Raw genomic sequence first — 72,089 nt, 5'->3', positions numbered from 1 at the left:
TACTATGTCTACGAACTAGGTTTTTTTATTTATTTTTTTTTTATATAAACAAAGTTTTAGATTCTTTTTAGTACTTTATAATTCACATTATATAATTTGAAATTTTTTTTGTCACGTTTGTTTTGGTGAAGATAAACCAAGTGTTAAGTCCCTTTGTTTAGTTATTTTCATTTCTAAAATAAATATTAATAAGCAAATTTGCATTTGATTTTGATAATTAGTATCTCAAATTTTTTTATTAGCCCCTTTAAAAGCTTAAATAGGTATAATAAATTTTAACATTTTCATTAATGGCCCCTCAAATTTTTTTTTATTGACCTTTAATAATTAATAATTTATGATTTAAATTGAAGTATCAAAAGTGCTTAGTAGTCATTAAAAATATGATTACAAAATTCAATAAATTAATTATTCAAACTTTTATATTTACAAAGTAAAACTTGTTATTTTAAAATTAAATACAAATCAATATAATAATTTTCTATCATATACTTAAATCAAATGGGATTTTTTTTTTCAATTTGCATTTTTACTTTCCCTATCCTTTTGTGGGTACAATAATATAACTTTTTTCTTTGTCTTCCTTCTCATTTAGCTTTTTATTCTTTATGTTATTCAAATTAGAAAAAAAAAATATTTAATTTATATTGTATAAGTAGATAAATCTAATGGTCTTAACTCTCATGATCAACTTAAATGTATATTTGTTTTTGAAAAATATGTCAACTTTCTTATGTTACTAATTTCTATTTTTATGTATAATTATTTCTTTTAATCTTACGCTATAATGTGGATTTATATTTATTTATTAGCTTTTGAATCTATAAATTTTACAGAAAGATTTAGTATAATACTTTGACGTAGATTGGATTTATTTCTTTAAATAATAGAATTTATATTATGAAGCTAATAATCAAAATTATATTCATATAATACTTAAATTTATTAAAGAAGTTCCATTATAATTTTTTTGAATCAGTTAAAAATTTTTATATTTTTATGTTTTGTATTATTTTTATTTACTATATATTTTATGTAATATGTGTGTGTATGGTATTGATATATTATGATCAGACTTCAAATAAAAATTTTCTCATTCCACCCCGCCTAAATCCACTCTGACAACGAATCTCATAGCGTTAAATCTTATTTATTGTCAATATTGTTAGATTTGTTAAGGATAATGGAGAGATTTTCTCCATTATATATAATTACATATGCAAGAGATTTAGTAAGATTCACTGTCAGAATAGGATTTAGGTAAATTTGTTTATTAATATTGTATTTAATGTTGTAATCTATCACAAAATCTAGGGATAAACAGCCAAAAGCACTCTAATCACAGCATAGCAAATGTCTACAATTTCTCTCATCTCTCACAAACTAAGAGGTTAAATGAAACAATATGAACGAAAATAAGAAAATGAGTAATGGCAAGAACATGAACTGAAATAAGAAAATGAATAGAGGTAATTATAATTTCACAGCTTAGTTGTTCTGGAAAGTTGATTGCCATGTCGTCTACATCATTGAGATTTCTTTGAAACCTTGAGCCTCCAACATAAACAGGGAGATCCTAGAAGGCGTGAGTGGGACGCCAAACAGACCCTCTATTGTCCTTTCCATCTGGGTTTTATGATGATGTTTGGCTTTCCTTGCTCTATTTGGCTTGAGGTTCTGTGTTTTTCGGTGTGTGAAGGATCATAGCCAATCCTTGTTTCTCTGGTCTTGCATGTCTAACATCTGGTGTCCTCGAGTTTCGGGGGTCCTTCTATAGCTGTGCTTTCTGGGTGTTGGTTTAAGGAATCATCTGTAAGTGGCTTCCATTTGCGGTGTATGGTTTTGGCTTCCCCGATGGTAGTTTATATCTCCGGCAGCGTGCTCCATCATTTAGCTGGTTCCCTTTTGGGTTGATTTAGGGTCCCATGTTTGGGCTGGTTCGATTTAGATTGATAGTTGGCAGATAGGACCCCTTTTTTTACGTCTTGGTTTGTATTTCTATAAGGTTTGGGCTTTTCTAATCCATATGTTATACTGGGCCTCAGGCCTTTTTTGACCCAATATATAAACTTATCTTAAAAATAAATAAATAAATAAACAACAACCTGATCTCTAAGCACAAAAACACATAGCAGCATGAAACAAAATAATTTAACAATCAAAAGAAATTTACTTAAGTATGAATATATTCCAAAAATTAAAAAAAAAAAAATCCTTATAGTTCACAAAGCCCTAATAGTTCATACATACCCATTACTTTCCACCATGAAAATTAAAATGAAAGTAGCATCAAAATCTATCATATTCGTTGTGTAGCATGAAAGTAGTAGACTGCAACATGCACCATAGTCCATTATTTACAAATTTTGAGCACAGAATTTGTTTACGGGCATAGAAATTAATCCAATAAAGTAGTATAAATCACTCGGTGTGAAATGTGGTTTTTGAGAAAGAAGAGTTGATATAAGAATCTACAAACCCAAGGCTGTCAAAATTCTGTTTAGTGTTAGAATACATTGACATGACCAGGACGAGGAAAATGAAGAAAGAGAAGAAGAAAAAGAAGATAACACAAATTAGGCAAAGATACAAAAGAGAAAACTAAGCCCTATTTCTTGCCAGATCTACCCCAAAGAGACTGCCAAAAGACAGGCCAGTTCTTTTGAGCCTCATTCCAACCCAAGAGTGAGCCTTCCCTCATTGGATCCCAACTGGAAGACACAATACCATAACTCACACCCAACAAGGCAGAACCAAAGAAAAAGAAGGACACTATGAAAGGCACCCATGTGGGTACATCAATTTTCAGACCAACCTTCAAGTAGTAAAAGAATGGAAAGAACAACAACCCAATAAACAAAGGAATTCCCACAGAAAATCCCATCCTGCTAATCATCCTGTTGGTCACTACCTCTGGTATGATGCCTGCATCTGGTTCATTATCGTCATCACCATCATCATCATCATCATCATCATCATCATCATCGTAGACTATCCTTGATTTCTTGGTCTTTTTGGTTTTCTTTGGGGGAGGGCCAAAGCCTTTTGGGCTATTTAAGGTAGCATACAGGGGCCAGGAGCATGAAAAATGATATTGATTTGGGTAGAAAATGCGTTTGGAAATCGGGAATTTGGAGGCTTGTTTGATTGGAGCAAGTGAAGATGTAAATATTAAGGATTGTTCAAAGATCTGCAGAGCAGACACACAATATAACCATGATTAAGCATAAAACTGATTAAGGAATTTCACTATATCAACATAAATTTGGCAATTTTAAAAATTTATCATATTGTACGAGCAGAAAAGAAACTTGTTCTTCTTTAATTATGCCTTTTTTTTTTTGGTAGATTTCTTTAATTATGCTTTTATAGCTAATAGAAAGAACTCAAATTATAATTCATCAATGAAAATTAAATTATAAAGGGAAAACAAAAATGGATATATATATATATATATATCTCACAGAAAGCAAAAGAAATTCTGGGGTTGAAAGGAAATTGCAAGTGAAGTATTGAAATTTTTACCTTGGAAGAAAGTGATAATGTGGAGGATGATGACCTGATCCGTAGTGCTTGTGTTGAAGCCATTAACACATTCTCTGAAGCTCTGTCTCTCTACAGACACACATAAAGGAAGGTCGAAGGAATTTTTTCCGAGGGAATTTTTTGGAGGAAATGATTTTTATGCCCCAATCAATAACTATCATTAGAAGGAGTGAAGTAGGAATTTTGTAATTAACCAATAACTTTTGATTAAGCATATTTTGGCTCTCATCTTGAAACTCCACTCTTCTTTGTTAACCAATAACTTTGGCTATCATCTTTTTCACATTGTTGGCATTTTCATTTACATTAATATCTCTTCTGTGCTTGCTTTTTATTTTTGGTATTTAAATGGATTTAATTAATTTATTAATATATAAGATTATATGGATCACTGAAAACTACCTTAATTTCAGAAAGTAAATCCACCAGGGACCTAACGGTACTAGACTTTCCCGTCCCTCTACCACCTACAATCATGACACCTCCAATCTTGGGATCAATCACATTTAACAGAAGGCACAGTTTCATCTCATCCTGTCCTACTAGTGCAGCAAACGGATACACTCCACTGAGAACTATTCATTATTCATGCTATGCACGATCGCACATTTTCTTCCAAACAAAGTTATCTTCAATTGATGCAATTTATACTTTTACCTTTCAGCAAGTCTTTCTAAGTAATGTATTATTTCATGGCCATAACACAGCTCCCACGCACAAACACACATATATATAACGAGGATAAAATAAAGAAACAGGCTTACCTCCTCAACGAAGCTAACGTCAGCTGCGACATTGTTAACCGCAACATGGAACTGAAACTTCCCATTCTTGCCCTGAATCCCGATTCCTACATAATACTTCTTCCCACAACCCTGCCCTGCAAATTAAGCGAAAAACAGTATCATAACTAACACTCCACTGAGAAACTCCAAAACCCACCTGCTATCTCAATTAACAAAATGGCAGAATGAAAAGAATGCGGAATCTAAGCACATAAAACAGTGAAACAAGAACCGGGTCTCTCTTAAATGCAATCAAATCTCGTAATATAAGCCAAAATTGGATTTTGAAGAGGAAAACTGATGTGGTTTTAGCTTATTTTAGTTGAGAAATGCACCTGTGGTTAGGGAGAGAGAGGCAATGGAAGGCTTGGCTATGGAAGAAGAGAAGGGCCTAGACCCCAAAATTGCTGCGGAAGAAGGTCGCGGTTTCGACGCCATGCCCAACTATTTCGGTCACAGAGAGTATGTTAATTGTCTTCACATATGGTTTCCCTTTTCTATTGGTCTGCTAGGCAGAGGATAAGAGGATAGATTTCGGGAGAAAGTTTGCCCCGAGCTTTTTGTGGATATTCAAATTTCCCCATTTTTTCTAAATTAACCCAATCTTTTGTGTTTAAGTCCAAATTCACCCATATTTCCAAAAAAAAAAAAAAATCTAAATTCACCCAAATTTTAAGGAAAAAAATATAAAATAATAATTTTTTTATTAATAAAATATTACTTTTATATTTTTAAATAATAAAAATCATTTATTATTTTTAATCAAAATTAAAGAAAGTGAACAAAAATCTAATAACCTTAAACTACAAACCCTAATCCAGATTTACAAATCCAAAAATCCTCTCATCCTCCACCCTTTTACTCTTTCCTTCTCCAAGTTTATAATCTCACGTTCTTCCTTTCCCTGATTTAGAAAACCATATTAATTTATGCAATATTATTAGCCATCAAACAACACCCTCTTAGATAGTCCTTCCTTCCCACTCTCCATTCCTCTCGTTCTTTCTTTACACTACATTGTTCCTTTAGCCAACCCATCTGTTGATAACCCTTGCCACCACCTCTAGTGCCTTTGACTACTCCTAGCAAGCGACTACTGCATTGTCCAATGCCTTGTGAACGTGAAAATATATTAGAGAGAGGATGAGGCGCCAAATGTTCTAGGTCTTCAATTATGAGCAATGCTTGGTGGAGATGGGTGATAAGCAGCTATGTTTTTTTTGGTGGTGATTCGAAGGAAAAGAACTGTGGTAATGGTCACTTAGGCCTTTTACCAACATTTTTTTGCCTACTATTGGTAAAGATATTACCACTGCTTGTAGAGGTGTGCAGTTTTCGGTTCAAATAAAAAATTAAATCGAATTGAATTAATTTAATTCAATCGGTTTGATTTTTTTATTTAAATGGTTTGGTTCGATTATATATTTTAAGAATTTTTAGTTTTCAGTTCGATTGGTTATTTTTATCAAAAAAAAAAAAAAAAAAGAACGGACCAAAGTTTAAAACTACATCATTTTGCTATGTCTATATATACCCAACCCCCTGCCCAGTACCCATAAGAGCTCTGCTCTACCCCTCTCTATTTGCCTCACATTGTCATACTCACACATCGATTCTCCAAAGGCACAAAGTACCCAAGCGTGTTCCTTTCTCCTTTTGTTTCTCCATTGAATTGATTCTCACAATCTCACTAACCCATCACTTTCCTTCACTCAAAAACTCTTAATATAATAAAACTTTAAGAGTTCATCCTAAATAGTCTTGCATGTCATACTAAAGTAAAAAGAAATGGGCATGAAGGAAAAGAAAATTGATCAATTTATATCAAGATAAGAACTCACCTCTTGAAGCTAGACTCTCTAACCTCTTAAGATTGAAGGTAAGAAAAACCCTATGATTTGAACTTTAGCTTTTCACCACTTTTCACAACTCTTGAATCACCAACAATTAAAAAAAAGAAATTCTCATGATGAAAAATTGATTCTATAAGCAAAAGAGGAAAGAAAAATAAAAGTTTATGATCAAACTTACCATGACAAATAAAAGTGGCGAGCCCTTGCTTTCCATCCGTCTATCCCAGCCTTTATATCTGTTCAATTTTAAAAGGGACTTTTGACAGATGGAGGTAAAATCTTTGATAGTTGAAAAGTCCTTTTGTTTACATTATTCCTTTAAAACTCAAAACTTGAAGTCTCAACTTCCTAAAACCCTCTCTCTCAAAATACTTACGAAACCCACCATCCTTGAATCCTAATTTCATAAGAATTTCTCATCCATGACAGAAATTCTGGCATGAAAATTGGTGGATGTTACATTAAGCTATTAATCTCTAAAACTCATCCATTTCTTTCAACTCCAACACTTCCTGGACAACTAAAGGTTGGTTGTGAACAATCTTCAGGTAGGGGAGACTACCAATTTGTGGTTACCTTCATCTGTCAATAGGGATAACAAAGAAGTGTTAGGGTTTATTAAAGAAAAGATGTGGTTTAGACTGTAAAGTTGGAAAAGGAAGTTGCTATCTAGGGCTAATAAGGGAGTCATGTTAAAGTCAGTGGTGCAGGCCATTCCAACATATGCCATGGGTGTTTTCCTTCTTCCCCTTGAGTTTTGTGCAAAGCTGGAACGGATGATGATGGTGTGGTTTTGGATCAGATTCATAGGGCGAAATTAGATGAAAAAGATGGGAGTTTATGTGTTATAGTAAGGAGTTTGGTGGTCTTAATTTTCGAAGAGTGCATCAGTTCAATATTGCTATGTTGGGCAAACAAATTTGGTAGTTACTCACCAATCTACTGTGATTAATTGTCCAAATCTATAAGGCGAGATACTATCCTCGTATGCATCTCTTTGAGGCTGCTTTGAGATCCAACCCAAGTTATATATGGAGGAGTATATTTAAGGCTTTACCACTTGTTCAGAATGGTTGTTGTTTGAATGTTGGGCAGGGTGAATCTATTTTAGTCTAAGATGACTCGTGGCTGGTTAACATGGACAATCCTTATGTCACAACCCCAAAACTGAAAGCGTTGGGAAATTTGAAAGTCTTTGACCTTATGACTCATGACAAAAGATCATGGGATTTGGACTTCATTCATTCGTTTTTTAATAAAAGGGATTGTAGCCTGATCCTCCAAATTCTTATATCTAATAGTGTAAGTCTGAATGGTTGGTATTGGAGTGGTGAAAAAAAGGGTATCTATACTGTCAAAAGTGCTTATAAGTTTTTTTTTATTAGTGGCATTGGGCTTGATGGGGATGTCAACCTAAGTTAGTTTTGGAAGAAACTGTGGTTGCTGAAAATCCTTCCTAAAGTGAAAAATTTTATATGGTGATTGTGTCCTCACAAGCGAATTGCTTTGTAGACACCATGTATCTAATGAGAGCCATTGTCCTTTATGCTCTTTTGGTGAGGAATCTCTCGATCACCTCTTTATTTCTTGTGTTGTTGAGCAGTTTTGGCAAGTTTTCCTTCCTGGGGCATCTTAAGTCTTGATTGATGGTGCGACTTCAATCCAACATATGGTATCTTGGTTGCATTATGTCGTTGAACAATTTTCAATAGATAATTTATGTATGATGTGCATGCCCTTGTGGTTCATTTGGTAGCATAGGAACGACACTGTATGGAATGATCGTCAAGTGCTGGTCCAATCAAGTGTTTATGCTCCTTGTATTTCTCTACACATTGGCAAGCAGCTCAGGTTAGAGGTCCAACTAGACTTATTACTACTCCTTCTTCTTGTCAGTCGTCTCAGAAAATGGTCTAGGCCTTTGTCTGGTTACCTGAAGTGCAACTATAATGCTGCAATGCTTCGAAATGAAGATTCTTTTGTTTTGGAGTTGTTTGGATTATTAGAGATGCTTAGGTGGCTGTACTCGGTCCTCTAAAAGCTGGTGTTGCTAAAGCTTTGGCCATTCGGGCTACTATTTCCTAGGTCCAACATGCTTCTTTACATAATGTTGTGTTTGAATCTGACCCCAAGTTTTAGTTAATGCTGTTAATTGTTTGCGGTTGGACTTTAACACTCCAAATTTTTAAATAATTATTTTATATAAAAATTATAATATTTTTAATTTATTAAATATTATGAAAATTAAATTTGAATTTTTAAAATTTTTAAAATCGGGTTTAATTTTCTTAAGATAATAAATTTTATCCATTTTTAAAAATTAATTTAAAGACTACCTGATAAATTTAAAAATATATTTAGACTCCACAAAATTTTTTAAATTTTTCGTAATTATTTTGAAATTTTGGGCCTCGTTTTGTGTCCGAGGGCAGAGTAAAAATTTAATTTCGGGGTATCATAAACCGAATCGACCGAATCGAACTGGATCTGACCAAACTGATCAAATCGAACCGATTTATTTTTTCTTTTTCTTCCTTCCTCCGCGCACGCGGCACCCCCCTTTCCTCTTCATTTTCCTCTCCTCTTTCCTCCTCACAGCCGGCCACCACCTCCCCCTCCTCCCCAACTCGCCGATGCACCACCAGCAACCATCCCCACTGTCGACCGCTGCCCTAGGACGCTAAAAAATCAAGTTGAAGTTTCGACTTCCAAGGCCGATTTTGACCACCAATTGAACTAAGTCCAGTCCCAATCACCTTCTACACTTCAAGAGTTTTCCAACGACACCAAGAACACGAATTTTTATCGAGCAGTTTGTTCGATTTAAGCCTGCAAAGTTTTAGCCCATTTCGAGTTTGGGTTAGATTTTTCCTAAACCAGAAACTCCACGGAGATTCTGAGAGTACCAGCATACTCTACTCAATGAGAGCTTAGCGGTGATATAAATTTCAAAATTTTCTGATACCAAAATTTCGATGGGTGCCACAAACTTCGCAGTATTTTTCTGAGCATTTAATGAGTTTATTTAATTTCATAAAAGCTATATTCTAACTCATAGTGTTGTGAGCTTTGTGTAGGTACCTTCGTTTTGTGAAAATTTCACCGGCGGTAGGATCTATTTTTTCGGGTTGAACAGATAACCTACCAAAGTCGCTTTAGAAACGGGTCAAAATTATAGTCCTTACCACCATTTTCAGAAGCTCCAAACGTGTTTCAAGCGTCAGAATTGACATAGATAAACCCGAACTCTAAATTTTCTTATTTACCTAGTATTGGGTTTAAAATAAAAATTCATAAAATATTCGTGGGTGGTTAGAAAATTATGATTTCTTTTACAATAGTCTTATAGCATTGTTAAGGATTGTGAGGCAAAAATTTTAGAATTTTTAAAGCTTGCTTGAATAACTTTTATAAAATGTCAGTTTTAAACCTTATAATTGAATAGTCAAACTGTGTGAGATTTGTTTGGATTGGAGAAACAAGGAGGGGCCAGGTGACGTTATTGAGTTGACTTGTGACTTTAGAAGTGTAATTTGAGCTACTTTACAAGTTGGGTAGGTCCTACGTACAGAAAAAACTCTGTCAAATTTTCGGCATAAATTAGAGTATTTTTTTATTATTTAAAGTCTTATTTTGAGTTAGTGCTGATAAATTTATAATGTAATTATTTAGGTGATCAGGGTCAGCCATCCTCCTCCACTCAACCACCACAGTGATTCCCGGTGTATTGTGGTAGATATTGATTTTATTTATAATTTTAATATTATTATGCATACAAGGCATACTCATGCATTCACTTATAATTATATGTATATAGCTATTATAGGCACGCTTTGTGTAGCATTATTATTTAATGAAATTGATGTGGGTGTCACCTTAGGGTAATTTGGAGCTCTGTGTAAGTCGACGTGCGTGATATGTGGTACTGGATATGGGTAGGATAGGCAGATCGACTTAAACTAGTCTTACTTGGGGCCCGGTCCTTTCTGTAACAAGTCAAGGTGAGTACATGTTTGCTGGTTTTACAACCCTGCAAGTGCACGGATCACTAACAAGTAATAAAGTGATAAGTAGAGTATCGTTTTCACAAGGATTTTTTATTTAGCAAGTACCAATCTATACAATAATTTTGACTGTCTAGGCTTTTGAATGTTTAGAGAGTAAAGTTGTTAACTTTAAACACTAGAATGGTAAACTTAAAATGAAGTAATATATTTTTGGAACAATTCTGGAGTTAAGATTTCACATTTAAATCTTATTAGGGATGTTATCTCATTTATTTACTGAATTGAGAGTCATTTTCCTTGATAGAAATTAGCCCTAAGTTATCCTAAATTCTCTCTCAAGGCATCTAGGGTGTATTTTAATTAATTCAAACCCTACTTTCTTAGCGATCAAATTAATTAAAATCCTTTAAGACCTTTGACCAATTTTTAGGTTCCACAAAGGTATCAGCCTATGTCTAGGTTAGAATTCCTAGGTTCAAGATCTTGATTTTCTAATGTTAATCTTCACCTTTCAGTCCTTCAATCAACATCTACAATCATGTCTAAGTGGGTACCATCACATAGCATGCATTAGGATCACAAGAAATTAAATCAAGAAATGAATCTCAAATCTAGTAAATAAAACCTAATGTTCATCCATAATAATAATTACAAGCATTACTCTCCTAAATTTAGAATAAGGAAACTACTCACTCATGGTGAGTTCAGCAAAAATCATGATAAAAAGTAAAGACAGTAAAAAGAAAATCATGTAAAGAAATAAAGCAATAGAAATCTATCTAGGGAGATGAAACGAAGGAACCGAAGATAGTTTGCAGCTTTGATCTTGTGGAACTTCAGCTGGAGAACTTCTTTTGGTATTGACGCGGAACCCGACATCCGCAGCCTTCAGTAGCTCTCCCCACGACAATCGTCTTTCCCCCCCCCCCCCCCCCCCCCTTTGACATTTTCTTTTCTATTTATATTGGTTGCTCTAGGGTTAGGTTATTCTGAGTCCAAAGGGCCTTAGGAGTCTCATTTTTATCTTAAAACAGGAGGGAAATTCACGTTATAAAACTGGCTATAGCATAGTATATGCCCCGTGTGTCACTACACGGGTCCCATAAAGTAGGGCCGTGTAACTTGCAGGAGGAGAATCGCGTGGTCTTGTTTTGGCATAGAAAGTTACACAGGTTTGTGCCAACTACACAGGCCGTGTACTATTGTTCCCATAAGTTTCTTCAAGCTTGCGTTCGGTAGAGACTTACACGGGTCCCTGTAGATTACACAGGTCTAATTACACGACTCGTGTACTTGTGTTTCTTATCGATTCTCTTGGCTTTCTTCTAGCAGAGATTTACATGAGTCTGGGGCTTAGTTTACACAACCCGTGTACTTTGTATCAGCAGTAATTCTCCGTCTCTTGACTCCTCTAAGCTTTTCTTGCACTCCTATACTTCTGTAGCTTCACCCAAACACCTGAAATGATACAGAAAACATGGAATTAAGGGCTTTATAATAGAAATTACTAAAACTATTGAAATCAACTATTATGCATGAAAATGCTTGCCTAAATGCTATGAAATAGTATGCAAATGTGCTTAAAAACATCTATATAATTCAAGTGTATCAAATACCCCCAAACTCAAACTTTTGCTTGTCCTCAAGCAAAGCAAAACTCTGTTTTAAAACACATTTCTAGGTATACTTAGGAATACAACCATCAATTTAATAAGCATAGAATTGAACTCCTCCAACCTTCATACCATTTTCCCTCTTTCAAGAAATAAGGGTTCTAATAGCGGCCTGTTTGGAACTTCACCTTGTTTCATGGTGTTTTGACTAATTATTCCTCTATACAAGACCATTAATAAGCCACAAATAACCCATTTTATTGAGATAGAATTAAGAAACACTAACTCCCCCAAATCTGCCTCTTTCGTAAGTAATTGAGATGAAGTATTTCAATTCCAATTCCATAAGCATATCTCAATTTTCTATCTCCACTAATGTAGCATGTGCTTTTTCAAAAGATCAAAAGGTCTTTAAAATGGTTGTAATGGGGCTAGAGGGATAAACTTGGTTGCCAATGAAAAGGTTTTTAGGGAATGCAATTATGAGGATAGCATGTATGGATAAAATCCAAGTATACTGAGTTTTTTCCTACATATTTTGCATGGAGTGGAAAGGCTTTTGGCTTGTTATATTGCCAAGCATGCTTCCATGATACTTATCTTGGGACTTCTTTTCTTTTTCCTTTTTATCCTCTCCCCTAAACTCATTGCTTTTGCTAGGTTGGAAAGGCAAATTTTTCTTTGGTTCCAATTGCACACTCGCATTCTTTCTTGAGTTCCACATCCTCTCTTCATTTTCTTTATGCATTTTGCTTCCTCAAAAGGGTATGGTAGGTATTTAGGTTAGGGGCTAGGTGAATAACATGGGTAAGCAATAAATTTTAAGGGATGAACATAGGCTTCAGGTTGGCTACAAGGGATATATATTTTAATTAGGGGTGGCTAAGGCTTAGTGAAGCTATATCAAAGAATACCTTAATCATTTCTTTATTAAGCATATGCTAGGATTTCGCCTTGATAGGTCCAAGAGATATGTTCTAGAACTAGTGAGGCAATTTTTAAGTTTGCTTGTGTTTCAAAAATTGTTCTCCTAATTTTACAAGTTCAATGTGATAAATTAATAGTTATGAAGAGGTTTAACTAGTCTAGTTCCATAAAAGAAATTAGTTTCTTCACAAACAACATGTTAGAATCCCTTTTTGCCTATCTAGATACGTTCATTCTTCTATCCCGTGGAGTCCAATTATTAGCTTACTAAAAATTGGTTATAGTGCTAAGTTTCACAATTTACAATCCAAAAATTTTCAAAATTTCTCTAAAATTTTGATGCACAAGAATAATGTAGCTGAATTTAAACAATGCAATGATGTGCATGTAATGATATGCAAGTGCAAATGTATCCCCCGCCTCCCCCCAAACTCAGACCAGACATTGTCCTCAATGTCAATATAATGTGCAAAATTAGAGCAAACGTATAAAAATTTTAAGGAAGCATATTATTTATTAAGCATGGAAAATTTTTGAACATAAAGCAAATAAAGAGACCTATGGTTGCAAGTTAGGACTAGGGCATGTAAGATATTACAATAAAGATCCTATCCTATAGTCCTATCTCTAAAAGGCCTCTGATAATGATGATGGTGATGCTGGTAATCCTTGCTCCTCTTCCTCCTCATCCTCTTCATCTAGTTTGTCCATTAGTATGTCCAGCTCGTTGTGTGCTTCTTAGAGGCTGTCCTCGATAGCTCGCATCCTGCCGTATATTGTGGTCTCCATACTTTGCAGGTATGCGAGGACTGGATCTGTCAGTGGTGGTGTGTGTGGGGGCACTTAAATGGGGGATTCTTCGAACATCCGCCCTTGCCCTTCTTCTTGAGGCTGTGAAGTCTCACCAGGTCCCTCTCTTGCCTCGTCTCTCCGAGGGATGGTGTTTCCTTCAGCATCCACCAAGTAACATTTGTTGCCCACGTTCTTACATATCCCCATGGATATGCAGATAGTTTGATCAATTCTCGATGTTCCAGTAACAAAGCGCAGTCTGTGATGTCTTGGAACGAAGCCGAAGTGGAGGGCAATGGTGGTGACAAGGCCACCAAGTACGATGTGCACAGTAGACTGTTGACAGAGCCATCGGAGATGGTTGCACAAGAAAAAGCCAGTACTGCATCGCTGTCCAGTTACCATGCACCATAGGAAAAATAGCTCGCTGGCGTTAACAATGCCAACGTTGTCGCCACGGCCCATGATGGTGTGAGCGGCAAACCGATGCGTATATTGCAGTGTTGGACTAGTGATGCCTATTGATTTGGATTTGCTAGAGTTGTAGGGCTCTGTATTCGGTGCAATGGAATCCCAAAAGTTGATGTTGTTATACAGCATTCGGTTCCTTGGGATCTCTTGGTGGCTGGCACTGTCAAAGCCGAAGATGGCATTGAACTCGTCCATGTTCATTACCTAGTCTACACCAAGTAGGCGAAACTCAATTCTGCCCCTGTCCTCCCTATTGGTAGGCCATAAGTTGGCCTTGAAGCTACCCAAAAATTTCAGCGTTGTGTCTTTGTAGGCCGAAAATTGGAGTTGGGCGAACCTTGTCCACCCAATGCTGCCAAGTAGCCCATTGATTTGCTCTAAAAGCGAAAAATCCATGTATTTGGTGGAGGATATTTTTCGGGCATGAAGTCGGGTGCACATTGCTTTGTGGGTATCATTTCGAAATCCCCAAGGAATAGAGATTTCGGGTTGTGGAGTGGGTTGTGGCTGTGGTTGCGATGGAGGCTGGGGTGGAGAAGGTGAGGATTCTCCTCTTTGCCTTGAAGAAGAGCCGATCCTTCTTACAGATCTCTTCGCAGGAGCCATGGATGAGTTTTTGGGAAGGAGAAGAGTAGGATTTTGGTGAAGGAAGATGAGATTTGAGAGGTTTTTATAGGCTAAAAAGGGAGTAGATGAAGGGTTTTGTATTTATGAAGGGTTTTAATGCTAGGGGTGCATTTAAAAAGCCATTAGGACTCTTCGTTTCCCGCGTTTCGTGTCTTAGGAGTCTTGTCTGCAATGAAATACATGGGTCGTGTATCACTACACGGGTCCCAGCATATAAAGCCATGTAAATTTTTGCCCGAAATTTTCAAAATCTGTTATAGTACACGGTTCGTGTAAATGAGCTCTGGGACTCTTGTAACTTTCTGTCTCTCGGGTTGCTTTACTAGATATGTTACATGGCCCATGTAAAATACAAGGAGCCCCGTGTAACCTTCTGTCTCTTAGTTATTCTGCTAGAGACATTACATGGTCCGTGTAAATTGGGCTATGGACCCGTGTAATTTTCTGTCTCCCAAAGAGTTGAAATTGCATTAAATTTATGGACTTCCAGAAAGTTACACGGGGCATGTAAAACCAGTACACGACCTGTGTAATTTTCTGATTTTTCAAATCTTTGGCAAATGAAAAATTTTATCATCATAATACATGAAATGGATGCAAAGATTAACAATAGAGTTACTTCCCCAGTTTTGTTCAATTTTCCCTTTGTGATTTTGACTTAGTGATTTCCTTCCTCTCTTGATCTCTATTCCCTTTTTCAAAAATCCTACAAAATGAAATACTAATGAGTACGAAACAAAAATTCAATATTAAAGGAAAAAAAGAAAATAAGAAAATTTCAAAAAAATTTTGGGTTGCCTCCCAAAAAGCGCTCGTTTATAGTCTTTAGTTGGACTTTGCTTGTTTATGGTTTGTCAGTAGGAGGATTGAGAGTGCAATTAACTCCCATTTTTATGGGTTCTCCCTGAAAATAAGGCTTCAGCCTCTGCCCATTGACCTTGAATGTGCCTGAGGTTTCGCTCCATACCTCTACTGCTCCATGTGGGAAGACTTGGGTGACCTTGAAAGGTTCAGACCATCTTGATTTCAGCTTCCCTGGAAAGAGTTTCAATTGAGAGTTGAATAAGAGGACAAAATCTCCTTCTTTTATCTCTTTCCTTGCTATGCGCCTGTCATGCCATCTTTTGGTTTTATCCTTAAAGATTTTGGCATTTTCTTATGTATCCTGTTGGATTTCTTCCAATTTATTTAGTTGTAAGACCCTTTTCTCACCAGCAGCTTTGAGGTCAAAATTTAGGATCTGAATTGCCCAATAAGCTTTATGCTCAAGTTTAATAGGGAGATGACATGATTTTCCATAAACCAGACGGAAGGGTGTTGTGCCAATTAGGGTTTTATATGCAGTGCAGTATGCCCAAAGTGCATCATCTAACTTCATGCACCAATCCTTCCTAGATCTGTTTACGGTTTTTTCCAGAATCTGTTTTAGTTTCCTGTTTGAGATTTCTACTTGACCGTTGGTTTGAGGATGGTAAGGTGTGGCCACTTTGTAAGTCGCTCCATACTTTTTCAGTAGTGTTTCGAATTATTGGTTGCAGAAGTGACTTCATCCATCACTAATTATTGTTCGTCGTGTGCCAAATCTTGTGAATATATTTTTCTTAAAGAACCTTGTGATAACTCTAGCATCGTTGGTTGGTGTTGCAATTGCTTCTACCCATTTTGATACATTATCAACTCCAATCAAGATATACTTGTTTCCACAGGAAGAGGGAAATGGGCCCATGAAGTCTATTCCCCATACATCGAACAATTCTATCTCAAGTATACCATGCAGTGGCATTTCATTCCTTCTTGAACTATTACCTGTTCTTTGGCATTGATCACAACCTAGCACAAAAGATCTTATATCCTTAAATAGATGTGGCCAGTAAAACCCTACTTGTAAAATTTTTGTTGCGATTTTTGAGGTGCCGAAATGTCCTCCATATAGTGATGAATGGCAGTGATAAATGACACTTTTCATATCTTCCTATGGTATACATCTTCTTATCAGCCCATCATTACATCTCTTGTATAGTAGAGGTTCTTCCCATAAGTAATATCTCACATCATGTAGGAATTTCTTCATTTGCTGAGAAGTCATGTTTGGAGGCAGTATCCTACATACAAGAAAATTAACAAAATCAGTATACCATGAAGCCTTGGAGAATGCAAGTAATTGTTCATCAGGAAATGAATCATCAATTGACAAATCTTCGAAATCCTCCATGTACTCTAATTTTAGTCTGGAAAGATGGTCAGCTACTACATTTTCGGATCCCTTTTTGTCCTTTATTTCAAGGTTAAATTCTTGTAGGAGTAGGATCCATCGAATCAGCCTTGGTTTTGCTTCCTTCTTGTTCAAAAGGTATCGGATTGTAGCATGATCTGTAAATACAATGACTTTTGACCCAATGAGGTAAGATCTGAACTTGTCCATTACAAATACCACTGCTAGGAATTCCTTTTCTGTGGTGGCATAATTGATTTACGCATCATCTAATGTCTTGCTAGCATAATAAATAGCATGGAACTTTTTATCCTTTCTTTGCCCGAGCACTGCTCCAACTGCAAAGTCCCTCGCGTCGTACATAACCTCGAATGATAGCTCCCAATTCAGTGGCTGCATTATTGGTGCTAATATCAGGGCTTCTTTGATCCTGTTAAAAGAAACAAGGCAATTTTCATCAAAATAAAAGGGAACATCTTGGCTTAACAAGTTAGTAAGTGGCTTAGCTATTTTGGAAAAGTCCTTGATAAATCTTCTGTAGAATCCTGCATGTCCCAAAAAGCTTTGCACTCCCTTGACTGATGTTGGTGGTGGCATGTTTTCAATGATCTCAATTTTTGCCTTATCTACTTCATTCATCTTTCTGATATCAAATATCCTAGAACTATGCCTTCTCTTACCATAAAGTGGCATTTTTCCTAATTTAGGATCAGGTTTGATTCTTCACATCTTTGCAACACCTTAGATAAATTAGCTAAGCAATTATCAAAAGTAGTTCTATAGATAGAAAAATCATCCATAAAACTTCCATGATATCTTCAATATAATCAGAAAAGATAGTCATCATGCATCTTTGAAAGGTAGCAAGGGCATTACAAAGACCAAAAGGCATTCTCTTATATGTAAATGTTCCATAGGAACAAGTGAATGTTGTCTTTTCTTGGTCTTCTGGATGAATAGGAATTTGAAAGAATCCCGAATACCCATCTTGGTAACAGAAATAAGAGTATTTTGCTAATCTTTCTAACATTTGGTCAATGAAGGGGAGAGGGAAATGGTCTTTTCTGGTAGCACTGTTTAATTTTCTGTAATCTATGCACATTTGCCAACCAGTGACTACTCTAGTAGGGATTAGTTCATAGCATTTTGGATAACAATTGTCCCACCTTTCTTAGGAACTACATGTACTGGACTAACCCATTTACTATCAGAGATTGGGTATATAATACCTACATCTAGTAGTTTTAAAATTTCTTTCTTGACTACCTCTTTCATGTTTGGGTTAAGTCTTCTTTGGTGTTCGATTGTGGGTTTACTGTTTTCTTCCATGGGTATCCTATGCATGCAAATCGAAAGATTGATTCCCTTCAAGTCTTCTATCTTATACCCTATGGCTTCACTATTGATCCTAAGTTCTCTTAGCAATTTTTCCTCTTCTAGCTTAGACAGGCTAGCATTGATTCTAATAGGATATTTAGAATTTGAGTCCAGAAATGCATACCTTAGCGAGGACGGGAGAGGTTTAAGCTCTAACTGTTTGGAGTTTTCCTAGAGCTTACCTTCGGCTTGTTCCTCCTTCAAATCCTCCATCTCGGAAGCGTTAGCTAATGGTAGGGGTGGATGAGCTGCTAACTATTGTACATAGGCTGCTATTTCTATATTTTCATCATCCACTGTGTGGCTGTGCACAATACATGTTTCAAGAGGATCTTTAGGATGTGTCTCATGAAATTCCTTTTCAACAAGTTCATCAATTGTGTCAACTTTGAAGCATTCATTAGGTTCAAATTTGTGTTTCATTGTGTCGAACAAGTTGAACTCCACTTTTTCTTTTTCTACTTTGAGAGTTAGTCGCCCATTTTTGACATCTATGATAGCTTTGGCAGTTGCCAAGAATGGTCTTCTCAAGATGATAGGAATTTTAACATCTTCTTCCATCTCGAGGACAACAAAATCCACTGGAATGAAGAATTTACCCACTTTGATAGGAATGTTCTCCAGTATTCCTACAGGATATTTAAAAGATCGATTAGTCAATTGCAATGAGATTGTTGTAGGTTTTAGTTCCCTGATCTCCAGCTTTTTGCATATTGATAGAGGCATTAAACTGACGCTTGCCCTAAGATCACAGAGAGCCTTATTTATTTTCTTGTCACCAATGAGGCAAGGTATGGAGAAGCTTCCTGGATCCTTCAATTTTGGACGCAGTTTGTTTTGCATAATGGCACTGCATTCCTCTATTAGAGCTACTATTCCATAGTCTTCTAGCTTCCTTTTCTTTGATAGAAATTCCTTAAGAAATTTGGCATAGGATGGCATCTGAGAAAGTGCTTCAGTGAAGGGGATGTTAAAACTTCCCAAACTGCTTATCTAATTTGGCTTTTTGAAATCTCTGAGGAAAAGGTAGGGGAGGCTGGTATGGCTCTGGTAATTTCTTTGTCTTACTCGCTTCCTCTTCCTGATCTTTCTTAGCTTCTTCCTCCTTTTCTCAGCTTGGTCTTTAGATTTTTCTATGGTTCTCTCTGTCGGTTCTACCTCTGGTTGTACCAGAGTTCTCCCACTCCTTAGTGTAATTGCCTTACAATGTTCCCTTGGGTTCATTTTTGGTTGGTTAGACAGTTTGCCAGCAGCCTTACTTGAAGAGCTTGCTTGCTGAGCGATCTGATTCTCTAGCATCTTGTTGTGAGTAGTAAGTTGGTCCACTTTGGAAGTCAGCTATTTAATCAATTCAGTTTGTTGTTGTTAAGCTGCTAGGAACCCTTCCATCATGGTTTCCATAGTCATCTTCGATTCAAGTTGTTGATGCTGGAGAGGTAGTGGTGGCTGTGCAAAGTTTTGACCTCTGTTCTGAAATCCAGGGAGTGCTGGTGGTTTGTACTCTTGTTGCTTGTTTATTGGCTGGTTCTGCTGATTGGATCATGAGAAATTTGGGTGGTTCCTCCATCCAGGGTTGTAAGTATTTGAATATGGATTGTTTGACAGCCTCTGGTTGAAGTTTCCTCCATTATTCACATAGTTCATCTGTTCTGAGGAGGGTTCATTGAAATTGTTGCATTCTGAATTCATGTTTCCTCCTCCATAGCTATCTTCAAGTTGACTGTTTGTACCTACTGCGTTAGCTTGCATCTTCTCGAGTTTCCTTGTAAGCTGATCAAATTGAGCATTTATCATACTTAGGGCATCTACTTCTAGTACCCCTGTAGTTTTTCTTGCATTTTCTCTTTCATTTGACCACTCATAGTTATGGTATGCCACCCTTTTTAGAAGTTCAAGTGCTTGTGGCACTGTTTCCTCCATTAGATCACCTTCTGCAGCTGAATCAACTGTGCTCCTTGTAGAGGGTAGTAACCCACTATAAAAGTTTTGCACTAATAGCCAATCTTCTATACCATGGTGTGGACATTCTCTTTGTAGGTCTTTATATCTTTCCCATGCGTCATAGAGTGATTCTTCCTCCTTTTGTTTGAAGGTGTTGAGCACAAGCCTTAGTTTTGCAGTCTTTGCAGGTGGAAAATACCTTGCTAGAAAAGCTTGCAAGAGATTCTCCCAAGTAGTAAACGTTCTTGCTAGTTGAGAAAGTAACCACTTCCTTGCTCTGTCCCGAAGGGAGAATGGGAATGCTCTGAGTCTTATTGCTTGATCAGACACTCCATTCATCTTGAATGTATCACATAGGGTGAGAAAGCACTGGAGGTGATAGTGTGGGTCTTCTGTAGGTGAACCTGCAAACTGGATTTGTTGAATCATTTGGAGCAATGCTGGTTTTAATTCAAAGTTATTGGCTTTCATTGTGGATCTAGTGACACTGGGCTGAAATCCTTGGACAGATGGAGCTCCGTAATCTCTCAAGAGTCTTGGTCTGTCATTATTATCACCCATGGTTGGAAATTCAGGATCTCCTTGACTATGCTTTTGATGTTTTCTTTCTCTCCTGATGGTTTTTAGAGTTCTGTCTATCTCCGGATCACAGTCCAAAATTTCTTCTTCTGGTCTTGTTCTAGTCATATACCAGATTGAGCACCTGAGAGAAAAGAGGAAAAGTATAACCAGTAAAATAAAACTAAATAATAAATATAATTGCCTAAATCAGCTAAATTCCCTATCGCTTGATATTACTAAAGCCAAAGCAATCCCCGGCAATGGCGCCAAAAACTTGTTTGCTGGTTTTACAACCCTGCAAGTGCACGGATTGCTAACAAGTAATAAAGTGATAAGTAGAGTATCGTTCCCACGAGGATTTTTTTTTTAGCAAGTATCAATCTACACAACAATTTTGACTGTCTAGGCTTTTGAATGTTTAGGGAGTAAAGCTGTTAACTTTAAACACTAGAATGGTAAACTTAAAATGAAGTAATCTATTTTTGGAACAATTCTAGAGTTAAGATTTCACACTTGAATCTTATTAGGGATGTTATCTCGTTTATATACTAAATTGAGGGTCATCTTCCTTGATGGAAATTAGCCCTAAGTTATCCTAAATCCTCTCTCAAGGCATATAGGGTGTATTTTAATTAATTCAAACCCTACTTTCATGGCGATCAAATTAATTAAAATCCTTTAAGACCTTTGACCAATTTTTAGATTCCATAAAGGTATCAGCCTATGTCTAGGTCAGAATTCCTAGGTTTAAGATCTTGATTTTCTAATGTTAATCTTCACCTTTCAGTCCTTCACTCAACATCTACAATCATGTCTAAGTGGGTACCATCACATAGCATGCATTAGGATCACAAGAAATTAAATCAAGAAATGAATCTCAAATCCAGTAAATAAAACCTAATGTTCATCCATAATAATAATTACAAGCATTACTCTCCTAAATCCAGAATAAGAAAACTACTCACTCATGGTGAGTTCAGCAAACATCATGATAAAAAGTAAAGACAATAAAAAGAAAACCATGTAAAGAAATAAAGCAATAGAAATTTGTCTAGGGAGATGAAACGAAGGAACCGAAGATAGTTTGCAGCTTTGATCTTGTGGAACTTCAGCTGGAGAACTTCTTTTGGTATTAACGTGGAACCCGACAGCCACAGCATTCAGTAGCTCTCCCCGTAACAATCGTCTTCCCCCCCCCCCCTCCCACCCTCCCTTTTGATGTTTTCTTTTCTATTTATATTGGTTGCTCTAAGGTTAGGTTGTTCTGAGTCCAAAGGGCCTTAGGAGTCTTGTTTCTATCCGAAAACAGGAGGGAAATTCGAGTTATAAAATTGGCTACAGCATAGTACATGGCCCGTGTGTCACTACACGGGTCCCGCAAAGTAGGGCTGTGTAACTTGCTGAAAGAGAATCGCGTGGTCTTGTTTTAGCACAGAAAGTTACACGGGTTTGTGCCAACTACACGGGCTTGATTACACGGGCCGTGTACTGTTGTTCCCATAAGTTTCTTCAAGCTTGCGTTTGGCAGAGACTTACACGGGTCCCTGCAGATTACACGGGTCTGATTACATGACTCGTGTACTTGTGTTTCTCATCGATTCTCTTGGCTTTCTTCTGGCAGAGATTTACACGGGTCTGGGGCTTGGTTTATACGACCCGTGTACTTTGTATCAGCAGCAATTTCCTGTCTCTTGACTCCTCCAAGCTTTTCTTGCACTCCTATACTTTTGTAGCTTCACCCAAACACCTGAAATGATTTAGAAAACATGGAATTAAGGGCTTTATAATAAAAATTACTAAAACTATTAAAATCAACTCTTATGCATGAAAATGCTTGCTTAAATGCTATGAAATAATATGCAAATATGCTTAAAAACATTTATATAATTCAAGTGTATTAGTACAGCTTTGAATTGATTTCGCTAACCCCTGCATTTGGATTATTAAGAGAAAGTTTGACTCTAGTTGATCTCATTGGCAGAGGTTGGAACTGTCACGAACCAAATTATGGGCCGGACCGACACTAGGCTTGGGTCAGCATAAGGCCCTTAAAGCCCGTAGTAAGTCTAACTATTTTCTAACCCAACCATAAAGTCCATATTTGAGCCCAATTTCAAGAAATCAACCAGACAGAGTTCGGCCATAATCTGGACCATTTAATGAGGAGTTCTCAACTCACCCGACCTATAATCGTAAAATATACAAATTTGGAGAGCTCAACTCATCCTTACAATCCTCAATCAATCAATGAAGTTTAATTGGCGCTCAACTCTTTCATCCATCATAAATATCCATTCCATTCAACATACAGGCATAATATTAGGTTTACAATATCAAAATAATAATCTTTTACTATTACCAAACCAAATAATATAATTCTAACACATGCGAAATTCTAGAGTTCAAATTAACAACATAAAATATTGATGTAATAGCTAATGGACCTGCAAGAAAGAAAGCAAGTTAAACTCAAAAAAAGAAAAGCCTTCCTATAACCTTAAAAAATAGGATGAATAGGAGTGAGCGTTCGACTCATAGAATAAGATATTGATTTTACATATAATTTCTATAACTATCTAAATTTAGTGCATCCTTAAGAATGAAATGCAACATCTTCACATAATTCAGACAAGTTAAGTCATAATCACACCAAAGATAATATGGAGCACTTACACACCCCTGTGTCAAATCCATACTCACACATATATATATATATGGGAGCTGATCCCCTATGTAGCTCTTTTAGTTCCAATATCTGTCAGCGAGATTAGCTCAAAGTCGGACTTTCTCTTAATATCCAAATGCAGGGCCCAGCAAGATTTACTCGAGCCGTGCTTACCCCGACTTATCTATAATAAGGATTAAGTCCCAGCGAGTCAAGCTCCAGCCGCGTCTACCCATCCTACCCATATCCATATATACACCACATGCATACTAACTCACATATGCAGCTCTAGATCGCCAAAAAGCAATAACCACAGTAATGTCATCAAATACAAATGTAATACAAGGCATGCCTAGCAAATAACTATGTACATATATCTATAAGTGATGCATAAATATGCATTGAATACATAATAATATTGAAATTATAAGTAAAATCAATATCCACTCACAGTACTTCACAAGTTACTGCGGAGGCTGCACGGAGGAGGAAGGCTGGCCAGCTCACCTAAACAATTACATTACAAACTGATCAATATTTACTTAAAATAAACCTTTAAAAGAGTCAAAGATAGCCTAAGCTTTGCCAAAAATTCAGCAGAGTTTTTCATGTACCTAGGACCTACCCAACTTACAAAAAGGCCCAAATAACACTTTTAAACCATACACCTCAATCTATATCCCATCAACATCATATGGCCCCTCCTAGGCCCTCCAAAACAGGCAATATTCACAAAATTAAAAAATTATATTTTAGTCCCTAAAACTAACATATATAAAAATCATTCAAACGAGCTTTAAAATTTCTAAAATTTTACCCCGTGTTTCTTAACAATATTATAAAGCTAATGTAGAAGGAATTATAATTTTTTAGCTATCCATGAATATTTTATGAATTTTTATTCTAAACCTGGTACTTGGTAAATGAAGAAATATAAGGTTTGGGTTTACCTACGCCAATTCAGATGCTTAGAACATGCCCGGGGCATCTGCAAATGGTGGGGGGTTGGGGTGGGGAGGCGACAATTCCAATCCAGTGCAAATGGCTTGACATGCATCAGGCGAAAAATGCAGATCTTGGCACTGGTCGAATTTTCACGAAATGAAAGTACCTATGCAAAGCCCATACTAGCAAGAGTTAGAATATAGTTTTACAAAATTAAATAATCTCGTTTAAAGCCCGAAAAAATACTACGAAGTTCGTGGGAACCATCGAATTTTCAGTGTTGAAAAATTTTGAAATTTATATTGCTGTGAAGCTCTCGTTGAATGTAGCACGCTGGTACTCTCAGAATTTTTGTGGAGTTCTCAATTTGGGAGAAATTTAGCAAAAAATTTGAAATAGGCTAAAACTTTTCAGACTAAAATTGGGTAAACCGCTCAACAAAAATTTGTGATCTTGGTGTTTATGGAAAGTTCTCGAAGTATAGATGAGGTTTGGGATAAGACCAGATCCGATTGGTGGCCGGATAAGCCATACAAATAAGCCATACTAAAATTGTTCTTTGTAATTTGTGTGTAGTTCAATGAATTCTATCGCCCACTAATTGGCTATGACATTAAATTCTAGCTATGATCTTTGGGATAGGGTTGAGTATTTGGTTCAAACCGATCCAAATCGAACCGAACCGAGAAAATCGAATTACATATTTTAGAAATCTAACCGAACCAAAATGGATGAAAAACTGAATCGAACTGAACCACTCTATTTCAGTTCGATTAGGTTCAAATCGATGGGTTTTGATTTTTGATTGGTTTTTTAATTTAGACTTGATTTTCAAGTTTTTTGATCTAATTTTGATTTTGGTTTGAACCTAATAACCATTAATCAATAAAATTAAACAATTTATATACATTATAATTAAATATAATTCATAAATTTTTTATAAAAATAAATCAATTTAAAAATTGATTCGATTCGATTTGAATATATAAAATTACTATTTTATTCGATTTAATTGATTTTTTTCTCTTCAAAATCGAATCAAACAAAAATAATTGAAATTTTTATAACATAAAATCGAACCGAACCTATTAAATTTTAAAACTAAACTAATTAAATTAAATTAATTTAATTCAATTTAATTTTTTAATTTGAATCGAAATTTACTTACCCTCTGCTTTGGGAGCAAGGCTCTGTCTTTTACGAATACAAAATAAATTTTCTCATAAAATTATTTAAAAAAATGTTTTAAATCTTTTGGAAGTAAATTATGCCTTAAAGATAATGGAGACATAGCCGAATGGAAGGCCAATTGCGCTTATCTCACCCACTGGCACAGTGACTCCCCGCCTTAGAGAAATCCAAAGCTATAAATACAGAGCACATTTGAACAAAACTCCACTCGCTTGACGCTCCATTTTCCTTCTCGACCTCAAGAAAGTACTCATTTTTCCTCGAACCAAACATCAGCCGGACTAGCACTTCTCGTACGCCATTTACAGGCAACTCTTTCTTTCTCTTTCACATTCATCGATTTGAAATTAAGTTTTGGTTCTCATTTTGGATCTCTGGTGTTGTTTCAGCCATTGCATCCGTGGATTCAAAGTACATACAATGTAATTTTATTTCTTATTTATGAATTTGTTCTTCGCTGAAATTAGGTTATGCGATTGCTTACGGCTAGTTAAATGTGAAAATTGTTCGAACCTGAGCTCAGCTCTTTTCAGTTTCCATTTTTTTGTTTGATTTCACCAGTCTTTGACCACAATTACTCTGTCCTCGCTTCTCAGTTTTTGGTTAAATTTGAGTATAACCAGTTTGATTGCTAATGGACTACTAATAGATTAGACCATAAGATCAGATCGATTGTCTTTCAGGTCATGTTTCTGTTAAATGCCTCCATAACTTTTTTTTGTTTTTTTTGCAAATTACTGGTTATATTCAGTGCAGTTTTTCCAAAATCAATCGTTTATTTATTTATTTATATCTGATGCATGTTTTTTTTTTTTTTTCTTTTCAATAGGATTAAAAATCTTGCATATTAACGCAGGATTTTATTCTTTTACCTTCTTATTACAAGTTTGCCTTATTGCTTTATAAGAATTCTTTCTTAATCTAGCTTTCGCTTTGTCCTATTTTGTGTTTAAGATATAAGAAACTAGTATGAGTGAACTTGATTGTTATAGAGTGAGATTTTCCGTTCTTCTCCGACAGTTGCGAAGGTGTGTTCTGAACTTTTGATTTTCTCATTAACTAGAAAATGAATATTCATTTAGGGAAAGAAAATTACAAACAGGGACACTACGAGAGGTTCATTTATCTGTACTCTATTGTACATGACATCATCTCTAGACGGCTACCTAGTTGTCTACAGGATGATATTAGTAGGTCCACGCGAGACCTTAATGAGGCATATAATGATATTTTCCGTTTTTTATAACTTAATTGGTATTTTTACATAGTGAACAAGAGTAGAATTTTTTTTCCTGCTTATTAGGAGCTTATTTGAGTTTTAATATTACTTCAACTTGATGTTTTGTCACCACTGAATTTGACAGTTGAACTCCACTATGGTCATATAGTTGTAGATAGACCTTTTAAATCATGCCAAATTTAAATATTAATTGAATCCATATCTCATATCTGAGAGTTGTCTGGTTGTTGCAGTTCCTAACCAGTAGAGGCACCTACTTCACAGATGGCAGAATCACAGAAGGGAACTTCCTCATCTGTTGATCCCAAAGAGAAAAAATCATCTTTAGGTATTTTGTGTTTTGCTGTTTATACTCACCATGCATCATATGGCTTTTCAACCCAAAGTATAATAAAATTAGTAGTAGGGGAACAAAAGAATAGACAGTGTGTATATTTTAATTTTATTGAAAATTGCACAGTCTGAAGTAGTTATCATTAATATTGCACTCTGTAAAATGGCTGGTAATAGTGAAAACGACACTGTGAAAGGAGAATCGAGAGAAATATCCGAAATTCATGATTAGGACTTGAACCATTAGAGTGACTCAATAAAGATTACACACTCACCAATACACTTAAGTTCATGTGTAATTATTGTTCTGATTTAAAATTCTACCTTGGATAGATTCATCTAGATGCTCCAGCCTGTTATGAAAAGGTTTGAAACCTCCAAGGTTCCACAATAAAGGCTACTGGTTGGAAATACTATATGTTGCCAGATTCTGCAAGGACCTCTTATTTATTATTATTATTATTATTATTATTATTATTATTATTATTATTATTATTATACTATGTAATGAAATCTTAAATTACCTTTAAACAGATGAGGAAGTTGGAAAAGAATTTCTTGGCTCTTGGAAATCACTTTCAGTGACAGGAGATGAGACAATGGATTTTAGTTTTGATACAGTTCCAAGTGGCAAGAGAAAGACATTCAACTTTGATAAACTGTAAGTGCTGCAACAACTGTGGGTTCATGATCATATTATCCCAGTGAAAAACTTTGCCTTATCTTGGCTCTTTTACTTTAATCTTGAGTGTTCATCATGTAACTCTGCTTTTGTTTTCTTGTGAACACTTGTTTTACACTATAATTTCATTTCATGAGGGTGCTAGCTTGAAGTCTTGGGCACAAGTACGCTCACTTGCATAGGAGTTTGCAGTTACTAATGTAATATTCTTTTTCAGGGATATGGATTTTAATCTAGATGGTGATTTTGACAAGTTAACGTCCTTCAAATTAGACATGCCTGACCTTGATTTCTCATCCCCATCAAAAAAGACTGCAAAACCCAAAGAAAGTTCTAAAGGAGAGTCTTCTAGAGCAAATCATCAAGGAAAACAAGATTGCTTTACATTTTCTTTTGATTTTAATGAGTAAGTAGAAAAAAATTATTTGGAGCATTCAGCCTTATTATATAGAACAAAATGGCTGAGGGAATCCGTAATGAGTTTCAAAATTACTTACCTAGCACACATTTTGTTGCAACGCAGGTTGGATAATTTCAATTTTGATTCAACCTTGATTCAAGGAGAGAGAAAAGCTTCCATGAAGAACCCAGACTGCAAAGGGGCTGGTTCAGATAGGAATGAACATCAGGGCTCAAAAGTTAACCCGGCTGGTGGACCAGATGCCTTTGATGATAGCCAAACCAACAAACTTCATGCATCAGAGAATGCAACTTCTTCAATTGTTGAGACTACTTTCAGTGGTGCAGCAACAGGCAATTCTTCAAGTGACAATTTCCCTTCAAAACGTGGAAATTTTGGAGATCTGGTTGTGCCACACAGCACAAGAACTTCACCAGAGAAAATAATTTCTGCTAGTACAGAAGAAGCAGATCAACAGAGTTACTTCCTGGAGAAGGCAATGCCCACAGAGGCATGTGCTCAACCAACAACACAGATTTTACCTGTTCAATCTGTTCATGTAAAACATGAAGGAAAACAAGACTGCTTTACCTTTTCTTTTGATTTTAATGAGTAAGTAGAAAAATTTTTTTTGGGGCATTAAGCCTTATTATATACTTCCCACAAGCTGTTAGAGGGAATTCATAATGAGTTTCAAAATCGCTTACCTGTCATATGTTTTGTTGCAAAGCAGGTCGGGTAATTTCAATTCTGATTCAACTTTGATTCAAGGACAGAAAAAAACTTCCATGAAGAACCCAGACAGCAAAGGGCCTGGTTCAGATAGGAGTGAACATCAGAGCTCCAAAGTTAACCTGGCTGGTGGTGATGATGCCTTTGATGATAGCCGAACTAAGAAACTTCCTGCATCAGAGAATGCAACTTCTTCAATTGTTGAGACTACTGTCGATGGTGCGGGGCCAGGCAATTCTTCAAATGGAAATTTCCCTTCAAAATATGGAAATTTTGAAAATCTGGTTGTGCCACACAGCACAAAAACTTCATTAGAGAAAATAATTTCAGCTAACACAGAAGAAGCAAATCAACAGAGTTGCATCCTGGAGAAGGCAAGGCCCATGGAGGCATGTGCTCAACCAGCAACACAGATTTTACCTGTCAAATCTGTTGATGGGAATGATTCAACTCAAGATACTGAATCAGATATTCTAGCCAGTCCCCTGGCTACGAAAGTAAATACAAAATCTGTTGCAGAGGATAATGTTAGTGACACTGACAGAATGATAACAGTTGTTGGGATTAATTGCGAGAACTCACAGTTGAATTCAGCTCCACCATACTTTAATGGATTAGAGATTGCCCGAAATAAAAGTGTAAAGACAGATGGTGAAGCCCACACTGGAAATTTGATAGGGACTGAGCCATTGCCGGATGATCAAGATATTGAAGCTTCATCCACTTCAAGTCTTTTACAGACAAGACCATGTGGTTTCAATGCCAGTGAGGATATCCAGATGTCAGCTTCAAAACTTTTGGTTCCAACAAGGAGGTTAGACAATTTATGATCTTCTTTTGTAGTTGGCATCCTATTTTTTTTGTAACGTAATCACTTTAGATGTTATGGAAATAAGAGTGAAAAAACTGAACTTCGTACTTAGTTTTCATTAAGATGGCCTTAATTATATGAATGAAGAAAGATATTGGGGAAATTTTCATTTCTATCTGAAGCTTCAGATACAGAAGGTTCTCTAAATCACAAGTCAAAATGCGTGCTCCTGGTATATTTAATTTTTATGATTGTTTTTTGGTAATTAAATAAAGATCACAATATTGTGTACTTTTTTTTTTTTGAATTGCATTGATAGAAGCTTTTGTGCAAGGCAGGACAGGATTGTTTAGGTATCACTGATCATTTCTTCTTTTATTTTTTGTTACTTCATGCAGTGAACATGTAGTCAATAATGTGACACCAATAAAGGAGAAAAAATTAGAAGTTGTCCGTTCAAAGTTTTTTAAGAGATCCAAGGAAGTGGAAACTAAGATTGGCCAGCCACCATCAACTACTGTGGAAGGTTCCTCATTTGGGAGCAAAGCAATTGATGCCAATTGTCCTGCTAATGGGAAAAGGTAAGACATGCTTTCTGTAACAAGTGCAATTATAATAATGATAAGCCTGTTCGTTTTATTGTCAAAAGGGAGGGCTTCAATGCTATCAATGCACAAACCCAAAGAAAATTGATTGGTGATTCAAAGTCATTTTCCATGGAAATGACTAAAGAACCTGCTTTGCTGGGAAGTGAAAAGAATGTTAAAAACCCATGTAATACCAGGTGAAGCATCTTTACCTGGTACTATAATTTTACCAAGGCTTTTATTCTTTGATAATTTATTGAAATTTTTGGTCCATAAGCAGAAATGGATCACTTAAATTTTGGTCAGATAGTGAGTTACCAGTGAAATTGTCAAATAACTGTCACTTATGATCTTCAACAGGGAGGGCTTAAATGGTGATGCCAAACAAAATGTCTACAAGCTGGTTACTAATCCAAAGCCTCCTGATAAAGAAGTAACAAAGAAGGACTCTATTGTGCCAGGAAGTGGAATGAACATCAAAGATCTTAGTAATTTTGGGTGAGGCATCTTTGTTTAAGTTCAACAATTAGCTAATTTACTGTTTGACTTGGTATTCTTCTAGTTTACTCTGGAAATAGGAGTAGATCAACTATGATGCCTTTTTAAGATCACAAATTCAGTCCCTCATATATATTACAGAAGGATATTCCCTGAAAAGTTTCTGTTACTGTGTTTTAGATGTTAAATTGACATCATTATTTGTTGTTATTGCCTGGTTTGTTTTCTGCATTCGACTTGACAAATGACAACTCATATTTCTGTGAAACACATTATGTTTTATGTGGCTAGTGAACATGTTGTATTATCAGTATAAGCTTAGGGAGCCTGTTGAAATATTTTTTAGTTGTGAAGCTAATCCAGCCAGCTCAACTTTTAGGGCAAACAAGTCTAGTACCCAGACAAGTGCAAATTCTACAGCTGTGGTTTCATGCATGGGATCAACTTGGAACTCGAAGATGATTTCTGTTGAAGGGCTTAAAGCTGGGAAGAGAACACCTGATCTTTCTGGCTTGAAGATTTCAAGGTCTGATGAGAATATGGAGCTTCATGTTTCTCAATGCCTTCTGATTTTCAACTCAAAACTCTTGTAATACATCTTTTTGATGGTTGAATGTCTCTTAACATAGGACTTTGGGAGTGAGCAAAGATCAGTCAAATGCCTTACTTAAAAGGGAAATAAATTTTTTGAGAAACTCAGAGAAAAACAGGGAAGTACAAGGATTTACAGAATCAAAGATTGTCCATCCTATTGTCAATGCTGAGAAAAAAACTCTGCTGAATGCATCTTTGAAACGAAAAACAGTTGAGGTTTCTTTTTTTTCCCCTCTTCCGAAATATAGTTTATTGTGCTAAGCTTATAAAGATTTTTTTTACCATTGTTTGATTTTGAAGATAAGTGGCCATACTAGACTAGATAAAGTCCGTAATGAGAGAATTAGAGAAAAGGTAGGAGTGGTGCCAATTGAAGATAAGTTGAGAGAAGGGAGATTGAGGTGGTTTGGTCATGTGAAGCGTAGCCATACGGAGGCTCCAGTTAGGCAAGTAGAGCACATTAGGTTAGAGGATAGAAAGAAAAAAAGGGGTAGACCTAAATTGACTTGGAGGAGAGTAGTACAACAGGACCTAGAAGCATTACACATTTTTGAGGATTTAACCCAAAATCGTTCAGAGTGGAGAAAGCGAATCCATATAGCCTACCCCAAATTTTTGGGATACAGGCTTAGTTGAGTTGAGTTGAGTTGAGTATTGTTTGATTTTGAAGCAATAGTAAAATTTTTAAATATTTTTATGAAAGCATTGTGGTGTATATATCACTAATGTATTAAGATGCATTTTTGTAGGCATCAAATGTTGATATATTGCCCTTGAATCCACAAAAACGTCTTTCTCATTCACCAAATGAAACCAGGTACCATCATATATTTATCTGCATGTGTTCTGATTACTAGTTGTACGCCTGTATAAAACTTGCTTTTCTTTCAAATGCTTGCAGAAATGTGAAGGAACCTTTGGAAATCACTGTTGAAGAACAGGTATCTTTCTAACAAACACCAAATTTGACAACCAAGATATACGTGGAAACATGTAGTTGGTTGAAACCTGCTTATTTAATTTCTAACTTTTCTTGCCTTGATATTCTTTTAGGGCTGCAATCATGACAATCAGGCAGAAAGTAACGCTCTTTATGACCACCCAACCTCCAAACTTGAAATTCCTCAACAGGAAACTACAAAAGAACAAGACATTCCTTTGGCTATGGAAGATGACAGAAATGTTGAAAAGGCTGAAGCATATGCAAAAGAACTTGAGGATGTAAGTAAATCTTGGATTACATTATTTGCTATCTTGTGATTTATAAATGTTTCTCTCAAAGGTTTCAACACACACTCCTGAGACTCATTTTATGCTAGTTGATTCTTGTCAAGTTCCTTGTCTGGTCCAGTCTAATCTGGATTATTCATCAGATTTTTTCTTTCAACAAAAGAGCAAAGTTTTATGGCCCCTTTTGAGCTTTTAATATGGATCTTCTTCCATCTTAGTCGGCTCTAGGTGGAAAATGATTTTACCTTGATTTCCTACACTTGCACTAATGTCAGTTCAAAATATTGTTCACTGAACTGCACATCAAATCTATAAATTAAAAGTCTTACATACATGTGATGGATTTTAATTATTCAGAAAACCTTCTAAAATGTATACATGAACAAGAATTTGTTGATGATTTTTGCTGCAGATTGTCAACATGCTGAAGAAGAAATATGACGAAGCTAAAGAAATACTGGTTCGAGCTATTGTGAACAATAACAGTTTACTGATGCTTAACCATCCCATGTTTGATGAGAAGATATCCTTCCAGTGCTCACTGTTATTCAGTCTTCTTTCTTTGCCTTCTATTTTAGTTTAAATTGAAGTGCCATATTCCTTCACAATTGGAAACATTCGAATGGTTCAGAAACTTGCTGCACAGTTGATGTCTAATTAGCTTCAGATTGAAACGGTGGGAACAATGAAAGGTACTCCTCTCTTTCCTCCTCTTCTACATGCATTTAGAACTTAGCTAGCTATTTGATAATATAATATGACATGCAAATGTCAGGGACAGAAGATTTTCTCTTTCGTGCTGCTGATTGAACTATAGGAATCTGTTTTCCTAAGCAGTTGAGATATTCAATCGAAACCTCCAAATGTGATGTTTTGCTGGTTAAATTGCTAGTTGCAGCTTTACTCTTACATATTCTTTGGGTATGTTTACCCTAAGCCTAATATAGCGGCTCATACCTTAATCTGATGACATGGTCTTTGGTGATTTGAATTTTAATCACTGGACCAGTTGAAACTATGTAAGATACCATGAATGGATGTATGTGGCCAATATACTTCCCATTGATTAGACTAGCCATGATGTACAAAATCTAAACCCAGGTTTGATCGCTTATGATACAAAAATAAAGTTTGATTACTAAGAATACATCTATTGGTATGCTGTAGGGTCTCTATAAAGGTAATAATTTTTCCTTTTAGATATAACCCTTGTTTGTCCTTCTTTTGTGACCTATGATAGCAGTAAACGCCCAGGATGAAAAGCTTGTCTCGATAGTAAATTTTGTTAATTTTTGAGGTGATCGAATCACATGGTTGTTTAGTCTTCAGTATTGCGCAATTCTGCTGGGTAATGCTTGGTATAAATAAACTTTATAAAATTTTATGGAATTCATTTGTAAATATAAAATTTTAGTATTTGGTTTAAATGAAAATTCATTTAAAATTCTTAATAATCAATTTCATAAAATTTATAATAATTAAATCAAATACCAGCAAAATTAATAGAATTTGCAAATGAACTTTAAACTTAAAATCATATATATTTTAAGTGACAATTATTCTCTTATTATGTATCATTTTATTTTATTTATTCCAAAAACACAATTCATTTCATTTGGAATGAATTTTATATTTAATATAAAATATACTAAACAAAAAAATTCATTTGTAAATGAATTCTATATTTATTTGCAAATAAAATGAATTTTACTATATTGAACTAAATGGGACGTAATATTTTTATTACTCTTAATTGTTAATTTGCTTTAATTTTTCTTATAATTAATATTTTTCATCCAATTTGATTAGAATTTTGTGATGCAAGTATGTAATGATAGAAAAAATCAGAAGAAAAATTGGGATAAAGGTTTTCAACATTTGTGAAAGAAGAAATGTAATTAATCAAGTCCTATGCAACAGTTTAGCTTGATTTGGTTTAGGTCTTTTTTTTTTTTTTTTTTTTTTTTTAATACATTGTTAAGAAACTCAAAAAAATTATGTATTTGTTTTTTTAATTAATTAAATAAGTTTCAAGTTTTCAAACTAATATCTCTTCTAAAAAAAAGTTTTCAACCTTATACCAACGTATATCAGGTGAGATTCAAACGCGGATTTCATATATTAAATGAAAGTCATATAATTCCTGAGCATGTAAATATATATATATATTTTTAAATGTATAAACTAACATTTAAATTTTATTTGAAAAATACTCTGGAATTTTTAACTTTTATTGTAATATTTTTAACTCTTCTAATTTTTTTTTTTTTTATGATTACTAAATTATTAGTTAAATAAATTATTGATGCATTTATGTGTCCACAAAATAAAAATAATGACATGATTTCCGTCCTTTTTGAGTTTTTTAGATATAGAAATCAAAATAGAGATACCTAATTTGTTTATAATTTATATGTTATTCAATTAAAATTTGTCTTTTTATGTATAAATTTAATTATTTATTATTATTATTATTATTATTATTATTATTATTATTATAAGATTGGAAGAGTGTGCTGAGTGAGTTATATATTTTCAGCTACTGGATTAAAAAAGTTTGGCTAATTGTTTATAATTATGATATAATAAATAGAAAGAAATTTGATAAAAAGAATTTTATAACTGATTTAATTATGTTTATATTACTTTTTCTTTTTTCCACTAAGGAAAATAAACGAATTTTAGAAGTAATCCTATCTATATAGGAAATTCTATTAATATATAATTGAAACCTATTATAATTTTCTATTCCTAAATTTTAAGGTAATTTCTCTTGGCAATTACATGCCTTTTTGAATGAAAAAAAAAAAAAAACCATTATATAACATACATTAAATTAGAAGTGATAATTTTATATATGACTCATGTTAAATGAATTGTGTTGTATTCAAATAATCCAACTCAATTAATATTAATTATATCGTGTAATTATGTAATGAATGTGTGGAAATTCAATATTTATCTATTTAATTAATTATTTATTTTAATTATCTAACAATAATTTAAAATATTTATCTAGAAAAAAAATAATAAAATAAAGGATATTTTATTGGATGACCTATATATATATATATATATATATATATATATATATATATATATATATATATTATTTTCAAAATTAAATATATATCTGTAATCTGAGCAATCTTATTCAATAATAACTCTTATCTTATTCTACACATAATAGAACTCTTAAAATATATATTCTCTAATCATCTCTTCTGCTAAACTTTGCTCTCAACATCTATTTTTCACCTCTTTTTATACCAAATACTCTCAATAGGTATTTTCATCATCTTTTATTTATTGTTATATATGTACACATATAAATATATAAAAATTTACGATTTATAGTTTGATATGCACAGAAAATTCCTAAATTTTTATTTATCTATTTATCACCCTCGATTCTGTTTTTAAGGTAAAAATTTCCTTTCTTTGTTTAATAATGGGTGAATTTGATTTTCTTTCTTTAAATTGTTACAACTACTCTAGAAGTTTTTTTTCTTTGACTATTGATATTGAATTGGGTTAATTATGATTACTGTGAGATAATAATATTAAATTTAGATTATAAATATATATAAAAGCTGAGAGCTGAGTTTCGTATAGATTGTCGTCTATCTGAGTTTCATCTTAGCTCCCCTCTTATATATATATATATATATATATATATATATATATTTTTTTTTTTTTTTTGATTGATTGTTCATCAAAGTTATTATTATTATATTATTTTTTTTCTTTTCCTTTACTTTTACAATTTTCTAAAAATTGATTTTTTTTATTTCATTATTATTATCATTATCATTGTTATTATTATTTACTTTGATTTCAAAATAAAATATATTTTTTATATATACAATGAATCTGTCATATTAGTTCAGTTGATCAATTTATTTTGCTATATTTTAGGTATGTAGGAGATTCGATTATTCAATCTGTCAGCTAAAATTATTTCTCTTTCATTGAATATAACTATTATTTCAGAAGTTTCAGGTGAGTGGTAATTATAATATATGACACCGTTTTGATTCCTTTTAAAATTTTTTAGCATTAAAATTGTTATTAAATGAAATTTTAAATCAATATTTTAACAATTATTTTACATGTGATTTTCTAGAGTTTTATTTTATTATTGAATTTTATTTTAATTTTAATTAAATAATTGATTTTGTCAATTATCTTTGCATTAGAGCCATTAGAATTCTGGGAACAGGCCTTTAATGTCTTTATGTTGATTGATATATGACCATAAAATTTATCGATGTGTTACACTGAATTCATTTGAGAATGATTTGATCTTATTGACTCTATGAAATTATTGAAATAAACTGTTGGAATTGTACTATCAGTTATTATTTGACATCTGAAATTTTTTTGTTGATTTTGTTTAATTTGTACAAATTGATTTTCTATTTTAAATTGGTATCGATGCCCAGTATCTATTATCTAGCCCCACTGTGTGGACTATCACGGTATTATATTGCATTGTTGAGTCATGTATCATTACAATTTATAGTTTGCATTAGTATCATATGCATTGATATCTATGAAGGAGGAGGAAGGTATCTAATATCTGGTAGTGCACTTACCATTTGGCCTTTAGTGATGTGGAGTATCATCACCCTGGTGTACTGTACCATAAAATTTTATTGAATGAATTTCTTTTATTTATATGTTTTATGAAATTATTTTATTAATGATTTTGATAGCGTGAGCATGATTTTATTGGATAGAAAATTTATTGCGAAATTAATCAAGCGTCTGCCTGTTTCTGTTCTGTTGTGTGCTATAATTATCATTCACTGAGTATTAGATCAAATCACGTTTTCTCTGTTTGTTATCTATTTAGATCAGTAAAATTCTGCAGCTAATCCAAATATTCAGTCCATTTTCTGAAGAGGGATAATCTTTGATTTGTTTTCATGGTATGCCCGAATTCATGTTTCCTCAAGTTAATAATTAGTTTAGTTTATTAAACAGTTTAAGTTTTTATTTGAAATCTATAGAGACTCCGCAGTTTACTTATGAGATATTTATGATATTTATTTAGTATTTTGTTTATTTGGATTTTGTCTATTTTTTTTTTGGTTAGTAAGTGATAATATATTGATTCAAGATAATCTGATAAGGCTTGCATGATTTAAGAATACTTAAATTATGCGTTGGTCACTACTCAGAATTTTGGGTCGTGACAAAGTTGGTATCAGAGCCTGGTTGAGGTCTAGTAAACTTGCGGAGCATAGGATCCTTAACGTTTTTTCAGTTTATCATTGCTTTAGATGTCTGCGTCCTTCGTACTTTTTCACCTGTCTTAATTTGGCTCACATTTTCAGATTTAATGCTTATTTATTAAAATGAATAGGTGCCTGGGTCTGTTAGACATAAGAGGAGAACTAGGACTAAGGGTCTTAATGGTGCAAACCTTGATCTAATAGGGGAGGTACCACCTCAAACTATTAATCAAACATCTGAAAAAATGCCTATGGCTAAGACTGGGGCACAACCATTCCAATTAGCTACTGCAGCTCAAGCACCTAGAGCTGATCAGGTTACTGTGGCAGATCTAGCAGCGAGATTGCATGCAGTGAATCGTGTTATTATTACTATAACTAAGTACCTTACAACTCAATCATAGCAACCAATGGTTGGCCCAATTTCAGCACCAGCTCAGGATAAGGCTCGATTTCTTGACTCTACAGACTTTCTCAAGCTAAAACCAAAGGAGTTCACTGGAGATGATGCATTAACTGATCCCTTAGATTTTCTAGATGACATGGAGAGGTGTTATGACACTATGGGTTGCAGTAGTGCTAGGATGGTGATGTTGGCATGAAATCAGCTTAAGGGAGTTGTTTGTGAGTGGTATATCTCTAAGAAGAATGGGCGACCCGAAGTTTCTATCATCTGGCCTGAGTTTCACTCTCTCTTCTTAGAGCGATTTCTCCCTCCTAGTGTTCAAGAGGCTAAGGCTTTGGAGTTTGAAACCTTGAAGCAAGACAACATGATAGTTATAGAGTATGAGATGAAGTTTACCAAATTATCTGTAGAAAGAGATGATTCTCATATATTTCAATTAATCTGTACATGGGTATTTATATACAATTGATTCCTATAATTGTGTTATACTAATTAGGAAGAAATCCTAAATAAGAAATCCTAAATAGGAATACAGAATACAGAATATACACAGAAATAATATAATGATTGACTTTCCATAACAATACCACTCAAGTTTGAGAATATATTTTAATCATGCACATCTTGTTTCAAATGTAGTCTATCCTAGCTCCATTCAGAGCTTTTGTGATAATTTCTCCTAAGCGCTCTCCGGTTTGATATGTCTGTTGATATGATCTGTTGTTGAATCTTTTCACGAACAAAGTGACAATCAATCTCAATATGTTTGGTCCGCTCATGAAATACCGGATTAGAAGCAATATGGAGAGCAGCTTGATTATCACACCACAATTTCGCAGGCAGGGGGGTCTTAAAACCTGTCTCATCTAGTAATTGAAATATCCACATTACCTCACATACTGATTGTGCCATGGCTCTGTATTCGGATTCAGCACTAGATCGAGAAACTACACTCTGCTTCTTGCTTTTCCAAGACACCAAATTTCCTCCAACAAAAACGCAATATCCAGTAGTTGACCTCCTATCAACCTTAGATCCAGCCCAGTCGGCATCTGAAAAACATTCAACATTCAAATGCCCATGATTACCATATAACAAACCTCTTCTTGGAGCTCCCTTCAGATAGCACAAGATTTGTCCCAAGGCTTCCCAATGAGCAACAGTTAGGGAAGACATAAACTGACTTACCACACTAACGGCATAAGCAATGTCAGGACGAGTGACAGTTTGGTAGTTCAATTTTCCTACCAATCTCCTGTATCTCTCTGGATCTTCAAACAACTCACTATCCCCTGCTAACAGTTGTAAATTTGGAGTCATTGGTGCACTACAAGGCTTAGCACCTAATTTTCCTGTCTCTGTCAATAGATCAAGGACATATTTTCTTTGAGACAAGAAAATACCCTTCTTACTTCTCATAACTTTAATACCCAAAAAATACTTTAATAATCCTAAGTCTTTGGTCTGAAACTGGGTTTGGAGGAAGGTTTTAAGAGATGAAATACCTGCAGAGTCACTCCCAGTGATGATAATGTCATCCACATAGACTACCAGGAGAATTAGACCAGCCTCAGATTGCTTATAAAATACTGAGTGATCACACTTACTCTTTTGCATACCAAATTCCTGTACTGCTTCACTGAATCTCCCAAACCAGGCCCTAGGACTTTGTTTCAAGCCATAAAGAGACTTCCGAAGCCTACAAACTTTACCCAACTCCCCCTGAGCAACAAACCCAGGTGGTTGCTCCATATACACCTCCTCCTGAAGATCACCATGAAGAAAGGCATTCTTGATATCCAATTGGTGCAGGGGCCAATCATATGTAGCTGCTAAAGAGATAAACAAGCAATGTAAGTAAGTTTAGATACAGGAGAAAAAGAGTCAGAGTAAACAAACCCATAAGTCTGAGCATATCCTTTTGCTACAAGGCGTGCTTTTAATCTAGCCACGTAACTATCGGATTTACCTTTCATCAGAATACCCATTTGCAACCAATAGCTTTCTTACCCGGTGGGCAAGGCAACAGCTTCCCATGTACCATTAGCATCTAAAGCCTCCATTTCCTCTTTCATAGCAAAGACACCACCGGGATGAGACAATGCCTCACCAACAGTATTAGGGATGGGAATAGAGTCTAAAGAAGTAACAAAACACCGAGAACAAGAAGACAATTGATTATAAGAAACAAAAGAAGAGATAGGGTAAGTACATGAACGTTTACCTTTACGAAGAGCAATGGGTAAGTCTAGATCAGAATCATGATCAGTATGAGGTACAGGATCTCCCAACGAAGTAGCTGGTGGAGGATCTGAGTCAGGAATCTCCAATCTCCGAATAAACATGAACAACGGAGGCCGAGTAGGTCTAGAGACGGAAGAAATAGGCTGTGAGAGAGGACTAGACATTGGTTGGACAGTATATATTAAGATATCATCTTCCTCCCCCTGACTCTCATACACAGATGATTGAGAAAAAAATGGAGTGGACTCAAAAAATGTGACATCTGTAGAAACAAGATAACGATTAAGAGTAGGAGAGAAACAACGGTACCCTTTTTGGATCCGGGAGTACCCAAGGAAGACACATTTGAGAGACTTTGGATCCAATTTAGTAACTCATGGATGAACATCACGTACAAAACAAGTACAACAAAAATACGGGTTCAACGGGAAACAAAGATTTTGTAGGGAACAAAGCGAGATAAGGAATATCCCCATTAAGGACGTAAGAAGGCATACGATTGATCAAAAAACATGCCGTAGAAACTGCATCCGCCCAAAAGTGTTTAGGAACTTTCATCTGAAAAAGAAGAGCACGAGTTACCTCAAGAAGATGCCGATTTTTTCTTTCGGCCACGCCATTTTGGGATGGGGTATCCACACAGGAAGACTGGTGAAGAATGCCATTTTGTGTCATATAAGACTGAAATTGTGCTGAAAAATATTCTTTAGCATTGTCACTTCTTAATATGCGCACAGAAATATTAAATTGAGTTTTGATTTCATTACAAAAGGCACAAAAGATAGAAAACAACTCAGAACGACTCTTCATTAAATATAACCAGGTAACACGAGAGTAATCATCAACAAAAGTAACAAAATAACGAAATCCAGTTTTAGAAGTAACAGAACAAGGACCCCAAACATCAGAATGAACTAACTCAAAAGGGGATGAAGCCCATTTATTGACTCTAGACACAGAAGGCAAACGATGATGTTTTGCAAACTGACACGACTCACATTCTAGATCTTGATAAAGATCAAATCGAGGACACAACTTCTTCATGGTAGACAAAGAAAGATGACCCAATCTACAATGAGCTTCAAGAGGTGTTAAGGTACTGAAGCAAACAAGCGATCGCGGTACATGATTTTCCAGAATGTAGAGACCACCTGACTCACATCCTCTACCAATAATCTGCTTCGTCGTAAGATCCTGAAACAAACACTGATCGTAAAAAGGAAATAGAACAATTTAAGGTACGAGTAAGTTTACTAACGTAAAGTAGATTAAAAGAGAAATTTGGTAGACACAAAGCAGATGACAAAGAAATTGACGGTCGGATTCGCAGCCTAACCCATGACACAAGAAGTAGAACCATCACTAAAGTAATGAGAGGAAGTGGGATTAGACGAAAAGTAGATAAAAGACTAGAATTAGCTGTCATGTGATCTGTGGCTCCAGATTCTATAACCGATTTGGATGAGGATGACAAAAGGCATGTTGTGGTTTTACGACTCGTGATCGCAGTTGATAGGGGAACCGTAGGCTTTAGAGATGCACGATCTTGGGAAAATCGTGCAAAATCCTCTGCGGATACCAATACAGTTTTCTCAGAGGAAGATATCGTAGAATCCTCTGCTGCCATATTTGCCATCTGTGATTGCTGATTTTTCCTCTGAAGTTGCTGACAATTATATATTGTATTGCCAGGCTCAATACAATAATCACAAATTACTCCTCTTGAGTCCTGAATACAACTAGCCTCTCCATTACGCCGATTACTTCATTGCTGTAATTCCTCCTCTACTTCCTCTTCTATTACCCTGTTGTCCATTTGGATTACGCCTAATAAGAGCACTCTTTGGCAGTGTGAAGATTGGGTACTCTGCACTGAAGGACCCGTGTGAATGTTTCATGCAAAGAGGAAATCTCGTAATCGAAAGAATTTGAGATTTAGCAGTCTCATACTCGAAGGAAGGCACAAGAAAACTCATAATGACCGATTGCTCCGTTGGGCTCTTTGAACTTTCACATCGTAACTAAAAGGCAACACTACATTAAGTTTCTCATATACCCGTTTAAAATCCATAAAATTAGCCGTGAGAGACTTATTCTCTTTCTCAGCACGGTAGAATGCCTTACAAACATCATAAATACGGGAGATATTCCATTTACCCGAATACAGAAAATCTAAGTAATCCATCAAGTCCTTAACAAATTCACAGTGATTAATTAAACTAATTACCTCACTTGTGAATCGAGTTCAAGCCGCAAAAACAACCGAGCATCTTCCCTTAGCCAAGTTTGTTGTGTATCATCGTAGGTGGATCTTTAGTAAGGTGATCATCCTTATCAATGCTACGCAAATAGACCCTAACGATCTTACTCCACTCCGGATAATTCAAACCATTAAGTTTGTGTTCCGTGATCTTAGTCATCATCGAATCACATCGAAATAACATTCTTATTGTCTGCCATTTGTTGAGACAAAGAAAACTAACCGAAACGCTAATCCAAAGTGCTGACAGCAACAAAATAATCCAAAATCACAAATCAAGCAAATACCAAAATAGGATCTGAGAGCCAAACCTCAGAAGTCCTTTAATGGTGTACTGGATCAGGCAACAGCACATAGTGGTGGAATGAGGGGATTGAGGCGACGATGGCACTGTTGATCGGAGTCGAAACGCCGGCCACGCCAAGGTCTCTCCCGAGCCGGGTGGTGAGAGCAAATAATCACCCTAGATAGATGACCTGCTCTGATACCATGTAGAAAGAGATGATTCTCATATATTTCAATTAATCATGCATGGGTATTTATATACAATTGATTCCTATAATTGTGTTATACTAATTAGGAAGAAATCCTAAATAAGAAATCCTAAATAGGAATACAGAATACAGAATATACACAGAAATAATATAATGATTGACTTTCCATAACAATCTCGCTTTGGTAAACACTTGATTCCAAATGAGGAGAAGAAGGCTCGCAGGTTTGAAAGGGGCTTACGAGATAAGCTAATTGTTCTTGTAGCTCCTTTATGATTGCCTAAATATGAGGAGGTGGTTGATCGGGCTAGACAGATGGAGATGTATGATGATGAACGTTGGGCTCGTGAGCAGCATAAGCGGTTTAAGAAAGATGGTAAGGGTAATCAGTTTAACAGAGGACAGAGTCATCAGTGCTCTTATCAGGGTAATAAATAAGGTTCTCAGTCTACAGTTGGTAATAGGGCACATCAATCTAGAGTTGGTCGGGGACGTGAGCAGACGACTCATGCAGGGAATGCTCAGTATAGTCAGATTAGCACTAGGCTTGTTTCCACTCCTTGTCAGCATTGTGGTAAGCCACATATGGGCACTTGTCATTAGGTCACTGAAGCATGCTTTGGTTGTGGACAACTGGGACACTGTAGATAGGACTGTCCTACTAGCGGGACAACTTAGGGTGCTGGTCAGGCAGCACATTCTACTCCCTCTCAGGTTCAGCCAATTTCACAGTATAGTGGTAGAAGTCAGGGTTCTGGTGGTCGTGGTTAGGGTGGTAGAGGTTCTGGTGGTAGAGGATGTGCTCAAACTCAGGGATAAACATTTGGTGGTAGAGGTCAAGCTAGGGTTTTTGCTTTGACTCAGCAGGATGCTCAGGCATCTAATGCAGTAGTGAAGGTACACTTTCTATTTGTTCATTTGATGCTAGAGTACTGTTTGATCCCGGTTCCACTCATTCCTTTGTTTCTCCATACTTTTCCATGAGATTTAGTACACCACCTACTTTGTTAGAGTATCCTTTATCTGTATCAACACCTATGGGGAACGCAATAGACACTGATATGGTGTATAGGGAATGTATAGTTCACATTGGAGATAGGGAATTAGCTGCAGATCTTGTTTCTTTGGACATGTTTGAGTTTGATGTGATTTTAGGCATGGATTGGTTAGCCACTTATCACGTTTCATTGGATTTTCATAATAAAGTTGTACTCTTTAAAATTCATAGGGAGGCAGAATTTCAATTTCAGAGAGATCGCAGTATAGCCTCTAGTAATCTTATCTCAGTAGTGAGTGCTAGCCGATTATTGCGAAAGAGGTGTAAGGGGTATCTAGCTTATGTTAGAGACATTCAGGTAGAAGGTGCAGGTTTGGAGAATGTTGTAGTGGTTAATGAGTTTCTTGATATGTTTCCAGAAGATTTATTAGGTTTACCCCCGAAGCGAGAGGTAGAGTTTGGTATAGACTTAGTTCCTAGAACTAAGCCCATATTTATGCCACCTTATCATATGGCACTCGCAAAACTTAAGGAGTTGATGGAGCAGCTACAGGACCTACTAGATAAGGGGTTATTCGCCCTAGTGTTTCTCAATGGGGTGCTCCTGTGTTATTTGTGCGAAAGAAGGATGAGTCTTTGAGAATGTGCATTGATTATAGGCAATTGAATAAGGTGATTATGAGTAATAAGTATCCTCTTCCATGCATAGATGACCTGTTTGACCAACTTCAAGGTGCAAAGTGTTTTTCCAAGATTGATCTTTGATTTGGGTATCATCAATTGAGGGTTAAGAAAGAAGACATACTAAAGACGACCTTTAGGACTAGGTATGGACACTATGAATTTCTTATAATGTCTTTTGGTTTTACCAATACTCCAGTTGCTTTTATGGATCTCATGAATAGAGTTTTCAAACCTTTCTTAGATCAATTTGTTATAGTGTTCATTGATGACATTCTAGTGTACTCAAAGAGTAAAGAGGAGCATGAGCAGCATTTGAAAATTGTCCTTCAGACCTTACGGGAACACAAGCTATATGCCAAGTTCTCGAAATGTGAGTTCTGGTTAGATAGTGTGGCTTTCCTAGGCCATATAGTGTCTAAGGATGGGGTGTGTGTTGATAAGAAGAAAGTTGAGGCAGTGCTTCATTGGCTTAGACCCACAATTGTGTCAGAGATTCGTAATGCCAAGTTCTCAAAATGTGAGTTCTGGTTAGATAGTGTGGCTTTCCTAGGCCATATAGTGTCTAAGGATGGGGTGTGTGTTGATAAGAAGAAAGTTGAGGCAGTGCTTCATTGGCTTAGACCCACAACTGTGTCAGAGATTCGTAGTTTCTTGGGTTTAGCAGGGTATTATAGACGGTTTGTTCAAGACTTCTCTCGTATTGTAGCACTTTTAACTAAGTTGACATAGAAGAATGTGAAATTTCAGTGGTCTGAAACTTGTGAAAAAAGTTTTCAGGAGCTTAAGACTCATTTAAATACAACATTAGTGTTAGCCCTTCTGTTTGGATTAGGGGGTTATGCAGTATATTGTGATACTTCTAGGATTGGTTTAGGATGTGTTTTGATGCAGCATGGACGGGTTATTGCATATGCTTCTCGTCAGTTGAAAAGGCACGAGCAGAATTATCCAACTCATAATTTGGAAATGGCTATAGTAATTTTTTCTTTGAAAATCTAGAGGCACTATCTATATGGTGAGACTTGTGAAATCTTCACTGATCACAAAAGTCTTAAATACATCTTTGACCAACGTGATCTTAATCTTAGGCAAAGGAGATGGGTGGAATTGCTGAAGGATTATGATTGCACCATACAGTATCACCCGGAAAAAGCTAATGTGGTGGCTGATGCTCAAAGCAGGAAATCTTCTGGTAGTTTAGCCCATATATCTACCAATAGGAGGCCTCTGATTGGTGAATTACATGAGTTGTTAGATCAGGGAGTAGAGTTTGAAATCGTAGCTGGATCATTCGTCGCACATTTTTGAGTTAGGCCTATCTTGATTGATCGAATTAAGGCTGCTCAGAAGAGGGATTCTTAATTGTGTGAGATTATAGATAGTATTCATCAAGGCCAAGTTCAAGGGTTCATGTTAAATGATGATGGCGTTCTTCGTTATGGCACTAGACTTTATGTCCCTAATGTTGATGAGTTGAGAAGAGAAATCATGGAGGAGGCACACCATTCTGCTTACACAGTATACCTAGGTTCAACTAAGATGTACTGTGATTTAAGGGAGCATTATTGGTGGGGTGGCATGAAGAGGGATGTTGCAGACTTTGTTGCTAAATGTTTTACTTGTCAACAGGTTAAGGCAGAACATCAGAGACCATCTGGGTTACTTCAGTTGTTGCCTATTCCCGAGTGGAAGTGAGAGCACATTGCTATGGACTTTGTTGTGGGTTTACCTAGTACACAAGGTGGTTACAATGCAATCTGGGTGATAGTAGACAGATTGACAAAATCTGCTTATTTCCTTCCTGTGAAGACTACATATGACTTTGCTAAACTTGCACAGTTATATATAGACAAGATTGTTAGTCTTCATGGTGTTCCAGTTTCCATTGTCTCTGATCGTGGTACTCAGTTTACTTCTTGATTTTGGAAGAAATTCCAAGAAGCTTTAGGAACACAAGTAGACTTTAGTACTGCTTTTCACCCTCAGACAGATGGATAGTCATAAAGGTGAAGGAACGGAAGCGTGAAAAACACAAGTTTATACCATTGAATTAAAAAATTTTCACCTAGGGTCACATGCATCATGCAAGATTTATTTTTATCTATTTGATTTCAATGATAAACAACATATTAAAACTCTTTTAATATGTTTTTGGATCTGTATTTTCCATTTAAGATTTTAAAATTAATCAGATTAATTTTAGAATCCTAGATTAAATCAAGAACGATTACACTAACCTCTTGATGCACTGCAGCGTGTCTGCACCTTTGAGATTCGTCTTCAGGACACCAGATGTTGTCCCTCTAGCTTGTCCACACCAAAAACACCTATGGCAGCCCTTGAACAGCTTCTAAAGCCTTTTCTATTAATTAGAAATTCAAATTCTGCCTTTTAAGAGATTAGAGATGTAAACAGGACACTAGAAACAATTTCTAGTGTTCTTAATTCAAGAGATTGATGGCTAATCTCTTTGAATTGATGAGAGATGAAGAAGAATAGATGAAAAGCCTCAAAGTGGCGTGACAAAGGAGAGGAGTGACTGCTGGTTGCTTTTTTCTTTTCATAACAACACTTAAATAGCTAGGTTAACACATTAAACCCTTGCCACATGTCACCCTTTGATTAGCTCTAGGTTTAAGTGACCCAATCACATTGTGCCAAGTGTCAAACCTATATTTAATCTTGATTTTAATCATTTTACATGATTAAAAAACATTTAGCAAGCTTATGTGTAATCCCATGTGTCACCATCTCATGGTGCCACGTGTCACACTGTGAAATGACCAAAATGCCCCTGTGTCTTAATTTTGAGTTCTTAACCCAAAATAATTATTTTTCTTCTTCTAATCAATTTATATCAAATATAAATTAATTAATTAATCTCTATTAATTAATTTCTTATTAATTAAATTCATATTTAAACACTTTAAATATAAATTTAACTTATACTATACATCCAATAATCTAGTTTTGGTTTCAAGTCATACTAGGAACTTTGCAATTTAATTGCAAACTAAGCCTATTTAATTAATCAATTAAACTCTTTAATTAATTAATTAAATCATATTTAAATAGGTGATAACTTGTGTATGTGTGTGACTTACTAGGCTCATCACTAATTGACAATGAGACATGATATCAACTCTTAATATCATCAGAACTCTTTCTTACCATAAATGATTTCTCTTAATCATTTTATGAACCTCATAGACCATGGTTAACACCTAGCATAGCATGCCATGGCCACCCAATTAGTAATAAGGTTTACCTTAAATGAATCTATAATCATATGTTACCATGCACTAGAATCTCTCTGTTACAAAATCCCAACTCAAGCTGAAGTTATGGTTTATGTCAAACTCCATTTGCTATGAATATTATGTTCTCTTTTAATTCCAGTTCTTGATTAAAAAGATTTTCTCACCAGAAACTCTTTTCTGAATAAACCTATCTGTCCTGGCCAGGAACTTGAAACATCAAGAACAATTAAATGAACATAGGATTTTATCTCTATTTACTTAGAGGAACAGATTCCATCTTGATCAACACCTACCTCCATATATAACTAGTAGGAGCCAACACATGCCCATATATCAATACATAATACAAGTATGAAAGCAGTATCAAACTCAAACTACCTATATACAAGATAACTATGCTATCTCAGGTCTAAAGATTATATGCACTGATATGATTTATGACAAAACATTGACAAGAGTAAACTCCATGTGCTAGTCATAAGTGTCACTGGTTTGGCCTACTTATCATTTATAAGTGCCTATCATGTTTGTTATATGGCATGAGACTCACCATTCCATCTTATTTATATCTCATATAAACAACTTGGGAACAAATATGAATACAATCTTTCTGGATAAGTCATGTCCTTATTATGAAGTATCCTCAATTGTGAACCTATTTATGATACTTTGTGCTAGAAATATTGTCACTCATATTCTTAACAACTTAAGAATAATATTTCTAATAAAATATGAATGGACCTTTTCTATTATACATAAATATATTATGTAAATGGAAAAGTGGAAATGTCTTTTATTAATAAAAATATGTACAAGATACATACTAAATGATATGCTCTAGGACATGCTTCATGCACGTGTTATGAATTTTGGTGGCTGTTGGGATCATCACTTGCCTTTAGTAGAGTTTGCTTATAATAACAGTTATCAAGCAAGTATAAATATGGCTCCATAAGAGGCATTATATGATCGAAAGTGTAGGTCACCGATTTGTTGGGATGAAGTTGGAGAAAGAAAGATTATTAGATCAGAGTTGATACAATTAACTTCAGAGAAGGTTCGGCTAATTCATGACAGACTTTTGACTGTTCAAAGTCGACAGAGAAAGACATAGAGTTTATGGTTGGTGATCATGTATTTCTGAGAGTTTCACCTATGAAAGGAATCATGAGGTTTGGGAAGAAAGGGAAGCTTAGTCCTCGTTTTATTGGTCCATTTGAAATTTTGGAGAGAATTGGAGCAGTTGTTTACCGTTTAGCCCTTCCACCTAGTTTTGCACATGTACATCCAGTTTTCCATATCTCTCTCTATGCTTAGAAAGCATGTACCAGATCCATCTCATGTTTTGCAACCTCAGATCATACAATTTAGGGATGATATGTCATATGAGGAGCAACCAGTAAAGATTTTAGATCGACAAATTAAGAAACTCCGGTCTAAGGAAGTGGATTTGGCAAGGTCTTGTGGCATAATCACTCAAGTAGTGAGGCCACATGGGTGGCAGAATCTAAAATGCAAGCCAAATATCCTCACTTATTTGATTCTTCAAGTTAGAATTTTGTCTGTTTAAATTCGGGAACTGAATTTCTTTTAAGGGAGAAAGTATGTGGAAACCCAATATTTATCTATTTAATTATTTATTTATTTTAATTATCTAACAATAATTTAAAACATTTATCTAGAAAAAAATAATAAAATAAAATAAAGAATATTTTATTGGATGGCCTGTTTATATATATATATATATATATATATATATATATATATTATTTTCGAAATTAAATATATATCTGTAATCTGAACAACCCAATTCAATAATAACTTTTATCCCATTCTACACCTAATAGAACTTTTAAAATATATATACCCTAATCATCTATTCTGTTAAATTTTACTCTTAAAACCTGTTTGTCACCTCCTTTTATACCAAATATGATGAGGACATCATAGTGGATCTAGAGGCGCCTCAATTCAAGGGAGCCATTACAAGATCAAGGGCTAAGGCAATCCAAGCCATGGTGTTGGAGCATTCGATTATGGAGGTCCCAACTCAAAGGAAAGCCTTGATCATCATGCAAATTCACCTCCAAGAAGCTTCAAGAGTATCTGAGGGCATTGGAAACCATTTTGGAGATTGCCAAGTGGGTTGCCATGTGGCAGCCACATAGGTGCTGACGTGGCAGCCACATAGGTGCTGACTGGGCAGACCAAGGGTGATGTGGCTGCCACATGGATAGTGATTTGGCTAGGGGAGACACTTGGGTAGATGCTTACCAACCACTTCCAGCACATACTTTACCCATTTGGCAAGAGAGGGGTGGAGGAAGACATTATCCAACTTTTGGCAAATAAAGGAAAAGCACTTTAACCATTTCTGGCCAAACCACCTGATGGAGAATTGATGTGATTGACTTCAGAATACAACACTTCCTTTTGTGGATTATTAATTTGAACATTTAGGATATGTAATTAAGTATTAACCAGACCATGCATAAACCATAAGGCGTTGTTGTGCTTTGGCTGAAAAGGGTATTTATCCCCCATCTTCTTCTTTCTTTGTTTCAGATTTTAGAATTCAGATTTTAGAGAGAACAAAAACACCATTGCTGGTGCTTGTAGGCTTTCGCCAAACTCATTTTGATGAGGTATTTTATGTTCTTTGCTAAGTTCCACCAAGAACTTAGATTAATTGCAAGCTGGTCACTTGTAATTTCTTAAGCTTATACTTGAGAAACTCCAGCACAAGTTGCTTTTGTGTTTCAAGTGCCATTGACTCTTGTAATCTTCTGGTTGAGTAATATATTCAAGTTTTCTTTTTGTTAAATTAGTTTTGTGGTGTATTTAGTGAGGTTTGTGAGTGTTTGAGTTGTTGTGGAACAAATCTTGGTTGCTGGAAAAGATCCTACATGCTGACCGAAAATCCCAGCCATTTCTTATCCATTCGGTCAGGTCCATATCAAGTAGTATCGGAGTTTTTGGCTTCCTCAACCAAGTAAGTTGACTAATTTAAGTGTCTTCTTCTTCATTTCTGGTGTTTCCTTTGGGTTGGTGCTAGAAAGGGTAAAGCTTTTTTGAAGGCAGAAGCTGAACCAGCTTGTCCTTGAGTTTTTATTGAAGTTCTTTTGCTAAAACTCTATTCTTGTGTCTTTGTGTTGTTTTTATGAGTTAGTGCCTGCCATTTCCTTGTTGTTGCTTGGTTCTTTGTTGTCCTAACATAAACTCCTTAAAAAACTCCAAGAACCAAAATTTCAGTTTTGAGCTAATTGTGGTTGAAATATTATTCTTTGGTTCTTAGTGTTTTCAAGTGTCTAAAATACATTTATTACTTTTTTGCTTGTTGTTTGTTGAGTACTCCTTCTGCCATAGCTGATTCTTAACTTATTTGCCTCTTTAGTATTAAAACTGAATTTGTATATTATTGGTGGAAAAAATGTTGCTGGAACTTGGAAGTGAGAACTTGTGACAAACTTTGCTTTTGAAAACTTTGATCTTGAGAAATTTGTGGACTCATTTTTGGTACAAGAGCTGAATTTGTGAATTTGAACAAAATACCTTGTCATATTCTGCCTTGGCATCAAAAGAACAAAAGAAAGTGAAACACTTGAATTAGGAGCACTAAACAACTCCTAATTGCAAAATTAGTGTTATAAAGACAAAAGTATATATGAAAAAAAAAAACCTATCCAGAATCAAAGCCAAACTGACCTGGTACATATTTGGAGATTTGAAAATTGTTGGACTTAGCATTTTAGGACCATTGAAGACCTGATATGCAATTGGAATTTGAATTGGCATTACGGACATTTTTTTAACAGAGCTTAGGATTTGTTGAGTGTGTTTAATTTGCATCTAATTCTAATTTGGAGTCTAGCTATTTCTTAATTCCAATGTCACCTTATAATTTCTTCAATCCATCTTATTCCATAAATTGTCACTTGAGTATAACTTAAGAAAATTTGACTTCAAAAGTGGAATTTGGTTCAAGAACAATTGAGTGGTAAAAGTCAAGAGTGTGAGACATCAAAAAAAAGGGGTAAAAGCCTAATTTTGAGTGCCTAAACACTTGAGAGGGTGAGCGATTTACTACTAACCAGATTTGATTTGCAAGAATCAAAATGTCAAAGAACCAAGAAGAGACTAGTAGAAATAGGGAAGTTGCTGATGACATAGAGATTCAAACCGAAGTTTAGAGAAATAGGAGTGAAACCATATATAGGAGGGCTGTATGTAGCTCAAAGATTTGACAAAATTGCACAAGTATTGAATGCTTTGCAAGATTCAATAGAAGGGCTCAGGGCTGAAGTTAGAAGGGGAAGTGTGGATAGTGGCAGAAATGAAAGGAGCAATAAGGGAGGTGTAGAAAGGTTAAATTTGGGTGGAAATGGGAGAGGTAGGAGAGAAAATGAGAGAGAAGAACCTTATGAACCAGATTGGTAATATGATCCAAATGAGTGGAATGGGATGAATTTGAGCGTCATGACCAAACCTACTAGCAAGGAGGTAGAGGATATAGGCCACTTAGGGGAGAGGCATGAGAGCAAGAAGATGAGGAGGAAGAGTGCAAAGGGATGAAGAGTGGGAGGCTAGGCCGAATGCTTACCAAAGGGAAAGAAATGACCATGAAAGACAAGATAGTAATGTGGGGAGCATAAAAATGAAGATTCCAGCCTTCCATGGTAAAAATGATCCTGATGTTTACCTATAATGGGAGAGGCAAGTGGACTTGATCTTTGATTGCCATAATTATACAGAAGAAAAGAAGGTGAAATTAGCCGCTGTGGAGTTTAAGGACTATGCCATTGTGTGGTGGGATCAGGTACAAGCTAAAAGAAGAAGGAATAATGCTAGACCTATTCGAACTTGGGAAGAAATGAAAGATATGTTAATGGATAGATTTGTACCACCCTATTACATTAGGGAGCTATACCAAAGGCTCCAAAGATTGACCCAAGGTTCTAAGAGTGTGGAGGACTACCACAAGGCTATGGAGATTGCCATGATTAGGCCCAACATAGAGAAAGATGCAGAAGCTAAAATGGCTAGATTTCATAGTGGTTTAAATGCTGAAATTGCCAACATTGTGGAGTTGCACCACTATGCAAATTTGAATGAGTTGGTGCAAATGGCTATGAAAGTTGAAAAACAATTGAAGAAGAAAAATTTGGCTAAGCTTGGAGCCATGCCATATTCAGCCACCAAGGGAGCCTGGAAGCTGAATAGTGAAACTAAGCCAAAGGTGGAGAAAGCCACTCCTAGTCACTCCAAGGAGTGTAAGGGAAAAGACAAAAGTGAGGGAGACAAGAAGAGCACTATTTCTATTGCTTCAAATGCACCCCAAAGGAGTAGGGATGTTAAGTGTTTCAAGTGTTTGGGGAGTGGGCACTCTGCTTCTCAATGCCCAAACAAAAGAGTGATGATCATGACAGAAAATGGGGAGATAGAGAGTGAAGAAGAAAGGGAAGAAATGCAAGAAAATGAGAGTGATGGAGATGGAGAGTATGAGGCTGAGAGGTGTGAGGCTAATGCATTGGTGAACATGCGCATCTTAGCTACCCAAGCTAAGGTAGAGGAAAATAAAGACCTAATGCAAAGGGAAAATATTTTTCACACTAGGTGCAAGGTGGGGGACAAGCATTGCAGTGTGATTGTTGATAGTGGGAGCTGTTGTAATGTGGCAAGTGAGCTAATGGTGGAAAAATTAGGGCTGCCCACATTCAAGCACCCTAAACTATATGGATTGCAATGGTTGAATTATTGTGCAAAGGTGAAGTTGACAAAACAAGTGGTCGTGCCATGTTCTATTGGGAAATATCAGGATGATGTGTATTGTGATGTAATCCCAATGCAAGCCACTCATTTGTTGCTTGGGAGACTGTGGCTATTTGATATGGATGCAACACATGAAGGCCGAAGCAACAAAAGCACTTTTTTTAAGGATGGTCGAAAGATCACCCTGTTACCATTGACCCCATCTTAAATTCATAAAGATCAAATCAACATCCAGAGGTCACTAAATGAAGCAAAAGAGGGGGTGAGTGAAAAACAAAGAGAGGCCGAACCTAGTGGAGAGAAAAAGAAGAGTGAACATGAGAGAAAAAGTGAGAAGAAAGATTCCAAGAAGGAGGGAAAAGGTTCGGGGCAAAAGAAGAGAAAAGAGAGAAAATTGAACTCGTATGCAAGGGGGAGAGAAGTAAGAGAAAGTTTGTACGTAGGGAGACTTTTAATTTTATTGATGTACCATGAGAATTTACTAACCTTGGCTAAACTTGAGCATTCTCTTCCTATTGCTGGTGTTTCTCTTTTATAGGAGTATGAAGATGTGTTCCCTGATGAGATACCACCTGGTCTACCACTAATTAGGGGAATTGAACATTAAATTGATTTCATCCCGGGTGCTACCATTCCAAATAGACCAGTATATAGGAGCAACCTCGAGGAGACTAAGGAATTGTAAAGGCAAGTGGAGGAACTCTTGGAAAAAGAACACGTGAGGGAAAGCATGAGCCCATGTGTTGTTCCCGTTTTATTAGTGCCAAAGAAAGATGGGAAATACTGGATGTGTGTGGACTGTCGTGCAATCAACAAAATAACGATAAAATATCATCACCCTATTCCTAGGTTAGATGATATGTTGGATGAGCTGCATGGTAGTGTTGTATTTTTAAAGATTGATTTAAAAAGTGGTTACCACTAGATTAGAATGAAACTTGGTGATGAGTGGAAAACTGCTTTCAAAATAAAACATGGTTTATATGAATGGCTGGTTATGCCATTTGGGCTTACTAATGCCCCTAGTACCTTTATGAGATTAATGAATCATGTTCTAAGAGCTTTCAGAGGCAAATTTGTGGTTGTTTACTTTGATGATATTCTTGTATATAGTAAGAGCATGGATGAGCATTTACATCATCTGAAATATGTTTTTGATGTTTTGAGGTAAGAAAAATTGTATGCAAATGTTAAGAAGTGTTCTTTTTGTTTAGAAAAAGTTGTTTTCTTAGGTTTTGTTGTTAATGCAAAAGGAGCAGAGGTTGATAAAGAGAAAATTAAAGTCTTCAAGAATGGCCTACTCCTAAAAATGCATCTGATCTTAGAAGCTTTCATGGGTTAGCAAGTTTCTATAGAAGATTTGTGCCAAATTTTAGTAGTATTGTTGCCCCATTGAATGAACTTGTAAAAAAGAATGTCAACTTCGTTTGAGGAAAAAAGCAAGAACTTGCTTTTAATGAATTGAAAAAGAAATTGTGTTCTGCCCCATTACTTATTTTACCTGATTTTTCCAAAGCTTTTGAGATTGAATGTGATGCTTTTGGGAGAGGTATTGGTGCTGTGTTAATGCAGGAAAGAAAACCAATAGCATATTTCAGTGAAAAGCTAAATGGAGCAGCTTTGAACTATTCCACCTATGACAAAGAACTATATGCCTTGGTGAGAGCCTTGGAAACATGGCAACATTACCTATGGCCGAAGGAGTTTATCATCCATTTAGACCATCAAGCATTGAAGCACATCAAGGCACAAGACAAGTTGAGCAAGAGGCATGCAAGGTGGATGGAGTTCATAAAATCTTTTCCTTACGTAATTCAATACAAGCAAGGGAAGGAGAACATAGTGGCAGATGCACTATCTAGGAGGTACAACCTTCTTACTACTCTTAATGTTAAGTTACTTGGTTTTGAGCACATCAAAGACTTGTATGCAAATGATGTTGATTTCGGCCAAGTATATAGTGCATGTGAATATGGTGCATTTGCTAAATTCTATTGGCATGATGGGTTTTTGTTTAGAGAAAATAGATTGTGTGTGCCTAGGAGTTCAATTAGAGACTTACTTGTAATTGAGTCTCATAAAGGTGGGTTAATGAGACATTTTGGCATAGTTAAGACCTTGGATATTCTTAAGGAACATTTCTTTTGGCCGCATATGAGGAGAGATGTTGAGAGAGTTTGCACCAGATGTGAAACTTGCAAGAAGGCCAAATCTAGGGTGATGCCGAATGGCCTTTACACACCCTTACCCGTGCCTAAGGCACCATGGATCGATATTTCTATGGATTTTGTTTTGGGACTGCCTAGGTCACAAAGGGGTCATGATTTAATTTTTGTGGTAGTGGATAGGTTTTCCAAAATGGCTCATTTCATACCATGCAAGAAATGTGATGATGCATCCTATGTAGCTAATCTATTCTTTAGGGAAGTAGTGTGTTTGCATGGCATTCCTAGGACCATAGTTAGTGATACGGATGTAAAATTCTTGAGTCACTTTTGGAAGGTGTTGTGGGGAAAATTGGGGACTAAGTTGTTGTTCTCTTCCACTTGCCATCCTTAGACAGATGGCCAAACTGAAGTGGTAAATAGAACCTTGTCTATATTACTTAGAGCTATGGTTCAGCAAAACTTAAAATCATGGGAAGATTGCATACCATTCATTGAGTTTGCATATAATAGGGTAGTGCATTCTTCTAGTGGTTTTTCTCCATTTGAGCTAGTGTATGGTTTTAACCCTCTCACACTTTTGGATTTGTTGCCATTACCATTGAATGAGATTGCTAGTGTAGATGGAGCCAAGAAAGATGAATTGGTCAAGAAGCTCCATAAGCAAGCTAAAAGCAAGATTGAAGCCCAAAACTCAAAGTATGCTTCAAGAGCTAACAAGGGCCGAAAGGCAATTTCTTTTGAAAATGGTGATCTTGTGTGGGTGCACTTGAGAAAATAGAGGTTTCCTAACCATAGGAAATCCAAATTGCAACCAAAGAGCGATGGACCCTTTAGAGTGGAAGAAAAGATTGGAGACAACGCCTATAAGATTGATCTTCAAGGTAAGTATGGCACCATAAGTAATACTTTTAATGTTTCTGATTTATCTCCTTTCCATGATGCAGGTTCAAATTCGAGAATGAATTCTCTTCAAGAAGGAGGGAATGATGAGGACATCATAGTGGATTTAGAGGCGCCTCAATTCAAGGGAGCCATTACAAGATCAAGGGCTAAGGCAATCCAAGCCATGGTGTTGGAGCATTCGATTATGGAGGTCCCAACTCAAGGGAAAAGCTTGATCATCATTCAAATTCACCTCCAAGAGGCTTCAAGAGCATCTGAGGGCATTGGAAACCATTTTGGAGATTGCCAAGTGGGTTGCCATGTGGCAGCCACATAGGTGTTGACATGGCAGACCAAGGGTGATGTGGCAGCCACATGGGATGGTGATTTGACAAGGGGAGACACTTGGGCAAATGCTTACCAACCACTTCCAGCACATACTTTACCCATTTGGCAAGAGAGGGGTGAAGGAAGACATTATCCAACTTTTGTCAAATAAAGGAAAAGCACTTTAACCATTTCTGGCCAAACTACCTGATGGAGAATTGATGTGATTGACTTCAGAATACAAAGCTTCCTTTTGTGGATTATTAATCTGTACATTTAAGGTATGTAACTAAGTATTAACCAGACCATGCATAGACCATTAGGCTTTGTTGTGCTTTAGCTGAAAGGGGTATTTATCCCCCATCTTCTTCTTTCTTTGTTTCAAATTTTAGAATTCAGGTTTTAGAGAGAAAAAAAAAACACCATTGTTGGTGCTTGTAGGCTTTGGCCAAACTCATTTTGGTGAGGTATTTTATGTTCTTTGCTAAGTTCCACCAAGAACTTAGATTAATTGTAAGCTGGTCACTTGTAATTTCTTAGGCTTATACTTGAGAAACTCCAGCACAAGTTGCTTTTGTGTTTCAAGTGCCATTGACTCTTGTAATCTGTCTGGTTGAGTAATATATTCAAGTTTTCTTTTCGTCAAATTAGTATTGTGGTGTATTTTGTGAGGTTTGTGAGTGTTTGAGTTGTTGTGGAACAAATCTTGATTGCTGGAAAAGATCATACATGCTGACCGAAAATCCCAGCCATTTCTTCTCCATTCGGTCAGGTCCATATCAAAATACTCTCAACTGGTATTTTCATCATTTTTTATTTACTGTTATATATGTATACATATAAATATATAAAAATTTACGATTTATAATATGATATGTGCAGAAAATTCTTAAATTTTTACTTCTCTATTCATTACCTTCGATTCTGTTTTCAAGGTAAAAATTCTCGTTCTTTGTTCAATAATGGGTGAATTTGATTTTCTTTCCTTAAATTGTTACAACTACTCTAGAAATTTATTTATTTTTTCTTTCATTGTTGATATTGAATTGGGTTGATCATGATTACTGTGAGATAATAACATTAAATTTAGATTTTATATATATATGTAAAAGAGAGGGGAGCTGAGTTTCGTCTGGGTTGTCGTCTATCTGTGTTTCGTCTAGATTGTCATATATATATATTGATTGTTGATCAAAGTTATTATTATTATATATTTTTTTTTTCATTTCCTTACTTTATTTTTACAATTTTCTAAAAATTGATTTTTGTATTTCATTATTATTATTATTATTATTATTATTATTATTATTATTAACTTTGATTTCAAAATAAAATATATTTTTTATATACATAATGGATCTGTCATATTAATTTAGTTGATCAATTTGTTTTGCTATATTTTGGGTATGTAGGAGATTCGAATATTCAATCTGTCAGCTGAAATTATCTCTCTTTCATTGAATATAATTATTATTTTGGAGGTTTTAGGTGAGTGGTAATTATAGTACATGACACCGTTTTGATTTCTTTTAAAATTTCTTGGCATTAAAATTATTATTAAATGAAATTTTAAATTAATATTTGATCAATTATTTTACATGTGATTTTCTATAGTTTTATTTTATTATTGAATTTTTTCCGATTTTAATTAAATAATTGATTTTGTCAATTATCTCTGCATTAGAGCCATTAGGATTTCGGGAACAGGCCTTTAATGTCTTTATATTGATTGATATCTGACTCTAAAATTTACCGATGTGTTACACTAAATTGATTTGAGAATGATTTGATCTTATTGATTCTATGAAATTATTGAAATAAACTGTTAGAATTACACCATCAACTATTATTTGCTATCTAAACATTTTTTGTTGATTTTTTTTGATTTGTACAAATTGATTTTTTGTTTTGAATTGGTACCTATGCCAGTATCTATATCTGTTATCTGGCCCCACAGTATGGACTATCAGGATATTAGCTTGCATTGTTGAGTCATGCATCATTGCAATTTATAGTTTGCATTAGTATCATATGCATTGATATCTATGAAGTAGGAGGAATGTATCTAATATCTGGTAGCGCGCTTACCATCTGGCCTTTGGTGATGTGGGGTATCATCACCCTGGTGTACTGTACCATAAAATTTTATTGAATGAATTTCTTTTATTTATATGTTTTATGAAATTATTTTATTAATGATTTTGATAGCATGAGCATAATTTTATTAGATAGAAAATTTATTGCTAAATTAATCAAGTGTCTGCCTATTCCTATTCCGTTGTGTGCTATAATTATCATTCATGAGCATTAGCTTAAACCACGTTTTCTCTGTCTATTATCTGTTTCAGATCAGTAGAATTCTGCGGTTGATCCAAGTATTTAGTCTATTTTCTGGAGAGGGACAATCTTTGATTTGTTCTCATGGTATGCCCGAATTCATATTTTCTCGGGCTAATAATTATTTTAGTTTATTAAACAGTTTAAGTTTTTATTTGAAATCTGTAGAGACTCCGCAGTTTACTTATGGGATAGTTATGATGTTTATTTAATATTTTGTTTATTTGGATTTTGTCTTTTTCTTTTTTTGAGTTAGTAAGTGATAATATATTGATTCAAGATACTCTGATAAGGCTTGTATGATTTAAGAATATTTAAATTATGCGCCGGTCACGGCTCAAAATTTTGGATCGTAACAGAAAGTATCATATTCATATTTAAATATTTAACATGATTCATAAATTTTGCCGTATGTATATACGTCTTAATTTGGATTCGTGTTGTGTATTGACAAAAATACAAGATGCCTATCTGAATTGCTACTCCTAGTAGTGACTCAGGCAAGAAGAAATTTCTGGCCGGCCAAGTTGGTCATTAGTGGTTCATTCTAAAATTCATGGTAGACTACTAACAGAACATTTCTTAGAGGAAAGAAAAAAAAAACGGTGGAAAAGACAAATGGACTTCGAAGTTCATTACTAAGACAAAACATATATTAATCAACATGGTGGTAGCAGAAAATACTTAAGAAGAAGCCAAAGATGGCTCTTTAACGCCAATAAGAGAAAGAGGAAAAATTTTAGAATTATCTCCCCATTGCTAGACCGCCCCTGTGTTGTCTTTACATACACGTGTTAGCAATACCAACAGAGAATACTAGTGCAAAGGATTTGAGCAAATAGATTGTTAGATGAAGGCTTTTCATTCATGTAAAGCGTATTTGTCTTCTCCTTCAGTTTCAGACAATATTTCTTATAGGCAAGCCTACCTATTCAATCCAAACTGGTCGGTATTTGTTTTTATTTAGAGTGTACAAACTTGCAAATGGGATGTTGCTTTTTGTACCCACTTCGATTATTATAACAAAAAGAAGCACTCATCATGTCTATATATACACCCTTGTAGTTTGACTCTCTACAAAACAAACATTGCATTTTCTGAGAAGCTTAACTTAATGAAAATGGCTCGCTTGAGATTTTCTGTTTGCATATTCCTTGTATTGCTTGTAGTTTCATGTTCTGAGAGTCGTCTGCTTGATCCATCTTTGCTAAGGAGGAACGTCATAAGGTCGATTCGGGAAATGGGTGAGAGTGAAGTTTACAATGTCAGACAGGGAAATGAAAGCATGAAGAAAGCCCATTTTGATTCCAAACGAGCAAGTCCTGGAGGACCTGATCCCCAGCACCATTCTATAATTCAGTAGTCAAGATATGCTATGTGGTATACTAACAGCATAAAGAGGTGGTGGTGTAGGAAAGTTCTCTGTTTTTGGTCGGTTCTTAGGGAATGTGTAGAAATTTCTGCTATGTTATGAAACTTCTGCCTTAGGCATAAGCATCGTATTGTTTCCGGGTCTATTTGGTGTTGCTGTTAGAGTTGTTAATAAAAGTAATTTCTTATATGTGTTAGTAAGAGGGTATTAAAATTTGGTTTTAAATTAAATTTGACATGTTTTAGTCATAAAAATTCTAAAATAACTAAATGATTTTTTTTTTCAATATGCTTTTTTTAACATTTAAAATGACGCTTTTCTGAGAAGCAGCATCTTAGCATTTCAACCACAATGCTAAATGAAGCCATCGAATTCTTCCTTCTCTGCTTTTTTGTTATGTCTTAACGCAAGAGATTAATGTATCACATTAATTATAAGATTATAAAAAGGAGATAAACTTAGTCACTAATTAAAATGAACAAGTTAGAATTCATAGTTAAAACTGACCATATTTTATATGGATAAATTTCAATAACTGTTCCTGAATTTATATAGTTGTAACACTACAGTTCTTTAACTTTAAAATGTAACATAAAACCCCATAAACTTTTAAATTTTACACAGTAAAATCCTTCTGACTTTCAATTACTGATTTTTTAGTTAGAAACTGATGTGAATAGCTCATGCATGGCACTTAGTTGACATTTCTCCCTCATCTCTTATGCAAAGTGTGAAATTATTCTCTTTACATATGAAAATTTATTCTGTCTATAGAGAGAAAAATGACTTAATTTACACATAGTTTGAGAGAAAAAAGAGAAATACTGACTAAGCTCTATGCTGAAACTGTCCAGGTCAGCGTCTAACTGAAAAGTTAGTAATTGGAGGTTAGGGGGATTTTACTTTGCAAAATTTGAAAGTTGATGGGGTTTTATGTTACGTTTTTAAAATGAGGAACTGTAATGTTACAACTAGATAAGTTCGGGGACAGTTGTCCAAATTTATCCTATTTTATATATTTTGGTTTGTAATTGATGTAGGGCGAAAATGTTAGCAATTTGTGGTGGATCTAGAACCCTAAGCTTGTAGGGCAAAACCATATTTATATATTATCTAGAAATTAGCTGAAGCATCGTTTTGCTTTGTAGCTATATAGGCCAGAGCTGAGAGTATGACAATGTAGAATAACTACGAAAATCTTGCATATAATCTCCATCAACCGATCAAAAAAGCACTTTTTGTTGCATTGTTTATGCATCGAAGCACCACATATTAAGACTTATTCCTGGAGCTATAAAGCACCATTACTGTAGAGGAAAGTAGCTTTTCAAAGTGATTTCAATGAGAGAAAGAATACCATTATATCTTAAACTAATATAGTCAATTCTCTTTTGCACTTTTTACACTGGTTCATCACATTAAACAACACTACTTCAACACTCATCCTTTTGAGGAGGGTGGTATGCCTGGTTCTTCTATAATGATAATTGTTGGTTTTCCTTGTCCTTTCCTCTTGGATGGTTCTGCCACCCTCATCTATATATTTTATATAGTGGTATTGCTTGTTTACATATACATATATATATTATGTGTAGCGATGAAGAACAATAATATATCTCACAATTCCACTGTTCTCTGATAAGATTATTATATCAAGTGTTAAGAGAGCGTCGTCCATCGATCTCTTCATATTGCTCGCTCGTGCAACTTTCATATTCCATGAAGCCGGATTTGAACGTAATGAATTTCCATATAAACTTGAAGGCAACAAATACTATAGGGTATGTCGAGTCCAGGAACAAATAGAATTAAGAAATAGAGTTAAATTTTATTTAGGAAACTATATATAAAAAAAAGAATTAAATTTTATTTAGGAAACTATATATATAAAAAAGAATTATGATAATATTGGAAGTCAAATTTTGATTAGAGAGAATTTGTCCTATATTTCCCATCAAACTGGAATAAAAGCTCTATTGAATGCTTACTCCAAACTTTGTTACATTAATGATGTCTATGTTCCGAACAAACTCAGCAGAAGAGGCCGGCGAGTTGAATTTGTAAGAATTCCAACTATGCCCGGATTGTGACAACTTCTGAGCACTCTCAACTCCATATGGATTGGATCCTTTAAACTCAGAGCTTACATGTCAAGACAAACAAGGAGTCAATCCTCTTCTCCTCGACTAAAAAAAAAAAAAAAAAACTTTTAGCGACATCAAAATTCAATCTCTTACTTGTCCAGACAAACAAGGAGTCAATCCTCTTCTCCTCTACTAAAAAAAAAGAAAAACTTTTAGTGACATCAAAATTCAATCTCTAATACTATTGATTAGAGCAATTGAACCGTTGCTAATATTTTTAGCGACGAGGTATATAGCAACACATTGAAATCCTTCACTAAAGTTAGCTTTTTATTTAACTATAGATTAAGGATGGATTGTGATCATTGTTAATGGCTTTAGCGACAGATCAACATAGGATTCGTCACTAATATGTGTTATTAGTGATAGATATGTGAATCCATCACTAAAGTTAATTTTTTATAATGAGTGAAATATTAATAAAGAGATAAAAGTGGACTACTTTTAAATTAAAATAAGGCATCAAATCAGCTGTCAACGATGAACATATGATCTAATTGCTACTTTCTTTACTTAATTAACTAGACCTCATACCTTTCACCACAAACAAAGACTTTTAGCAAAAAATTTATGGATTCATCACTTAAGTCTTTTAGTGATGATTATAATTTATTGATAATTCATAGTTAATTTAAAAAATTAATTTTAGCGACAAATTATAATATGTCACTAAAACCTTCATCACTAAAAGTATTAACAACAAACACTAATCAATATTATTAATAACAAAATTTGATTCGTTGGTAAAAGTCTTTTTTTTTTTATTATTGTATCAATCCAATTTTAATTTGTAAATTTATAAATTTAAATAATTAATTTTTCATTAAAAATAAGAATCAAGTAATTTTAATGTTTTAACTTAAAATATAATAAATAAATTATAAACTTTTGGGGGTTAATAAAAAATTTTTGAGAGAGTCCATTAAAAAAAAATTATACTACGCCTATTTAAAATTTTTTTTATAAGTGTTTGGTGGGGGAGTACAATTTTTATATTTAACATCTAAAATAATAGTTATTTTTTCCGAATACTTATACTTTAGAATACTATATAAAGAGTTAACCACCTATAGCTGATAGTTATTAAAACAACCAATTGCTACTATAACAACTAGTATTACCGAACAGTCTCAACGTTAAGATTTTCAAAATAATTCTAGTAACATTAATTTAAAACTCATTAATTAAACATTAAACACTAAATATCAAACTTAAAAATTTTATATTAGATCAATAGCTCAATAGTTGAATACTTATTTCATAATGTTGAAGGTCAAATGTTTAAATACTGACAGCTTCATCTCTTTAATTTTACGCATTTTCGAATTACCGAAAAAAAAGATCAAATATCCTTCATTTGAAATCCTTGCATGTCTAACTTGATTCTCATAAAATGTTTTGGATAGAAGTGAGGATGATTGATTTGAATTGGTTCGTTTCAAAAATTAAAATTAAATAAATTCAAATTTATAATAGATCAAATTGAATAAAATTAAATTTGGTGAAAAAAATTGAATCGAACTAAATAGTTTCAATTTGTTTGTTTGAGCTTCATAATGGGATTTTTTTAAACTTATTTTAGATTTATTTCAGATGAAATATCAATTATATTTTATCTTTTTAACTTTAATTTAAGACCTTATAATAATTAATTAAAAAATAAATTATTTAATTTAATTATATTGATTCTTTTTTAAAAATAAACTAAATCGAATAAAACTAAATTTCTTAAAAGTAAAAAATCAAACCAAATTCATTTATTAAATAATCAATTTAAATTTCTAAATTAAATTGTTTTAATAAATTTTTTGATTTGAATAAAATTCCGCTGACCTCAAGTCTTAGAAAGTTTTGTATCTGTTGAAGCAAGGGCGATTCCAGATTGCCCTTTGCTTCTCCACGTGCCCAAACGTAAACCATTATTTACCATAATTAAAAGAGTTGTTCTTATAAGGCTTAGCATGCTTTCATAGAATTGCCATGATTTTATTAAAGGTATATATCTTTTCTTTTGCGTGTGTGTACGCGTGTTCTTAACCAATTAAAAACGAAAAAGAATTTGAGTTTATTTGATGGAGTGTTTATCTTATTTAGAGGGGTTGATCTGATCTTTCTGAATCTTATATCAATTGCTGACGAGGTGTGTATAAGATATAAGGTTTAATATGTTTTGACAAAATTATCATGATTTTATCGAAAAAGAGTGTGTGATTTTCCTGTTTTGTTTTGTGTGTGCTTATATTCTTAACCAATTAAAAAAAATTGTTCTTATCATTCATATGGGTGTATCTTCGATTATTTTTCCATCTGATCACAGTAGTCATCAAATATGTCAGGGATTCGAGAACATGACAAGCATGGGTGAAGCCAGCTAGGGGCTGAGGGGGGCATTGGGTCCCCCTGAAATTTTAAAATTTTTTGAGGATTTAATGGTTATTTTTTAAAAAAAAAGTTTTTTTATTCATATATTAAATTTTGATGGGTACCAGAACTTGAGAGTTTTAAAAGTTTTAAGTGGATTTAATAGTAATTTTATATAAAAAATTTTAAATTTTTTATTAAAAGAATGATATAATAAAATATAAATCCTCCCACTAAAAAAAAATTCAAATCATTATTGTCAGTTAGTCCTATACTTTTCATCAATTTTATTTTATTATTTTCTTATCTAATAAATCCAAAATTACTAATTTCTTTTCTTTAAAATTTAAATCATTATATAATATTATTAAAAAAAAGTTTAATATAATTTTCTAATATTTTTTCATCAATTTAAAACATTAGTAGTTTTTTTCTTATAATTTCATTACTATTTTAAATTTTGCTCTTGCTAAAATGTGTTCATACTCAAATTAGAAAAAAGAAATTTCTTCATAATATTAGAAGTTAAACCATGTTATTTATTTTATTTAATATATGATTTTAATTGAATTTATTTTTTATAATAAAAAAAAATAGATTTAAGATAAATTGGATAAATTTTTTAAAATTAAGCCATCAATATATTTTAGTTTTAGCAATTCATAATATTAATTATTTATTACATTTTTCAACAAATAGCAATTTCATTTAATTTTTAGTAAATCAATTTTTAAAAAAAAAATTAAAGCATTTATTTTTATTATTATATCTGTTAAATGTTTTTATTTTATAGTTATAAAATGATTATCATCATTAATTAATTAATTCATTCAATTAATACCTAAGTAAGTAATTTATTAATAAATTATATATTTTAATTGGGCTCCCCTAAGCTAAAATGTTGGCTCCATCACTGATGACAAGCTTGTATGATATGGCTTGAAACTCTCATTGGCTTTGCTTGGATTAAGGACAAGGAAATCCTGGATTGATGACTGTATGCAATCAATAAACCATGGATTTTTCAAATATCAGGCCAAAAATTACAAACATGAACTCAAACCCAATAGAAAAAAAAAAAAAAAAAAGAGATTTGGATTTGTCTTAAAGTGATTAAGAAAATGGACATATATATAAAGACAAATCTAATAAAAGGTTGTTTTGGACTGTAGGTAGAATAAAAAGACTTGGGCAGCCGTAGAGCTGATTAAAGGTGTGTCACCTTCATGCATGCTCTATAGGAAATTCAAGCTTTTTCACTGCAAATTACAATGGCTTTTTGACATGATGACGAGGTCCTAGACCTGACCAGACCTACTTCATCACTTTGCATATATACATATGGACTTCAACAAATGCGATTGGGAGAATGCACGCAATTCAGAATGAAACCTCCAATGCTTTAACTTGGTTATATGGTAGCCTAATGGACACCTTTCATTATTTTATTGTAAATTAATTACGCACCAGAGAATTGTTCTCATAGGGTATTGTAAAGAGAACTTGTTATACGATACAATAGCCGCACCAAAACATCATTAAAGCTTGCTTTAACTGTCCTTAGATTAATGAGATCAATTCTTTAAATTGATGATCTTAAATATGTTAGTGTGATAAAGTTACTTTAAACCTCTTGCTTTCTTCATTACAATGCAACACTCGAGCATTAAATTATTAACCTAATAAAATTAAATAAATTATCAAAAGTTGAACATGATTAGGCATAATTAACTTGAGTTTCTACGTTTTTCACCCATTTGCAATTGCAAGGCCCGCACTTTTACTAGCATATAGTAGAAATTTTATTTTATTGTTATTTTTAAATTGTGTGAAATTTTTAATTATATTAAGATTGAGTGATTATTCTCCGACTTCCGCCTAGTGTAGAGAAAGGTTTTGTCAATTGTTAAGGAGTGACATTATCCAATAATGAGGGTCTTTTGTCCATTGTATTTCATAAGGAGAAAGAGATTTCAGTCTAAAGTAAAGAATAATATAGTCCAAGAGGATAGAATTATTATTCGCTGGAGAAGGGCATAGTCTAATAGGAAAGGGGTGGAGAAGGGCATAGTCTAATAGGAAAGGAATATTGTCTATTATAGTTGAATACACTCTGTGGTGGTATATAATGTAGTTAAGTAGTAAATATATTAGGTTATATTTAGAAGAAATTGAGAGGGATTAACTAATATATTTACTATTAACAGTTATATAATGAGAGTTTTCTTATGTATAGTTGGGTTGATGGGCAGATATACTTGGTTTGTAATTATTTATTAATAGTGAAAAATGACATGCTTATAAATATAAATTATATATATATATATTGAGAGAATAAATCACATAAATATTAATATTTTATATATTTATTTTATTTTTTTATAATTTACACGCTTTCGCAGTGCAAATCTACACATACCAATCTATCATCATCTGATAAATTTAGATTACTTGTAGAGATGGAGATTCAAACCTATGCTTTCATGGGTCACCTTAAAAAGTCAACTTATATATATATAATTAAATCTCTATTAAATTTCAGTTCCATTTTACTTGTAAATAAGTCAGACTGAATTTGAAATCTATGAATTAGATAACATAAAATATCTTTTAAAAGATTTTATTATGTTATCCATGACAAACTGGCTTATCAATTATGGTTCAATTATTAATCTTAACCATCTTCTGCATAAAGCACTAATAATATGGAAATGGATTAATTAAATTCCTAGTGCTAAAGTACAAAGAATTATCAGTGAACTGTTAAATTAATATTCTGGGATGATCTTTAATCAGAGTCAACACTAATTAATTGACATTGGCTAGATTTTGCATCATTTTGGTGCCACATTAAGCTATGGATACGCAGGCACCAACTTAATTAGGATGCTATTGGGTTTGACATTTGTGATGAATTACGATTACTTTTCAGCCTCATATGTAGATGATGAATTGGCAATCTGTCCTCATATGTAGATGATGAATTGGCAATCTGTCTAATCATTAATTGTTGGCATAGTTAGTGATAAGTGATAGAAGAATCTTGTTCCACATTGGAAGATGATTAAGAGAAAAAGCTGTTTATAAATCCTTACCAAAATATTAATTTTTTTTTTGAAAAAAATTGGAGTAAAACACAAAATCTAGTCTTGGTTTTAGAAATGATTAAATTAAACAATGGGCACTTCTCAAAAATTAATTCAGTTTTAAATTTTATTTCTATTTTTGTGTATCTAAAAGATTATGTCTTTTAACTAAAAATGATTTCGTTTTGCTTTGTAGCTATATAGGCCAGAGTTAAGAGTATGACAATGTAGAATAACTACGAAAATCTTGCATATAATCTCCATCAACCGATCGAAAAAGCACTTTTTGTTGCATTGTTTATGCATCGAAGCACCACATATTAAGACTTATTCTTGGAGCTGTAGAGCACCATTACTGTAGAGGAAAGTAGCTTTTCAAAGTGATTTCAATGAGAGAAAGAATACCATTATATCTTAAACTAGTATAGTCAATTCTCTTTTGTACTTTTTACACTGGTTCATCACATTAAACAACACTACTTCAACACTCATCCTTTTGAGGATGGTGGTGTGCCTGGTTCTTCTATAATGATAATTGTTGGTTTTCCTTGTCCTTTCCTCTTGGATGGTTCTGCCACCCTCATCTATATATTTTATATATTGGTATTGCTTGTTTACATATACATATATATATTATGTGTAGCGATAAAGAACAATAATATATCTCACAATTCCACTGTTCTCTGATAAGATTATCATATCAACTGTTAAGAGAGCGTCGTCCATCGATCTCTTCATATTGCTCGCTCGTCCAAGTTTCATATTCCATGAAGCCGGATTTGAACGTAATGAATTTCCATATAAACTTGAAGGCAACAAATACTATAGGGTATGTCGAGTCCAGGGACAAATAGAATTAAGAAATAGAGTTAAATTTTATTTAGGAATCTATATATAAAAAAAAGGAATTAAATTTTATTTAGGAAACTATATATATAAAAAAGAATTATGATAATATTGGAAGTCAAATTTTGATTAGAGAGAATTTGTCCTATATTTCCCATCAAACTGGAATAAAAGCTCTATTGAATGTTTACTCCAAACTTTGTTACATTAATGATGTCTATGTTCCGAACAAACTCAGCAGAAGAGGCCGGCGATTTGAATTTGTCAGAATTCCAACTATGCCCGGATTGTGACTGTTAGCATAATTATAGCAATTAGTATGATTATAGGAGATTTGTTAGCATAGTTACAGCAATTAGCATGATTATAGGAGATTTGTGTAGTATAATTACAGCAATTATTATTCTTGTCTAAATTAGCTCATATTCTCATGTATAAATAGATGTAATATATCTGTAAATAAGACACAGATAAATACACAATCCTTTCCTTCATTACTTGTATTCTTTCTTCTAATATGGTATCAGAGCCGTAAAGTTTTTATTTCTAGTTTCTTGGATCTCTCTTCTCTCTCAACAACCTGTTCTGGTTCATTTTTTCATTCCTATTATTATACCATTTTTTTTTCTCCTCATCTTGTTATCAATAGAGAAATCTGATATTTCAAAACCTATTGCAACAGTTCTGACTGGTTCCAACTATAATATTTGGGTTCAAGGAATGAAAAGTTTTTTGATAGGTTGCAAGCTTTGGCGTATTGTTACCGGAGATATCACGACGCCGACAAGAGAGAACGATGAAACTGATGTAAAATTTGCTGACCGTCTTGAGGATTGGGATAGTAAAAATCATCAGATCATCACCTAGTTTCGCAATACCTCTGTCTCGTCCATCCACATCCAATTTGCTAATTATGACTCTGCAAAAGAAATCTGGGATTTTTTGGTTAATCAATATCAGACTACTGGACTTGCCCACTATTATCAGTTATGGACTACTCTTCATAATCTGAAACAAGAAGCAGGTCAATCTGTGAATGATTTTCTTGCCCAGGTCCAACCCATTTGGAATCAAATATCTCAGGCCAAAATCAGTAAAGATCATCTTCATCTTATTCAAGTTCTAGTGGCTCTTCGATCAAAATATGAGGCCGTTCGAGCGTCCCTGCTACATCGAAATCCACTCCCACCATTGGATACTGCTATTCAAGAGATTATTTTTGAAGAGACTCATTTCAGTTTGGATAAAACTCCTCAATTTGAAACTGCTCTTGCAACTACTCGATCCTCACATCAGAAATCTGGTAATAAACTCTGTAAGAATTGTAATCAAATTGGTCATGCTTTTGCATATTGTCCTACTATAGAATGCAGATATTATCATGATTACGGTCATATTCTTGAATATTGTCCCACATGCCCTCCAAGACCAAAAGGAGGGCATTCTAAATTCAAGAATGTCTCAAAACCTGGATCATCCTCTGTCACTGTTGTTGCTGCTACTGAGGGTTCTACTGCTATCACCATGAGTGATCTTGAGGCACTATTCAAACTGGTTATCTCTTCTAATTCTCCTGCTGCCATGTCTGCCACTCCGGGTAATTCTTATTGGCTTTTTAACTCTGCATGTTGTAATCATATGACCACTAATCTTAAATTCTTGTCTTCTGCAAAACCTGTATCTTCTTTACCACCAATCCATACTGCAAATGGTACTAAAATGAATATCACACATACTGGTCATGTGTCTGCCTCAAATCTTTATCTCCCTGACACCTATTATATCCCTAATTTGGCACTCAATCTTATTTCTGTTGGTCAGTTGTGTGAAAAAGGACTAAATGTTATTTTTTCCCCCATGGTGTCCAGGTACATAATCCACAAACGGGACAGATTCTTGGGGAGGGTAGCAGAGTGGGTCGATTATTTGAGCTTGCATCTTTACATCTTCCTCAGAGATTTGTGTCTGCAGCTACAATCCCTAATTCCTCCATTCACCAATGGCATTTTCGTCTTGGTCATGCTTCTGCCAGTAAAATTCAACCTTTAATTTCTCGTGGATTATTAGGATCTACTAAGTTTGAGTTATTTAATTGTTTAAATTGTCAACTTGCAAAACAATTTGCATTATCTTTTTCTCATAATAATACTACTTCAGACACTCCTTTTGGTTTAATTCATTCTGACATTTGGGGTCCTTCTCCTATTTCTTCAATAAATGGTTTTCATTATTTTATGATATTTATTGATGATTATTCTCGGTTTACTTGGATATATTTTTTGAAACACCGATCTGAGTTATCACAAATTTACATCACATTTGCAAAAATGATTAAAACTCAGTTCTCTTGTGACATTAAAATTCTCCAAATAGATAATGCCATGGAATATCGGGATTCTTCTTTACTTTAGTTTCTTAGTTAACAAGGCACTATTATTCAACGTTCTTGTCCTCACACCTCTCAACAGAATGGGAGAGCCGAATGCAAGCATCGCCATATTTTTGATTCTGTACGTACTCTTCTTCTTTCTGCCTCATGTCCAGAAAAATTTTGGGGAGAAGCAGCTCTTCATGCTGTTTATATTATTAACC

General features: G+C 34.6%; 3 protein-coding genes and 1 non-coding gene across 7 annotated transcripts; 2 read left to right on the top strand and 2 right to left on the bottom strand.

The window, feature by feature from the left end:
- Positions 1-2,412: 2,412 nt before the first annotated feature.
- On the bottom strand, positions 2,413-4,857 carry LOC110671127 (protein PAM68, chloroplastic). Of its 2 annotated transcripts, XM_021833499.2 has the most exons (4): positions 4,667-4,855; positions 4,311-4,426; positions 3,526-3,615; positions 2,413-3,190 (listed from the first exon to the last, which is right to left on the bottom strand). In XM_021833499.2, the coding sequence occupies exons 1-4, from the start codon at positions 4,767-4,769 to the stop codon at positions 2,609-2,611; spliced, it is 891 nt and encodes a 296-aa protein (XP_021689191.2). In that variant the 5' UTR covers positions 4,770-4,855; the 3' UTR covers positions 2,413-2,608. The 2 variants fall into 2 exon arrangements, with proteins under 2 accessions (XP_021689191.2, XP_021689192.2); XM_021833500.2 differs by lacking the exon at positions 3,526-3,615 and having other exon boundaries at positions 4,667-4,857.
- A 15,361-nt stretch (positions 4,858-20,218) lies between these two features.
- LOC131170943 (small nucleolar RNA R71) lies at positions 20,219-20,325 on the top strand. The gene has a single exon (XR_009141706.1). It is a non-coding gene; the product is annotated as a small nucleolar RNA R71 (small nucleolar RNA).
- A 5,295-nt stretch (positions 20,326-25,620) lies between these two features.
- On the top strand, positions 25,621-33,671 carry LOC110671124 (uncharacterized protein At4g18490). Of its 3 annotated transcripts, none has more exons than XM_058130214.1 (16): positions 25,621-25,935; positions 26,987-27,081; positions 27,621-27,747; positions 27,986-28,174; positions 28,292-28,780; positions 28,902-29,714; positions 30,110-30,292; positions 30,361-30,495; positions 30,659-30,796; positions 31,176-31,322; positions 31,426-31,600; positions 32,140-32,207; positions 32,292-32,331; positions 32,444-32,611; positions 33,033-33,312; positions 33,396-33,671. In XM_058130214.1, the coding sequence occupies exons 2-15, from the start codon at positions 27,018-27,020 to the stop codon at positions 33,201-33,203; spliced, it is 2,907 nt and encodes a 968-aa protein (XP_057986197.1). In that variant the 5' UTR covers positions 25,621-25,935; positions 26,987-27,017; the 3' UTR covers positions 33,204-33,312; positions 33,396-33,671. The 3 variants fall into 3 exon arrangements, with proteins under 3 accessions (XP_057986197.1, XP_057986196.1, XP_057986198.1); XM_058130213.1 differs by having other exon boundaries at positions 31,426-31,606; XM_058130215.1 differs by lacking the exon at positions 30,361-30,495 and having other exon boundaries at positions 31,426-31,606.
- Positions 33,672-38,911: 5,240 nt separating this feature from the next.
- On the bottom strand, positions 38,912-40,117 carry LOC131170332 (uncharacterized mitochondrial protein AtMg00810-like; the record flags this gene model as incomplete). Its single annotated transcript, XM_058129386.1, has 1 exon — positions 38,912-40,117. A coding segment is annotated over one exon (1,206 nt), but the record flags the coding sequence as incomplete, so codon positions are not given.
- Positions 40,118-72,089: the final 31,972 nt, after the last annotated feature.

The sequence above is a fragment of the Hevea brasiliensis genome, chromosome 11, assembly GCF_030052815.1.
Source record: "Hevea brasiliensis isolate MT/VB/25A 57/8 chromosome 11, ASM3005281v1, whole genome shotgun sequence".
NCBI lineage: Eukaryota > Viridiplantae > Streptophyta > Magnoliopsida > Malpighiales > Euphorbiaceae > Hevea > Hevea brasiliensis.
Note: the sequence above shows the minus strand (reverse complement) of the source record. Positions and strands in the feature narration are given on the sequence as shown.

Coding starts and splice junctions, on each gene's coding strand:
- LOC110671124 (XM_058130213.1), top strand. CDS start 27,018: ATGGCAGAATCACAGAAGGGAACTTCCTCATCTGTTGATCCCAAAGAG. Junction 31,323..31,425: donor TCTGGCTTGAAGATTTCAAG/GTCTGATGAGAA, acceptor CTCTTAACATAG/GACTTTGGGAGTGAGCAAAG. Junction 31,607..32,139: donor TGAAACGAAAAACAGTTGAG/GTTTCTTTTTTT, acceptor GCATTTTTGTAG/GCATCAAATGTTGATATATT.
- LOC110671127 (XM_021833499.2), bottom strand. CDS start 4,769: ATGGCGTCGAAACCGCGACCTTCTTCCGCAGCAATTTTGGGGTCTAGG. Junction 4,427..4,666: donor CTCTCTCTCCCTAACCACAG/GTGCATTTCTCA, acceptor CTTAATTTGCAG/GGCAGGGTTGTGGGAAGAAG. Junction 3,616..4,310: donor ACGTTAGCTTCGTTGAGGAG/GTAAGCCTGTTT, acceptor GTGTGTCTGTAG/AGAGACAGAGCTTCAGAGAA.